This window comes from Cannabis sativa, chromosome X (genome assembly GCF_029168945.1).
Source record: "Cannabis sativa cultivar Pink pepper isolate KNU-18-1 chromosome X, ASM2916894v1, whole genome shotgun sequence".
NCBI lineage: Eukaryota > Viridiplantae > Streptophyta > Magnoliopsida > Rosales > Cannabaceae > Cannabis > Cannabis sativa.
Window position 1 is genome coordinate 19704950 of NC_083610.1, and position 51692 is coordinate 19756641.

At 33.1% G+C, this 51692-nt stretch overlaps 1 protein-coding gene and 2 non-coding genes across 4 annotated transcripts; all 3 read right to left on the bottom strand.

Moving 5' to 3' along the window:
* Positions 1 to 9323: 9323 nt before the first annotated feature.
* LOC115703260 (small nucleolar RNA R71) lies at positions 9324 to 9430 on the bottom strand. Its single transcript, XR_004009038.2, has one exon. It is a non-coding gene; the product is annotated as a small nucleolar RNA R71 (small nucleolar RNA).
* An 8106-nt stretch (positions 9431 to 17536) lies between these two features.
* Positions 17537 to 20774, bottom strand: LOC115703073 (uncharacterized). 2 transcript variants are annotated; one of them, XM_030630559.2, is made up of 4 exons: positions 19916 to 20772; positions 18995 to 19342; positions 18273 to 18902; positions 17537 to 18128 (listed from the first exon to the last, which is right to left on the bottom strand). In XM_030630559.2, the coding sequence occupies exons 1-3, from the start codon at positions 20396 to 20398 to the stop codon at positions 18279 to 18281; spliced, it is 1455 nt and encodes a 484-aa protein (XP_030486419.2). In that variant the 5' UTR covers positions 20399 to 20772; the 3' UTR covers positions 17537 to 18128; positions 18273 to 18278. The 2 variants fall into 2 exon arrangements, with proteins under 2 accessions (XP_030486419.2, XP_030486418.2); XM_030630558.2 differs by having other exon boundaries at positions 17537 to 18902; positions 19916 to 20774.
* Positions 20775 to 32590: 11816 nt separating this feature from the next.
* Positions 32591 to 32697, bottom strand: LOC133032842 (small nucleolar RNA R71). Its single transcript, XR_009685432.1, has one exon. It is a non-coding gene; the product is annotated as a small nucleolar RNA R71 (small nucleolar RNA).
* Positions 32698 to 51692: the final 18995 nt, after the last annotated feature.

Below are 51692 nucleotides of genomic sequence, written 5' to 3' on the forward strand. Positions count from 1 at the left end.
TGCACGGTGGTGCTTATATTGAATATTATATTGGTGATAATTAGAAACCGAGATTCGGGTTATTACCCTAAAGTGAGCGGTTTAATGGCCTAGGGTTATTACCCTAGTAATTATTAATGTGTAAATGTTATGCCATGCTAAATATATTGTAATAAAGAATTATGCGCACAAGGCATAATTAAGTTAGACTCGGTAAATTAGTACCTTGAGTTTGATAGTAATGCAGTCTAGGGTTATTACCCTAGAATTTATGTGAAGGTAAGAAAGTCATGATGTACAATAATATTGCTAATCAAGTGAAAGCATGAATTAGGGTTATTAATCTCTATAAGTGATATTTTGAGCATGCAATGATATGTTATATGATAGACTATTTGGTATGTAATTTAGGGTTATTACCCTAAGATTCTATATGTGTTTTGATATCTATTGAATACATGCATATATTTCAAGAGTTATGTGCATAAGACATAACTTGGTTAGACCTAGTATATTACTAGGATAAACCACTGAAAGAACGTAATGTATGGATTACGTAAATATATATGAATAGGGTTATGCGAGCAAGGCATAACCAGGTTAAACTCGGTAATTATAATCGAGATAAACCTTACTAAGGCCTTATTGTAAATAGACGTGTGAGCGCAACACGTAGGTCTATGCTACATAGACATATATAGACGTGTGGGAGCAACACGTAGGTCTATGCTACATAGACATATATAGGCGTGTGAGCGTAACACGCAGGTCTATAGCAAATAGACAAATAGTGCAGTGGCACCAATAATTATATGATAAATATATATGTTGAGACTAAGGGTTATGCGCTCAAGGCATAACCAGGTTAGACTCGGCAACAAGAACCGAGATGAACTGATCTAAGGCCTTATTGTAAATAGACGTGTGAGAGCAACACGTGGGTCTACGCCACGTAGACATAAATAGACGTGTGAGCGCAACACGTAGGTCTACGCCACGTAGACATAAATAGGCATGTGAGCGTAACATGCGTGGTACGTGTCACACAGACAAATTTGAATAACATTGTTGTTTATATTGTATGATGAGCATATTATTGATATGTTTTATACTGTCTTGCTGGGCTTGGCTCACGGGTGCTCTACTGTGCAGGAAAGGGTAAGTCAGTGGCTGATCAACCATGAGTTTGAGGAGCAAGATGAAGAATGTACATGTTCAAGCCATATCAGACCAAGCGGGTTAAGGGTCTATCAGTGATGAACTTTTGAATTCTATTTTGTCGTTTAGGTCGGCTAGAAATAAATGACTTGTAATAGCGTTTGTAAATATTTTTGGGATCCCAACTATTTTAAAAGTTTTAAATATATTACAAGTTTATTTTCTTTCTGTTTAATATAAAAGTTTAAATTCTGCGCTATTTTGATTAGTAATCCTGTTTAGGGGATTAGGGTTTCATAAGTATTTTGGGTAGCGTGCCTAATTATTTAGGGCGTTACAACATCCATCTGGGTTACACGCGAAGAACATTTCATAGCCTGGATGGATAGTATGTTCTGTGGTGTGTCGTCTAAAGTGATTTATTACTTATAAATAATTAATTTAAAGAAGCTGAAATATTCGAACACGACATGAGAGGAATGTATGGTAAAGTAGTTTAAAGTACTATAATTTTCATACTAATTGGTTATGACAAAAGAGTAGTTCATGAATTTTATTTATGTTATTATCTTTCTATACATTAGTATTGTGAGACTCTCTAACATCAATCTTCAAGATATTGACTATTTTTTGCTCACCAATATTAGACAATTTGATTACAAGCATTGGCTCACTATTTTCGAATCACAAGTGTATCTTTTAGCTCTATTTTTTGGTTCGGTTTTTAGAATTTCAGTAGTATTTTTCGGTTCACTATCCCCAAATCAAAAAATGACTCTTTTTGGCTCTTCTACTTCTTGATTGGTTTTTGAATTTTTTGTAGCTCTTTTTCTTGACTGTACTTTTTTTGTTTCTACATTTTGTTTTTTAATCGGATACTTGTTAGAGGTTTTTTTATTTTTTCTCTAATACAATGTTATAATTGTAAGATGTACGAGACTTCTTCTCAAAACTAATTAGTAATTAGATGAGTAATCATATCTATGCTATTATAATTTTAAAATTTCCATACTTTTATAAATTTTCCCATTTGGAAAATAAATATAAAGAAAGGCCAGCAGGAGGGATATCTTGTGTTACTTGATTAATTGGTTGCTATAGTGTGTTCTATCTAATATTCAGTAAATTGGCTATCAACCCATAGCTTTTTGTTGCTACATTAGTGTCTAAAATTACATATAATTAAGCTTTTCTTTTCTCTTGGTGATTTTCTGGTTTCGAATGTCAAAAAATATTTTAATTTTGTGTTAATATTTTCAAAGACTTTTATTCAAAATACACATGATAAAAATGAAAATAACAAGTTGAATGTTCCTTCCAATTTCTAGACCAGGCCCATGAGGAATCCATTTAAACGAAAGGATGAAGCTTTCAAATAAGGGTTCTAAAAGGGAAATTTACATGGTATACTAATTTATTGGGGATAACAATCATGTTGGTATTGACGTGGGCTCGTTGCTTATTCAATTTATTGGGCTTTAAGCCATTTCGATTAAAGGTGGGCCCAAATTCTTCCATCAAGCAGAATGTTGAAGAGAATTTTCACTTTTATGGTTTTAATTGCAAAATTTTGTAAAAATATGATTTTTTTACAAAACAATTATTTTATTGAAAAAATTAATTGAAATTGAAATATGTAAAAAAAAGTTAGTAAAGAGTAACTCGTTAACCTAATATTATTTTTCCCCATACTATTTCTTTTAAAAAAATAAATGCACAAAAAATATTTTTTTTTTAAAAAAAAAAAACTATATTTTTGCACACAAAGTAAAAACTCAGTGTAATTTTCATATTGTTGAATCTCACCTGTTGTAAGTTCTGAAAAAAATTAGGGAAACTTACAAAAATACTGAAATTTAGATTACATTTTATAAAAATACTGTCACACGAAAAAGTTTTCAAAAATACTGTATTTTTATAAAACACCAGTAAAATACAAAACAGAACAACTCAAAACAACAGTAAAACAACTAAAAAATACCAGTAGAACATCAGTGAAAACTTAACACAGTATACTGCAATATGAAACTTATAAAAAAATACAGTAAAAAAGTACAAAAGTTAGTATACTATGTAAATTTCCCAAAAATTATTATTTTTACGAATAAGACATAGACATGTGGTATCCTAGCATAGTGGGTTCTAAAATTTTATGAGTCATAAGGAAAAAAAAAAATATATTTTTAGGCTATATTTAGAAAAATTATAATATTTTTCAAAATCACTAAAAAAAATCTGTATAATTTTAAAAATAAAAATATTTTTTTGGGCTCTAACTTAAGTAAGCTCTAAGCACAGTCCTAACCCACTAACTTAAGTACCAATCAAACCATTCATTTTGATGATTTAAGTATTTTATGCTGCTATTCTTTCAATTTATATATTTATTAACAAGGATACAAATATATTTATATGCCTCCTATTTATAAACGTGTCTTGTAACTATTATTTTTGTAACAAAACTAATTCTTTGTTATTTTTGCAAATCTTTCTAACTTCTCTCTCTTTTTGGTTTCAAAATGAGGTTTGTGATTAGGAAGTTTATAACTCTCCTAGAGACCTGAGCATAAACTATGAGAGAATGGATTATACCTTTTACCACAGAATAGAAACATTATTAGACTGAAATAAAAAGAGAGTGAATCCAACTAAAATATTAATAAAGAAACATTAAACTTTTTCAGAATCCACTTAGACATAAAAATCTCAAAACACAGTGCATAATTGTACTATTTATTTAGTTGCAAATTAGTCTAATTTCAGTGACACAAATTCCTCTTATACCATTATGATTTACATTAGCCATCTATTATATTCTTTTAATTCGAGGAGAAGATACAGTTCCAAAGTATACATGTAACTATTAGAATCTAGCTACCATAATAATTAGAATTTATGTCATTTTATACATCTTTCTCATAAAGATATTAAATCCAAAATAAGTGAGTCAAAGGACATGGTAAATGTCAAAGCCAAGTGATTTTGGCCTTTTACTATCATTTCTATGGATTATTTAATTTTTTTTTTCTAACACCTTATACTGTAATAAACAACATTAATAACACTATTATTGTATTTAAAGATAACAAACAATCATGTACAATCCAATTCTATAGTGACACCTCAATTGATAAGGAAAAGGAATGATTAGTAATAGTATCCCTGGCTCAAATATAACTTATTAGAGAAAGAAAGTAGGAAAAAAGAACATCTACAATTAATGAAAAGAATTTCCTACTATTGTAGCCATTTACTTTTGGCTAAATTGTCTGGTTTTCTATTTACAATATCTCACCTTACAAAAATTATAACTTAATATTTTTAGGGATAATTACATAACATATTATATATTTTTTTTTTTTTTATATTTTTATGTTTAATATTTTTCTTTATATTTTTACTGTGTTCTATAAAAATACTACCAAAATTACATAAAAGTAATATAAAAATCAAAATAACAATATAATATAACATAAAAATAACAACAAATTAATAATAAATTAACAAGATCGAATATATAAAAATACATTAAAAAAATCGTATTTTCTTTAAATAAAATCATAAAATTATTTAAAATTCTGTACAACCGAATTTTTGTATTTTTTTTTATTATTTTTATCTATTTATAAAATGCTAATTAAGATTTTTGCCCCCTGAACTTTGACATGTACCAAATCATGCCCCCTGAACTTTTAAGGTCATTGAAAATGCCCCCTGAACTATTGAGATTGTTAGATTTAAGGACTTTTTTCTAATTTTAGTAAAAAAGTCTAACATGGATGAAAGTTCAGAGGGCATAATTTAGTACATGTCAAAGTTCGAAGGGCATGATTTGGTAGATATCAAAGTCTGGGGAACATGGTTTAGTACATAAACAATCATTGAAATAGTAAAATTGAATAAAATTAGACAAAAATCCTTAAATCCAATATTCTCAATAAAGTCTGGGGAACATGGTTTAGTACATAAACAATCATTGAAATAGTAAAATTGAATAAAATTAGACAAAAATCCTTAAATCCAACAATCTCAATAGTTCAGTGGGCATTTTCAATGGCCTTAAAAGTTCAGGGGGCATGATTTGGTACATGTCAAAGTTCAGGGGACAAAAATCCTAATTAGCCTTTGTAAAATAATCTCATATTTTTATACGATGAAATATATAGGTTTTGTTTTTGAAAAAATTGAAATAATTAATTTATAATTTCAAAAACAAGGTTGAAACTATTTTTTGAGTGTAGCATAATATTAATCTTGTTACCTATTTATTAGAAACTTAGAAATTTTGGGTTGGAACTCATATTCTTCCACACTTCTCTTACTATTGAACTAGTCTTAGTAACTTAATTAATAACGTTCAAACTATTTATTGCACTTAAGTCTATCTTTTTTTTGTTTGCATGCAATAAGCTATTTCAACCAACTGTTAATATTATTTAGAATATCTTAAACACTAACAAAATTTAACTAGTGTCATATAAACAAACTAATGTGAACCCCCACCTGATAATTTCTCCTTAAATTTTATAGATAGGTTAAAAAGCAAACAAATTAAAACACAAGCATGTTGTAAGTGTACTACTAATTTATCTTATAAATATGATGCATATATATGCTGACAAGTCTTAAAAACTAACATGATAACAGTAAAATATAATAAAGAAAAAGAGTATGGGAAGACTACTACTCAATAGTACTGAATAGAAGAAGAGCATATTGTATTGAATGAATATGCATCTATTATAGAGGCCATATATATATATAGTACACACCACACCAAACCACTCATAAATATGATCCATCATTTTCTATCACAAGTGCCAACTCGAAGCTTCCCTTTGCCGACACTCTCTTCCAATTTACCATATATTTTTTTTCTTAATTTTTATTATTTTTTTTTTAATTTATTGAAATGCTAAACATTGTCAACTAAACTATAGGCATGTGCTAAAATCTTGCTCTCTGTTTTCACTATAATACTTTACTGACTGACCCTGTTATTAATGTTATAGTGGCAAAGTCAATATATATGACCCTGCTTTGAAAAGTTAGTTGTTAATAAAAAATTGTCAATAAGTTTTCCATACTTAGTTATGGAGTGTCATATGGTTAAAGATGATGGTCCACTTCTGGCTCATTAAATTTGCATTGGACCGTCTACTCTTCAACTTCAATTGATATTAAATTAGATATGATTGATTATTAATATTGTAGTGGCTATTAATATTTGTATTTTTAACACTATTATTTATCTTTATTGACTATTAAGGTACTTGCTTAAAATATGGGCGTGGGCCGTGAAGTTATTGACCAATTATAGGGTTTGGAGTTGGAGATTAGAGTGACGTTTCTCACTATATATCCATATATATATATGTTACTCGTGGAATAAATATTTTTTATACTTTGTGTTCTTTAATGAATGAATAATAATATTTATGAGAAGTAAATTGCTTTAGATGTTGCAAAAGGATTTTTAGGTAAGTACTTTAATCTTATATATTGGATTAAATAATTAATAATTAAAATTTATATTGAAAGTTGATTAGAAAATAGAACTATGGATTAAATTGAATTTGTTATCATTACAAAAATTTTTACTTTTAGTCACTATAAAATTTATGATTAAAAATAAAAAAGTTATGGCTAATTATAAATTACTAAAAATTACAATTTGTTATGACTAAATATGTTTTTAGTCATAATATTTGTTGTAACTAAAACTAAATTAGTAACAATTTGTAACTAAATACTATGTTTTAGTCACAAGTAATTTATATTGTGACTAAAATGTTATCACTAAAAGTAACAATTTTTTGTAGTGTATAAAACTATTATGAATATAGGTAATAAGAAAAGAATAAGAATACATAAATATAAAAAGAAAAATTAAAAGAGTTTTCTTAGTAGTTTATATTAATGAAGTGAATTTTTATTTAAATAAAAATATAGTTAAAATAATAAAAAATTGAATCAATGAAATAAAAGAAAAGAAAATACATTAGTATTTGTCGAAATAATTGATTTGAGTGATTTAGACATTCATACATTATTTTATAACACTCCCTTTCCCTTTGATTTCTATAATAATTCACTCATTGAAAATCTTGTCAGAAAACTTAGTAGGACAAAAACTAGATTAAGAAAAAAAAAAGTGCAGTGTGAATTAATTCTTCTTCATTTTGGTGTTTTTGGAGATCTTATTAATCGACATATTCTTATCTTTTGGACTATCTTCTCAAAATGTTGATGTTGGTGATAATTTTGTGAATAAGTTTGTAAAATTGTCACTTGATCAAACTTGTTGACCATCAATATTACCACTTCCTTAAAAATTGCGATTAAAGAAGAATTTTGATGAAATATGCCTCCTTTTATCTCTTTTAGTGTACTCTCCTTTTCGTTGAGTAAATAAAAATCTTCATAGAGAATCGCTTGTACTTCTTTATTGGACGTTAATACATATTTTCTTGAATATGTTGTGTTATTAATCTCAGCTACACACATTCTCTACTTGTTTTATGAATTGCAAGTATCTTAACATAATTTAAAATTATATCGTTAAAAAATTTGTCAAAAAAAATCAATGAGACAAAACCTGAACTAATAGAAAAGAATATATGTTCAAGTATACATATATATTTAATCTTTTACTTGATTGATTTATGATTTTATTGTATAATATATTGAAATATTTTAAACAACCCATTTCTTATAATTTTATGAAATAAAAACATTGTATGTGTTGGGTGTACAACTAAAGTCCCACATTGGCTAGAAATGTAAAGGATCTTGGGTATATAAGGATGATCACTATTTGCATTGAAATGAGGCCTTTTGGGAAGGTGCCCAAAACAAATCTGTGAGGGCTTAGATGGTGTCCGACAGTCCTTATAAGTGGTATCATAGCCAAATTCTAAATTAGCCATGTGAATGTATCCTCGGATTTGCCAAAAATAAAGGAGGTGAAGCTTGCTGTTAGAGCCGTCAGAGGTTCAGATCTGGTTCGAAGGTATTTCGAATCTTACTGATGAAAGGATTAATCTAGCTTACTCAAGGGGATCTTGAGTGTTAGAATCGAGGAATTCAGGTATTCGAAGGGATTTCGAATTTAGCTGGTGAAGGGATTCATCTAGCTTACTCAAGGGGATCTTGAGTGTTGGAATCGAGAGATTCAAGTTTAGATCTGTAATCGTCTGAGGAGAGCCAAGATGGTCCTTTATTTGAGAGAAGGATTGTTGGCTGTACAACCAAAGTCCCACATTGGCTAGAAATGAAAAAGATCTTAGGTATATAAGGATGAACACTATCTCCATTGGAATGAGACCTTTTGACCAAAGTCCCACATTGGTTAGAAATAGAAAAGATCTTGGAAATATAAGGATGAACACTATCTCCATTGGAATGAGACCTTTTGGGAAGGTGCTCAAAACAAATCCGTGAGGGCTTAGGCCCAAAGCGGACAATATCATACCAATAAAGAAATTGATGGTGTCCATACGGTCCTTACAGTATGTATCAGTTCAGAATGCATATACTTGCGTACTGAATTTACCGAACAAGTTTTTGATGCCATTATCAAGGATTGAAAATTATCAATATCAGTTTAATTAATTTTTTTTTTCTAATTTGATTTTGTTTTTAACCTGTTTAGTTGCTATTATTGCTTATCTCAGTTGAATTTATTATATGCATAGTAGAAGAGGTGCAGATAGCCCAGTTCCTTTGAATCCTGAGATTAAGAAGTCTTGTAAGAAAAATAGAAAGAACAAAAGGGAGGCCAAGAAATCAGAGAAGATAGCGAATAACAAAGGGAAAGATCTAATTCATGTAGCTATGCAAGGAGGTCGGAGGTATAAAACAGTATCAGACCACCAACAGTAGAGGCCAATAATTTTGAGATTAAGCCAGCTATCTTGCAAATTGTGCAGCCCACTCTCCAATTTAGTGAGTTGCCTTCTGAAGATCCTCACACTCACTTGGTTAATTTTTTTTTTTTAATTATGTGATACTTTCAAATATAATAGAGTGATTGATGATGCTATCAAATTGTAGTTTTTTCCATTCTCCTTAAAGAAAAGAAAAAAAAAAGCTAGTTGAATTCTCTACAACTAAATTTTATTGTCACTTGACAAGATCTGACTCAAAAGTTCTTATCACAATTCTTCATTTGTTTAAAAGTTGCTAAACTGAGGGGAGAAATAAATAATTTTTATCAGAATGATGGTGACTCTTTGTATGAAGCTTGGGAGCATTTTAAATATCTGTTGAGAAAGTACCCCCACCATGGTATGGAGCATTGGATTCTGGTACAAAATTTTTATACTATTGTATGTCCTACTACTAGAACCATTATTGATGATGCATCTTGAGACACATTCATGAGCAAAAGTGCACCTAGAACTTATGAATTATTTGAAGACATAGTTATGAACAACCATCAATATTCTGATGAAAGAGCATATGGGAAGAAAAAGATAGCTGGTATTCATAAATTGGATGCTACTATTGTTTTGACAACTCAAGTTACTACTCTAAAAGATAACTGAAGCTGCCAAAGTTGTACAAGCTTTAACTGAGTGTGAGATTTGTGAAGGACCACACACTTTTAATAGGTGTGAATCAATTGAAGACGTGGTGATGACTCCTGCTCAAGTGCAAGCAATTGTTAACTTTCAAAGGTAATTCAACAAACTTTTCTTCAATTCATTTAATAATAAATGGATGAATAATCAAGGGCAACAGCCTCAATTTTAAAATCAAACTTCTACTTCTCAGCAGCAAAATCCACAAGCTCCACCTGCTCCTAAAATTGATTTGTAAGCTTCTTTGTTTACTCTTACCACTATACAAACTCCGTTCATGACTGAGACAAGGGCATCCATCAGAAATCTTAAAACACAAGTGGGGCAACTGGCTAATATGCTTCATAACAAATCTCAAGAAAATTTTCCAAGTAATATAGAGGTAAATCCTAAAGAAAAGTACAGTACAATCACTTTAAGGAGTGGTAAAGACTAGAAGAGTTAGTCAAGAAGCCTATTCATGCACCAAAGATTAAGGTTGAGATCATGATGGTCTAGAGGAAGACAAGGTTATTGAGAAGCTTGAGAAAAATTAGCCTCTGATGAGTTACGAGCACCACATCAAGATTTTATATCCTCAGCGATTTCAAAAGAAGAAACTTAACAAGCAGTTTTCGAAGTTTCTTGATATTTTCCAGAAGCTTCACATTAACATACTTTTTTCCGAGATACTTAAATAAATGACAAGTTATGTGAAGTTTATGAAGGAAATCTTATCAAAAAAGAAGAGATTTGAGGATTATGAGGTTGTAGCATTTACTTAGAGTGAAGTGCTATCTTGTAGAAGAAACTACCTCCAAAGCTTAAAGATACATGTAGTTTTAATATTACATGCTCTATAGGAGGCTCAGTTGAAACAAAGGCCTAGGGAGTATGAGCCTTTCACCACCTCTGTCAACACAAGAACGGATGTTGTTGTTGAAATTGAGTCCCTTCTCATGGCTCAAGAAGTACGGATTGACAAGGTTTCCAAGGAGCTTGACATCACCAAGAAATGAAGCCAATGATTCCCAAGTACCTCTCGAGGCACTTTTCCCATGTATCCAACCTCATCTCATCCCAATGGAGGCTACTCACGAGGTGCTCCCTCTTTCAATCCTCCTCTTGGTTTTGGACCACCTGTTCTCCCTGGTTTAGGTCAAGCAGGTCGTGGAGTAGTTTCTCAGATTAATCCTAATATTTGATTATTAGTGTAATTAAATTTAAAATTTTACATAATCTAATTTAATAATTATAATGAAAATTTGTTAATTCTTAAAATGTCACTTTTGTTGTCGAGTGAATTTCGCAACACCAAATTATATTATTTTATTAACATCAAAGAGAATTTTATGGGTAATGGCAAGTGCGAGTATTCAACCTAGAATGGCGAGTACTCGACTGGGAATGGGGAAACAATCAACAAAAACTGGAAAATAACAGTAAGACAGAGAATTATAGTGGTTCAGTCAGATTATGATCTGCTTAGTCCACTGTAGCAAGGGATTCGTAGGTGCCATTTCATGGTGGATCACCTCTTTATATACAAAGCAGGTGTCCAATCGGTTACACAAGGATCACATTCATTGTTAATCCATTATTTACATATTGAATTGCAATAATTAAACCCAAGCAACGTTAACATTAATAAATGAACGACAGTTATTAGGTCCATCAACGTATGCGTCTTCCACATCTGCGAGTTGACTGTTGATGTTCCGTTGTTGAGCTCGCAGGGTCATCAGTACGTTCGGAACGTCTGCGCCCTTAGGTAATCGCTTCTTGTAGACATCGCATGTCGAGCTGGTAGAACCTAATCATGCGAGTCTATATCGGTTTATCAAGGCTATTGGGTCGTGGGGACCAAATCGCATCGTAGAGAGTTGGTCTCTATGCTTTCGCAGAAATATAGAGGGGATACTCGCATATGTCCTGACACATGCGAGTTGGATCTACCCTGCATAATGCGAATTAGGGTTATGCGATCCGACTTAGGTCGTACTCGCAATATCTCGCTGGTTTTATCCTGGGCGAGGTTTAAACTTCGAGAAGTCTCTCACGGACATTTCAGCTTTCATTGGGAAATCTGAATACACGTGTCCTTTAAATAGGAGTCTGGTCTCGAGTTTCTAGGTGAGAGAAATCTCACTATAACAACTTTATGACAGTATACTAATGCTTAATGACAATTTTTTTATATATATATCATTATATTACTTGTGATTAGAATTTAAATAATGTTTGGGTGTAATAACTGTTGTAAATATATAAATATATATTTTAAATATATATATCTAATCAAATACATATTTCAGTAATTAAATCACTTAATTTGATTTCAATGAGATTATGTTCACTTCCAATATTATAGAACCAAATTTGAGTAGTAAATTACAAAAGTTAGAAGTACTAATGCATTTTAATTTAGATGAACTCTCCATTTTTCTATTTCTTTTTGAATATAAATAATATATATATATGTATACATTTGTAGAAAAATAGTACTAATTAATTCGTGGGGGGATTCCCACCCAAATGGCTTTTATACATTAATTACTTGACACATTGTGAGTGTTTGAGTCAAAAACTTGTGATTTACGTGTGTGTAGGACACAAGAAAAATGGTAAAAAAATATAAAACTAGTTTGGGTCAGAATATGCAGGCACACATAACTCCCAAATATTAATCAATATTGGGGTTGGGGACTTGTGCCTTGGAAGCTTTTTGGTTCACATATTAAATTAATTAAATTCCATTTCCTCTCTAATCCCTATTAACTATTAACTAATATTACTTACAATGTTCATCATTTTCTTTTATTAATTATCTTTTAAGATTTCACAGAAAGAACAAACGAACGTGCTTAAGTTTCAGTTACTCACTTGGTAATGGTTACATAACAAATAAGCGTATTTTTCGTTGTTGAGAGAGCATAATTTTTGTATTTTATGTCTCTTTAACCGATTATTCCAAAAATTAAAAATTAAAATAAATAAATAAAGTACAAAGTCAAGCCCAAACTTAATAAACCATCCTTTTAAAATAAATAAATAAACAAACTTAATAAATTTTAAGCAAGATTTTTCATTTTGTCTTGGAAGAACCTTAACCAAGATTAGATTTTGTCTTGGAAAGACATTTTGGGGCACTATTTTTATTTTTGGTATTTAAATAATTATAAATTTATTTATGTAATTGAATATATATACTACAATAGAATGTAAAAAAATGTCTAGTAAGTAACCATGATGTTATTATTGCAATTTTTATAAAGATTTAAAATTAGTAAAATATATGATGATTTTACAATGTATTTTTTTGAAAGGAGTGCACTGATGCATCCTTACTTATTTTAGCATTGAGAACAAAAATTAGTTTAATTTTTTTTCATATTCATTTGCGATATAATTATTTAAGATTTTTTTACAAAACTTTTAAAAATTCAGAATAATTTATAACAATATAAAAAGTAGTGTTCAAACAATCTATTTCACACTCGCATAAAATAAAATAGTCACACATGCAATATATTTTTTGAATCTTATTTTTCGGTGTGTTAAATTTTTCCAAATTTTTTAAAATTTTACAAAATATTTTAAATAATTATAACTTACATGACAATGAAAAAAAAATTAACTAAAAAATTATTTCAAATGCTAAAGTAGATAAAAATACATAAATACATTAATTTAATTAAAGGGGTGCATCAACACACTTTTTACGAAACAATAAATATATACACATAACACGATCAGGTCAACAACAACTGTTCTTTTTTTTTTTATTTTACTTACACCTTTAAGTCAATATGCTAGCTTGTAAAAATAAAAATTCCTAAGAAAGAAGATGAGATTTATGTTAAAACTGAATAAATCCAATTCTCATTAATAAATTTCCATATATATAATTATATAAATTAATCCAATTAATTTTTAGAAACCCTACTTCCCAAACAGCTTATTATAAAAATATACCTAAATTAAAATTTAATCATTGGTAAATATCATTTTGAATTATGTGTTTTGTAAAATTTATTAATTGGATCTTTTATTTTGTTAAATGACACAACTGACCTTATATTTTCTAAAATAGTAAAAATAGGATCATGAGCTCAACTTTCAATAATTTTATTTTTTAATATAACCAATTTTAAAACAATTTCTAACACGAACAGATACATAAAACATAACCAGTTTTGTCATAACATCTCTAGATCAAATTACTATTAAGTTTTATTATGACAAAAAATCAGTTCAGGGTGCTATTTGTATAATTTTAAAAAATACATAATACATTTTATCATTTAACAAAACAGATAGTCTTATTAATAACTTTTGCAAAATGCAGGATCTAAAATAGTATTTACGTTTTAATAATACTGATAATAGTGTGATGGTGAGTCAAAGGGTGTTGGAGTTGGATGTGGGTGTGTGAAATGAATTTATTCCCAAGATTAATTTATTAACACCTCCATTATCGATGTTTCTATATAGTCGAAACCGACACACAACGCAAATTTTTGCAAGTCATGGTCCCAACATGGATATAGGATTAAAAAAATTTACATTAACGTGTAAATCAATGTAAACAACTTTTAATTTCAATTTAATGACATTAAAGTATGTAACGCCATATGTTCCTTTCGTTTTTCTAAAATTCTAAGAATTTTGGGTAACAATTAAGCTAAATATCCAAATTCCAAATCTCCCATGCCTCAAAATTTGAAACTGAAAAGTTTTTTTGCTACTAAAATACGTCATGTTAATTAATTAATTAATTAATAGAGGTTTTTATTCTATATTTATAACCAAATTTTCTTTCCCAGGAAACAAACAGTTTGGATTGTCATACTCCTAACTAAGATAGTTGGTTAGTGAATACCACAAAAAGCTACCTACCAACCTTAGTTAGAGGGTTTCTATCGTTTAGATTTTTTTTTTTTAAATAAATTATATTATTGGATAAACATGACAATCAATTAGTTAAGCAAGCAAGAAAAATCATTGTGAAAGGGAAGTTTTTATATAATAAATTGGGACAAATAGAGAGAATTAAGATGAGTTGCATAAGTGGTTTGGTGGCCCAACATTCCTAAACCAACTATTTAACATATTCCACCAAAATTTTAAACCAAGCCTTTTTAGCTACCTAATTCAACACTATCTATCACCCAACGTACTTCTGATATATATTGATCAACAATCTAAATTCATTTTTGTCCAAAATAAAAATAAAAAGTCTATATCCTAAATTAGAAAATGATTTTTTCTAAGTGAATTATCTTATATATTATTTTATTTTATTTTTTAAAATTTACAGTTTGAGTTGTTCAAATAGTTTCCATGTAGATTTTAATTGCAATTTAAGTTACTTCATTAATTACAATGTGGGTTATGTGAATTTCTATAAAAATACAAAAATTGAATTATAGAAATGAAAAAATTCATTTATTCTATTTGTATATTTTGAGTTGATAATACTATTTTTTAATTATAATGTTTACAGATTTGGTATATATATAATCTCATGTCATTTGACCATTATTTGTGATGGAGTCATATTCTGTTTAACAAATAGCAACGACTAAATCTTAGTGTATGTCTTAACCGTAAAAATAGAAATAAAAATGGGTGACATCTTAATATTTAATTTTAACTACTACCATTGAAGTATTTGATACATGTTGGAATATTTTACAATAATAATAATAATACCAATATTACAATATATATATATATATTTATATAACCAACTAATGAGGTGATTTGTTCACCAGAAATATGTTAATCGATGATGCATTTGATTTTGTTTTGTCGATAATGGAGCTTTCAAACGAAAATGGTGAGTAGAGTATTTGGTTGTGATTGTGATGAATGTGGCTTTATATATTTTATTTTTGTCAATACAACAAAATATTTTGTATTTATGAGACTACTAGGCTTGAGTTATAACGTTAAACAAATAAATGGTCCGAAAAAGAAAAGGGCACACGTACTCACAAGGCATAAATATATAGAGATAAGAGTTATCTATTCAGTAGATTAGTATATCAATATAAATTCCCAATAACTCAAAAAGACAAAAATTATTTATTTATTTTTTTAATTATATATTACTCTTATTCATTATACGTTTTTGTAAGTCTTTTCTTTAATTTTATAGTGTTTTTTCCTTTCACATTTTTATTTTTCATTAAAATAGAAACTTAATTTCTAATTTTACAACTTGTTTCTTTTTCCTATGTCTTCTTTCTCTTGTATTGTTCTTCATTTCAACCCATCCCAATCTCTCTCCTCACCTTTCTCTCTTCTTTCGATTGGAGATCCCCACAACCTTCACACTTTTTCAATTTTTACTCTTCAATTTCGTCTTCATTTGGACTAGAGAGAGAACCCTGCAACCTAGTCCTGTCCAAAACCCAATCGCGATTTTAGATTATATTAAAAAAAAATTTTACTCTCCTGTGAAGAACAATAAACCAAAACTTTCAGATAACGTTTGATTAGAAATAATATAATATAATAGAATTGAAAAGAAATAACTTTTATTTTATTTTTTTATTTAGTTTTATTTTAAAATATTGGAATGTCATATTTATTCTAATTATGTTTTGATTCAATCCAACCAAACGCCACTTAATCGAATATTTGTTATGTGAATTTGAATTGGAAAGAGTAGAGTTGGAGGGAGTAGACTTAAAAAGAATATAAAACTCAAGTTTGAGAGGATTTACAATACCATTTAAAAAGTGAAACTTACTTAGAAACTTACTAAACCTCATACTAAACGCCTATTCGTAGATGGTGAAATTGTAAATAAATATTTAAGATTATACTAAAAATGAAATACAAATTGGCAAGTCATACTTTAAAGAAAAACTTTATAATAAATGTATTGGAGAAATTAAAATTAAAAAAATTATTAAATAAATATATAAAAATTAAATGGCTTTCAATTGATATAAAACGCATTAATGAAGAGGAAAAAAGCATTAATGAAATAAATTTGGCACATTTTTGGAGCTACATATCACTATTTCTAATTTTATATTGCCACATATAATAATATGTATGATGTACTATATAGACCTCTCCCCAATTATAAGGCCAACTATAAAAAAACAAAGTAAATAAATATAAAAACATTAAAAGAGGTCTCTCATGAATTTGGACTTTGACTACTCGGGAACAAAGCAAGGTAAGTGAGTAGTAATGAAAAGGAAGATGAGGGTGTCACGTGGGGGAGAGTTGTGTGACTTGGAAGCTGGACTTTTCACCCCTTATCATGCTTTGCTGTAATCATATATTTTTACACACTACAAACAAGTATAATCACCACAAACCGATGCAAACAAATTGAAAATTCCAAACCTAATCTCCCATATAGATTTTACATTATTAGTTTAATCTTATTTGCTGTCCAAAACAAATGGTCAAACTTATGACTGAAAAAGAGTGATGCCCTAATAAAGTTTTAGTGACCCCATCAAGAAGGTTTTAGTGGGCCTTTGGCAACAAATATATAAATAAAGATTAAAGAGGTCCCCAAAAGGTAACCCCACTGTACACTGTCACTGAACTTTCAAACACCCAACACTAGATGCTGTAAAGCACCATAAGAAAAGAAGAAAAAATACAGAGAGTAGAATGGAAATGTATTAACCACAACATTCAAGAACATATATTATAAATAAATATTAATGACCCCACAACTCGAATAAATGATGGAATGATGTTTTGTAATAAAAGATGAGGAGAGAATAAAGAAAAAAAATGAGATAAGATCTAAAAAAATTTAACACATTTAATCAAAAAACTGTACAATTTTACTAACATTGAGGAAAGATAAGCTGTTTATCATATCTCATATTCTTAAGCATTAAACATTTTGAAGGTACACATGGCCAGACCATTCAACAAGAGAGACCCATGTTGCCAGATAAGTTTGTTTACAAAACAAGTAAAAGAAAAGTAAAGAGTGTATGCTCTCTCCTACTCTGTTCACCTCCGCAGATCTAGAAAAAACACCCCTCTTTTAGTCATTTCCAGACCCAGGAGAAAGTTTTACATCAACCAAACAATCCTTAGATTAACACAACCCAAAACAGTAGAACTGAAAAAACATTAGCTGAAGTAAAAAAAAAGAAAGAAAAAACTCAGGCAATCCAGTGGCAATTTCCTTATACTGCCCTTCTGGAATACAGTCAAGAGTATTAGTGACAACTATATCAAGGTTAATAAGAGGTTTGCTGCTATACCAGAGCTTCACCATTTTCTTCATTCATGGAAGGAAAACTAAAAATGTAACCTCCATTTGCTCTATCCCTAACTGGAAAGTCGAGCTCCAACGCCCTTGTTGGATTCTGCATTTTGAGAGTATAAAGATTCATCCAGGCTTGGTTTTAGGAACCTGTGAACAATTATGCTCTATTTACAGATTAATAGAGGCATAACCAAAGTCAAGAAAGAAAAAAAAAATCTGACTAAGACTCCCTACTTGATAACTCCTAAAAGTGTAAGAACTAAAACTTTCTACCAGTATAAACAATTGCCCTAGCCAAAGGATCCTACCATTTGTCAAATTTCCATTTTCCAAATCATATTATCCACATTAACATCGTGTGTCTTTTCCAAGGCGGCAACTTTGGACCGACTTGATGCCATTGAAATAGCACCTTTTCCTCTTTCATCCTGAGGGAGCTCACAGGTTTCGCCAATCATCCCTGATCTCAAATCAGCTGGAGGAATGAAACAGTCCATAGAGAGACCTGGAACGTTGAAGGCAACCTCTTCAATTGTCCAAGCTTCTTCCATCTTTGTTTTAGTATGACTCATTGCCATCTCGCCAAACCTGAAAAGATTCACCACAGAACGCCCTGAATGGGCAATCATGATCCCTTCAACTGACCTGTAATCCTCAAGGAAAGAATTAATCGTTGTCTCCCAGTACACTGCATCGCCACCATTGGATTGGATACGAGTCAAATGGGAATCCTCAATGTGAACAAGAAGGCCCGTCTTCTGGCTAAAGTATCCAAACAAGACATGCCTTATGATCTCAGCAGGGCCTTCACTTCTCGCTTTCAAAGTTTGAGGATCAGCACAGAGCTTAAGGATAAAGCAATCCTCACCACTGATCTTCTTCTCCCCAATGCACTTTGCATCCGAAAACATACTGGCTGTTGTTCGTGGATCAAGACCCTGAAATTGAATAACAGCCAAAATTTAAGAAAAATGACAAATTACAAAACAACAGAAAAGAGACAAAATAAATTGAATACACAAAAGATCACCTGAAGTGCACGACGCAATGGCCTAACAGGGCCTTTTGCAGTGTGGGCACCAAGCCACGGTGTGTGCCTCCAGACAAGCTTGCCATTGCAGCCAGCATGAACTTTGCTACCCCCAACTGCAAGCTCCACATACCACATATCTGGATTCATCTGCCAGAGTACGAACCCACCCGACTCAGTACATCTGGAGGCATTCTTGTTCTTCATAACCTTTGTAGCAGTTTCAAATTCAGAAGCTACCATCCTCAGCTTTCCCATGGCATAAGCATTTCGAATTGAGTTCTGGAGCTTCTGCCCCCCAGACGCTGCAGTATACTGTTGCAAGATGTACTGGGCAGATGATGTTTCCTGCAATGAATAAACCAGAGTCACTTAACCAAAAAACAATTATAAACTAAAATAACACTCTCTATGCGCTTAAAGCATCAGGATATTAAATTCAACCAGCTGAATGGACCCCAAATGGACTTTTGATCTAAATTTGTTCAACCAAGTTGAGACTAAATTAAAATTCCTCTGTTCATGTTCTTTCCTATTTTCTCACCAACCAAACAGGGGTGTAAATTTTTATTTTTTTCCATTTTTTTAGTAGATGGAGATTTGCCATATTTATTCATCAACTCAGCTAAATTTTGAAAGCAAGAAAAAAAAAAATCATTGAAATATATATAGGGAGAGAGAGAGAGAGAGAAATATCCCTTGACTTTCTTCAAATTTACGCAAAAGAGGAAAATATAGGGCACATCTCTGCTTACAAAGACAGTATTATATAAAAAATTACCAGAAATAAAGACATTCAAATAATGTATAAGAGACCTGTAATGATATAAAGCCATTACTTTTATTTTAGTCAATAGAATAAGTCATACTTAGCAAAAACAAAAGCCATTAGAAGAAGACAGTAGAGAAGAAGAAGCTCACAATGGGAGTGTCCTTGATGCTAAGATGTGGCAAAGGATCATTGGAGCTAACATGAACAGGAGCAAGAGGAGCTCCCATCACTCCCAATAATAGTCTCAGATCAGACCTCTTATACGCCATTGAAGTGATCGAAGGAGCCCTCGAGAGTTGTCCCTTCATCCACTGCCCTAAACCAGACCCAACACGCTTTGAGTCCCCTACTTCTCCGCCGTCTGGATCAGGACCCTCCATCAACGGCGTAAGCGCCTCACCCATTGGCCTCAGACTACCCGATCTCGCGATCAATGCATCGGGTTGTCCATAAAGGTTGCTGTTGTGGTTGTTGTTGTTGCTACTGCTACTACTGTGCTTCTTCCTCCTTAGCAAACCAGATATGGGGGGAGAAGAAGACCTCGACGGACTGTTTCCTCGAGACCTCGACGGAGAAAGACCCCGAACCACCTCATCTTTCAGAGCAGCAAAGAAACCCTGTTTCTTCTCCATAATGAAAAAAGCAAAAAAGGGAAAAAAGAAAGATAATGGTTGCCCTAGTAAGTAATTCTCCGGCCGCCGCGTGCTGTTCTCCGGCCAGAGAAAGTAGTCAGAAGTAGAAGAGGGAATGAAAATGACGGGTTTTTAAGGTTGTGGGCTAAATAGGTTTGTGGAGTAGAGAGCGAGGAGAGTGTGAATAGTACTGCAAGTTCTTCATGGAGAGAGAAAGAAGAGAGAGAGAGCTGAGAAAATGGGAAAGCGGTTTGGAAGAAGAAACGTTTTTGAAGAGAGAGTGACTTTGGTGGGGTGGCTTTAGACTCTGATTCTAGAGAGAGAAAATGAATAAATCTATATAGAAAGAGAAAAAGAAGAAAGAAATGAACAAAATACCAAAATCGTATCTCAATACTTTTTTTTTACTAATTTAGTAAAAATATACTTGGTTGTATATTTTAGGTGAATTAAAATTTTGGTCCCCTAAATTCTAATATATATTAAATTATATCACTTAAATTAAAAAAAAAAAAAACTATTGAGAATATTAATGTAAAAAAATTTATCAAATTTCATTTAATTTTACTTATGATGTGATTATTTAGGATAATTTACGTCATAAATATTTAGGTTTAATTCTCGGTTTTAAATAAATACCTTAATTTAATTTTTAGGTACTTATAGAGTTCCAAAAATATAATTTAAATATTATTACCATAAAAAATTAAACTTAACTATTTATTTACAACCGAGAGTTAAACTTAGATATTTATACCGTAAATTACCCAATATTAAATAATACTCCTTAAATTTTGATGTCTCAAAATTATGTCCCTCGAATTTTGACATGTATAAAATTATGTTATATTTTTTTTTTTATTAAAATTGAATAAAACTCTATAAATCAAACAACTAGTTGAGAGAAATTTTTTTTTTTTTTTTTTTTTTTGAAAAAGTTTCAATTTTATTAATCAACCAAATCGGCAATTAACAAAGAAAGAAGGTCCCTAGGAATAGAACCTTCAACAAAATGACAACCTGACCAATAACAAGAGTTTCTCGCAACACAGTGAGCAACTCTGTTAGCAGATCGCTTAACATAACAAATCTCAACATTTTGTAAATTAGATAGTATCTCATGACATTCAGAAACCAATAAACCAAATAAAGAAGGCATCCTAATTGAAGTGTGCAATGCTTGTAGTGCAACAAGACAATCCGTTTCCACAATGACACCTTGAACCACTTGATCTTCTTTCTTCTTTATCCAACTTAACGCTTCTTTTATGCCTACCATTTCTGCAATTTCAGGCTTATTACAGCCATGATTATACACAGAAAAAGCTTCAATCAGAGACCCAGTGTTGTCCCTGATTACCACACCCGAACCATATGCATTATCAGCATGAAAGACAGCCCCATCAACGTTTATTTTTAGCATGTTTACAGCAGGTTTTAACCAACGCTCCCCACTGTCATAGGTTCCCGAAGGCACCAGCAGTGGCTCAAATTTTCTTGAGTTAGCGTTTTTCCATTGTGCTAAAGTTAAACGAGCAGTGAACATCACATCAGCTGCAGAGTAAGATTTCTGGTTCCATAGTACACCATTTCGAGCTTGCCATATAGACCAACAAAGCATCACAGCTTCCTCTAACAGGTTCGGTTTATTTCTGTCAGCAACATCCTTAAACCAGATGAAAAAACTGTCGCTGTGGGCAGGAGGAGTGGCCAAACCAGACCGGTTCCAGCAGGATTTGCTGAAGTGACATTGCAGCAACACATGTGTAATCGACTCCTCCTCCGTATGACAAAATGGGCATGTTAATTGGACAGGTACATGCTTCGAATAGAGTTGGGTACGAGTAGGAAGACAATTGGTTAAAGCCTTCCATATCAAATGTAGAACTTTTGGTGGGACTTTAATCTTCCACAACGTCTTCCACACCTTATCCTCCATATCTGAATTCCATGCCCCTTTTAGCTCTTGGATATATTGATAAGCACTTTTTACTGTATAAAAACCAGCAGTGTTTTTATTCCAGTACCAAGTGTCTTCAGTGATTGTCGAACTCAAGGGAATGCTTAGAATAATTTCTTGGTCTCTTTCTTCAAACATATCCCGAATGAGCTCTTCATCCCACGCTCTTTCATTCATTTTCATCAAGTTTTGAACTGCATAAGTGTTCAAACCAGGATGAGTAGAAATTATAAGAGGATTAGAGTCTATTGGCAACCAGGGAGTCCCTAAAATACTGGTACTTTGTCCGTTACCAATGCGGATTCGGGCACCATCCTTGATAAGGGATTGAGTCTCATGCAAGCTTCTCCATATATAACTCGGGTTATTGCCTAGAGAAGCATTCAGAAAGGACCCTCTTGGGTAATATCTAGCTTTGAAAAGGCGACCAACAAGGGAATTTTCATGTTGTAGTAGACGCCAAGCTTGCTTACCCAAAAGTGACAAGTTATAATCCCGAAGGCTCCGGAATCCCAAACCTCCCGTACTCTTATGCCTGCACAACCGTGACCAGCTGACCCAACTAACGCCTCTAGTCTTCTTTGAGTTCGATTGCCACCAATATTTAGCCATCATTTGTTCCAATTGGCTGCAAGTTTTTAAGGGTAACAAGAAAACAGACATAGCGTAGCTTGGAACGGCCTGAGCTACCGTTTTTAAGAGTATTTCTTTGCCTGCCTTTGATAAGAAACGCCCCTCCCATCGTTGGATTCGTTGCTGCATTTTCTCTTTTAAGAAACCCAGAATAACATCTTTATTTCTGCCCATGGTACTTGGAAGTCCCAAGTAACTAGAGTTTCCATCAGCCTCCATCATTCCCATCATCCCACATAGTCTAATTCTAGTTGCACTAGGAGTATTAGAACTGAAAAAGATAGATGATTTATCATAGTTGACTTTCTGACCCGAAGCCATCTCGAAGACATTAAGCAGCCGTAACACACTACCTGCTTCTCTATCATTTGCCCGACAATAGAGATAACTATCGTCTGCAAATAGCATATGAGAAATGATAGGCGCTCCGTTAGCCACTTTGCATCCATGTAGCTCACCATGCCTTTCGAATCTTTTAATCAGTGATGTAAGACCCTCAGCACATAAAAGAAACAGGTATGGAGACAAAGGGTCTCCTTGACGAAGACCACGAGCAGGAGTAATAGGACCCATCTCTCGGCCACTATTAACAACCATATACTGAACAGATGTAACCGTGGTCAGCACCAAGTTGACAAAGCGGTTTTCAAACCCCAGCCTCAGCATCATCATTCGAAGAAACTCCCACTCAATTCTATCATAAGCTTTACTAAGATCAAGCTTCACCGCCATGTAGCCTTCTTTCCCTTTTCTTTTCCGTTTTAGGTAATGCATAACCTCAAAAGCAACCATAATGTTGTCAGAAATCAGTCTTCCAGGCACAAATGCACTTTGAGTATCGGATATAACCTGAGGAAGAATGAGTTTCATACGGTTAGCAAGGACTTTGGTGATAATCTTGAAGAGAACATTGCAAAGGGATATGGGTCGCAGATCACCCATGGTTGTAGGATTCTTCTTCTTGGGAATTAAGACAATATTTGTTTTACACAAATCATTAGGAAGCATACCCGTATGAAGAAAATCTTGCACCTGAATAACTACATCCTTTCCCACCACATTCCAGTATTTTTGAAAAAATCCCGGTGTCATTCCATCTGGTCCTGGAGACTTGTCTGGATGCATTTGGAAAAGAGCTTTGCGAACTTCCTCTTCAGTTACATCTTGGATTAAGTCAACATTTTGCTGGGGAGAAACTAGAGGCACTATATCATCCATTAAATCATTAGCCATAGAGCCACTAGTGGAGAAGAGATTAGTAAAATAATCAGTGATTACCGATTGCAGCCCAGTATCCCAGTCCACCCAACTCCCAAGAGCATCTTTTAACTTATGAATCATATTATTTTTCCTTCTAGAAGTAGCTTTGGCGTGAAAAAATTTACTATTTTGGTCTCCTGCCTCTAGCCACAACTGCTTCGAACGTTGGCGCCAAAACACTTCTTTTTGACTGAAAATCTCATTAAGTTCCTCCTGAGCCTTCTTGTACTGAACCAAAGAGTCACTGTCATTGGCTTGTTTCAACAGTCGGATCTTGTTTTTACAATCAGCAATTCGAGTCTTAAAGTCCCCTGTGTAATCTTTTCCCCAAGCTGAGAGCTTGTCTCCACATACTGAAAGTTTTGTCACCACAGGATCGTTCTCACATAGCTCCCAACAGTCCTTTACCACTTGAAGACACATTGGCTCTCGAAGCCAAGCATTCTCAAAGCGAAAATGACGTATGGACTGAGAAAAATTCATCACAATAGTTTGAAGCAAAAGAGGACAATGGTCCGACATTGAGACTTCAAGGTTGAGCAACTGAGCTGAATTGAACATTCGAGACCATTCCATGTTAACAAGCACCCTATCAAGCCGCACTTCAACCCAACCAACGGTGCCCCTGCCTCTCTCCCAAGTATACGGATAACCCGACAAGTCCATATCGTGGAGATGGCAGTCATTAAGAGCTTCCTGAAAACCATCTATAAGAGCTTGCGGATACGGATTGCCCCCTCTTTTATCCGCATGAGACAAGGTGTTGTTTAAGTCACCAATAACACACCAAGGTAATGTGTGTTCAGTCGAGAGTGATCTTAAATGGTTCCAAGTCTTGTACCGAAAGGATCTATTAGGTTCACCATACAAACCCGTTAAACGCCAAGCATTACCGTCCTCAACCCCTACTTTGATATCAACATGGCAGGCAGAGTATCCTAGCACCCGAACATCATCATCGTGTCTCCATAACATTGCAACGCCACCACTATGACCTCTCGCATCAACCGAAAGAGCACCATCAAACCCCAAAGAGACCCGAAGTCTCTCTACCAACTCCTTTCGACTTAGAGTTTCACAAAGAAAAACAAAATTGGGTTTCTTGTGGACCACAAGGTCCGTTAGGAATTGAAACACCCTTGGGTTCCCAAGCCCACGGCAATTCCAACTTAAGATGCTCATAATGTACGGTGGGCCTGGGAACCAGAACCCACCATCGACCCATTTTTTGAGCCCAAGTTCAACATCACAGTCGTATCTTCAGTATCCACATTGCCACATGTCATTTCCTCATCTTCAGTATTCATCCCCATAGATAATTCTCCACTAAGTGACAGTCTTCTCCTCTTTAATTCTGTTATGGTAAGTCCTTCTTCATTAATGTCAATCACATCTGTAGCTTTGGAAGCAATATTCTCTCCCCCCAAATTAGCAGCTGATGTATCAATCAACTTTAATGGTTGTGTATGATGGATATGGTGAATATTGTGAATGGCAGCTGTAACCATATCTCCTTGATTAATGGGATTGGTATCAAATTGAATGGACTTACTATGATTTGGTATCCCACTAATTACGGTATCAGCATCCTTCCCAGTACGGTGTCCGATCGACTGGTTGTGACTACCGGACTGTGGCTGCATGGGACGTTCAACTTCAAATCGTTTATCAAACTCTGAATCACCCAGTTCAGTACGCAACCATTTTGCTCCGATTAGCTTTGTCTGTCTTCTCAGTGGTGCTTTCATGAAGGTACCATAAGGTTTAGTGATCTTCTCTGCAGGAGTGTCGAACAAACGCATACAGAAACGATCTGAATGACCCAATAGACCACAGATAAAACAGAAAATAGGGACATTTTCATATTTAAAAGTGATCCAAATGAACTCTGTCTTCGTTTTCCACAATTTCATCTTTCGCTGCAATGGTTTATCGAGTGACATAGATACCCGAATTCGCATATAGTCTCTCCACAATCCTAAAAAATTCTTAGGATCTGCCTCCTTGAATTCCCCAATATAATTACCCACATTAGTAAGAGTACGTTCAGTCATGTAACCAGTTTTTAAATCATGTACCTGAATCCATAAATCGAGTGTGTTCAGGGGTATTGTTCTCGGGTCTTCACCCTCCTTCAGTCTTCTAAGAATCAGAGCTTTGCGATTGAACGTCCATGGACTGCCTTCTAAGACACGAGATATATCTATCTCATGGTAAAACTGAAACAAGTATCGAATACCACCATCAAGTTCCTTAATATAGACACCCATACCTGGTTTCCATAATGCTGCGAGGGTCTGCTGCATTGCCGGGAAGTCGACTGAACCTTCATTGAGGAAACGACCCACCAAACACCAACGTGCATCAAACGCTACCCTCTCTTCCTCCTGTATCTCCTCACAAAACAGACCACCAGAATCCTCTTCTTCAAGGGTAATATCAACCAAATCTTCATGATTCCTACTACTGGATGCCATGAAGCCCACCAGAAAAGACAAAAACCAGACCAGAAAAGAACAAAGGGACAACCTTAACACAAAGGGACAACCTTAAACGAAACAAACCATGTCAGAGGACAAGACTTTTTTTTTTTCTTTGTTAATTAGAGTACATGGATTAGTTGAGAGAAATTTTTAAGGCCCTCAAAAGTTTAAAAACATGATTTTGTATATTTGGAAGAAAAAGATTGTAATTAACTTATATTTTATTTTATTTTTCTAATCAAAATTACCAAATTTATCCTTTTTCATGTTATGGTAAAGAAAAAATTCGTGCATTAATAACTCAGAAAACTAAGAAATAAATATCTCCTCAGTATTAATGAAATATTTATTTTTTTCTCTTTTTAATATAACCAAAAAGATACTTTTCAGTTTTCACAATTAAAAATTACAATTAATCCATTACAGTAAAGAATGAGAGTGAGCAATTATATTTGTATTTATGAATGGAAGAAATTATGAATTAGCTTTTGAGTTCATACAATTAAATTTTTTTGATTTACATAAAAAAAAATTATGAAGGGAAGAATTTTTATTCAAGAAAAGTTAAGACATAATTAAAAGGTTAGGCAGAAATTTAGACCTATACATAGTCCATTTTTAAAAATAAAGACCCGATCCTTATAAAAATATAGATAGTATTGTATCATATCTATACTCGAATTATTCTTGTTGTGTAAAATATGGACCTATTAGCTAAACTATGAGTCTAAATACTCATAAATATGTTAGTATTAGTATTTTTACATTGAATATATATATGGGTGCATTTTTAAGTAGTGTTTGGTTATCATAAATAAAAATATAAGAATATGAATAAAGTAAAATAAAATTCAAAATACATAAAAAATTATTAAATTTTTTCTCATGTTACATTGGAATTGTCTTTTTTGTAGGGATAAATTGAAAAATACTTAATTTATTTATCAATTAACCAAATTTACCTCTAATTTATATTTAATTAAAACATACCTCTTTCTATATGTTAGTACCTAAAATATCTTGATTTAAGAGAGTTACATGGAAAGTATATTGAAGTGACAGAAGCAAAATTGGTAAAGTATTTAAAAAAAAAAAAGTAAAAACGATAGACTTTAAAAATGAGGATGTTCATTCATTATCTAAGAATGGATCGAATAGCAAGCGAATTGGATAGAATGATCCACCGAAGCACTTTATGTTGTTCATGCGCTTTGTTATTCCAAAGTTTTTTCCACAAAGAAGGAGCGACGTGACAGTGTTGGTCTTTTTTCAGATCCAACAAAAGGTAAGCTAATTTGGTGGAGAATTTTCCATTCGGCTTCTTAGTCCAAATCCAGTAATTTATCCCTTGCTTTGGTTGCTTTTTCCCTTTCAAAACAACTCATACTAGGGTTGAACATCGAGTGAATTGACTGAATTTTGGGTTGGGGGTTTTGGGTCCAAAAAAGAGAACTCAAATCTGCCTGTTCAAGTGTTTTGAGTTCACAAGCTTTGGACTTGCGAGTTTGGGTTGGTCGGGTTGACGAGTTCGGTCAAACCTTTTTTTTACCTGCTTGTTGGTTGGCTGCTGCTGCTGTTATTCGCCATGTGGTGGTGGACCGACGAGACTGGAATTGGGGGTGAGGAGGATAGCTCCGTCAGCAATGACTGGGAGAGAAGAAGAGATCTCAGTCTGTGAGGACTGGGTCGTCTTTGTTGAGGAGGAGGCCGAATCTTCAGTGTTGGACACCACAACACGTGAAAAACGTAATTACTTTATTATTGTAAAAGCAATTACACCAAGACTTGAACACTTTAACTTGACCACAATACACACCAAGCACTCACTCTTTATTTTATCACTAGACACCTTTACTACACACTTGTGTATAACTCACACTTTTGAAAGATTTTAGGGACACTTTAGAACACACTCTCACTCTTTTGAACACACTTTGAAGACACTCTTGTTGGATGCACAACTTGAAGACCCATGACCCCTATTTATACTACTCAAAAGAAACCAACTATAATATTCTAGATAATTCTAACTAATTGTGTTACTAAAATATTCTTGAAACTTCTAATGACTATTACTCTCTATGATTCTAGAAAATTCTATAATATTACCAAAATGATAGAAAGTTCTAGATACTTGTAGAGTAGGTGTTGATCTTTAACACTCCCCCTCAACACCGACTCTTCATACTGAGTTGGTCTCTCAGCTTCTGAAATCTCGTTGTGCTAAGTCCTTTAGTGAATAAGTCTGCTACTTGATCTTCGCTCTTCACTTGATGCATCTCTAATTCTTCCTGAAGTACTTTCTCTCTGAGAAAATGGTAATGCACCTCCACATGCTTTGTTCGAGCATGAAATACTGGATTCTCTGCTAAACGAATAGCAGACTGATTATCACAATAAAGTGGCACTGCAAAATCTGTGGATTGGTGTACATCCTTCATTAGTTGCTTCAACCACGTACTTTCTTGAGCCGCTATTGCTGCTGCTCTATACTCTGCTTCCGTGGTTGACAAAGACACTGTTGGTTGCCTTTTGCTACACCAAGACACTACTCCAGATCCAATCTTGAATACATACCCAGTAGTTGATCGCCGGGTATCATGATCTCCAGCATAATCAGCATCGCAGTAGCCAATGATCTTAACCTCATCCCCTTTCTTATAGAAGAGACCATAGTTAATGGTATCTTTGACATACCTCAGTATTCGTCGTACTACTTCCAAATGTGGCTTCTTTGGTTGCTGCATATATCGACTTACGACTCCAACTGCATAAGAAATATCTGGTTGAGTCAATGTAAGGTAGATTAGACTTCCCACCAGCTGTCGATACATTGCTCCATCTTGCAAGTCCTTCCCAGCATGAGCACATAGCTTAGCATTAGCTTCCATAGGTGTTGAGATGGGATTGCACTCAAGCATTCCAAATCTTTGCAGCAAATCTTTAGCATACTTTTGCTGACAGAGAAATAAACCTTCCTTAGTTCGGTCAATTTCTAATTCAAGGAAGTGTTTCAATTCTCCAAGCTCCTTCATTTGAAAGCGTACTGATAGGTTCTCTTTTGTTTGATAAATTTCTGCATCATCATCTCCAGTGATAATGAGATCATCGATATATACCAAAACTATCGCGATCTTTGCTTCCCTTACTTTGACAAATAAGCTTGAATCTGCATGTGCCATAGAATATCCGCTTTCAACTAAGAACTCAGCAATCTTTCCATACCATGCTCGTGAAGCTTGCTTTAATCCATAGAGCACCTTTTTCAGCTTGCAAACATAGTCAGGATGTGCTTTATCCTTAAATCCTCTTGGTTGCACCATGTATATCTCTCGATCCAGTTCTCCATGTAGAAAGGCATTCTTCACATCCATCTGCCATAGCCTCCAGTCTTTACTAGCTGCAAGTGCTAACAGAACTTGCACTGTTGTAATTTTAGCGACTGGGCTAAATGTCTCGTCGTAATCTAGCCCATATTGTTGAGAGAATCCTCGAGCAACTAACCGAGCCTTGTATCTCTCAATTGAACCGTCAGGACGAGTTTTTACCTTGTAGACCCATTTACACGAAATGGGTTTCACTTCCTTCGGCTTTGGTACCAATTCCCAAGTCTGATTCTTTGCTAGCGCACTTATTTCTTCTTTCATAGCTCCTAGCCACTTGGAGTTTTGGTATGCCTCTTCATATGACTCTGGTTCTCTGAACTTTTCTTCTTCAGCTACAGCAGCATTAGCATATTTCGGATTTGGCTTTCGCGCTCTTGTTGATCTCTGAAGTTCTGGTTGACTATCATCATGTCCTTCTGTTTGATGCACCCCCGTTTGCCATGGATTTTGAGGTGCCTCATCCTCGGTGTTTTCTTCTTCATCTGTATCTTGTGTTGTAGGTAACTCAACAATTTGCTCCTGTTAGATTATAATTAACCTATATTTCAGGTCTTTAAAGTTAGCATTATCTCGTCTATTGGTGTCTTTTGGAGCAGTTTTACGCTTGATTTTTATTATTTCAGGTTCCCGAGGTGTTAAAGTTCGAATTCAGTCAAATAGCGAAAAACTGGGACAAACTTGGAAAAAAATTAGAAAATTCGGTTCCAGAAGCATCAGTAGTCGCGACCTCCAGAGAGCCAGGTCGCGACCCTTTTTCCTGGTCGCGACCCTGGTCGCGACTTCGTGAGTTTGGCAGAAACTCAGTTTTTCGAGTTTTGCCTGTAGTCGCGACCAGCTTAAATGCTGGTCGCGACTAGGTACGGAAATCGCAGATTTGACCTAATTTTGATTTTTTTACTCAATTGGAGGCTCACCACTCATCCCTATATAAGGAATACGACATTGAAGGTCAAAGGCAAGCAAAAACAGACCTAATAGTGGAGGCAAAGTGGAGAGGAAGCTATCTTGAAGACCCGGAGCGATACCACCTTCTAGTTTCTTTCTTTTACCCTTTTTATTCATCTTTATGTTTGTTTTTATTTCTGAATTAATCATGGATGTTTTTAGAGTTATTATGAACTAAATTTCCCAATAAGGGAGGATGATGATTGTTGTTTAAGTTTATGCCTAGTTAATAAATAATTGCCATTCCTTCATCTTATGTGTGAATACTATCTTTATTTGTGTTTAATTTCATGTGCAAGCTTGATCACCTTTTACATGTTCTATGATCCTAATTCAAAATCTGAAAAGTGAGAATTAGGAATGCTAAAATTTGGATAGTCTAGGTTTTGATGTAAAATGAAAGTATTTACATAGCCTTAGTGACTAATAGATTATTGCTTAATGCTGATTTTGTGTTGATCTAATTAAGAAGTTAATTAGAGAACATATTATTTAGAACCTAAAAGATCTGAAAAGAGTTAGGTTAATTCATAATCTGTCTTTCACATTGAGATAAGGATAGCAATTAGGTATTGACATAGGTAGCTTATCAACAGGATTCACCTCCCTAATCTCTCATCTTGATTAATCTTCGTTTGTTTTCTCTTTAATTTCTGAGTTATTTACTTTTAAAATTGCAAACTTATTATTTTACCAAATAGAATCATAAGTATAATTTAGTAGTACTTAATTGAATTCCCTGTGGTTCGACCTCACTTGCGTGAGATACTACTTGATACGTACACTTGCGTAATAAACAGAATTTTCGTAACAAGTTTTTGGCGCCGTTGCCGGGGAATTTTTTAAAGATTAATATTACACAAAATTATACTAACTTCTACTTTGGTATATTTTCTCTTGCTAATTTTTCTAACCTTTTTCTTGCAATATTTTCTTGATCTATTTCAGGAATCATAAGTGTATGCGCCGTCAAGGACAAGCAGTGATATTACCAGTTGATCCCGAAATCGAGAAAACTTGTAGGAGAAACTGAAAGAACAAGAGGCAAGAGGGAGTTTCAGCAACTGCTGAAACTTCAGACATCATGGCTGCCAATGCTGCAAACAATGGAGGCAATAACGGTAACAATGGTGGCGCAGTGGAAGATCAAGCTAATGGCCGCAGCTTGAGAGATTACATTCTCCCTACTCTGACGGGAGTGCAGTCGTGTATCAGGCCACCGACAGTGGATGCAAATAACTTTGAGATAAAACCTGTCATACTTCAGATGGTGCAGTCTTCAGTTCAGTTTGGTGGCCTCCCTTCTGAAGATCCTAATCTGCATCTCTCTAACTTCATGGAACTTTGTGAAACCTTTAAAGTTAATGGAGTTAGTGATGATGCTATTCGACTGAGACTGTTCCCATTATCTCTTAGAGAGCGAGCCAAGAGTTGGCTAAACTCCTTGCCACCCAACTCTATCGCCACCTGGAATGATCTGGCAACGAAATTCTTGTCAAAGTTCTTTCCTCCAGCCAAGTCTGCAAAGCTGAGAGGAGAAATTAATAACTTCTGCCAACAAGATAATGAATCTCTCCATGAGGCTTGGGAGAGGTTTAAAGATCTGATCAGAAAGTGTCATCACCATGGTATAGAGAAGTGGATGCTGGTCCACAACTTCTACAATGGGTTGGTAGGAAATACAAAAACTTTAATAGATGTTGCAGCTGGAGGAGCCTTTATGAGGAAGAGTGCTAATGAGGCTTATGATCTATTGGAGGAGATGGCTCTAAACAATCAACAGTGGCCAACTGAGAGGAGTCAATCAAAGAATGTAGCTGGTGTGTTAGAGGTTGATGCCATCACAAAGTTGACAGCACAGGTTGAGGCATTGACAAAGCTAATTGCAGGGCAAGCTAAACAAGCCCAAGTTGTGTGTGAGTTATGTGGGGGAAGCCATCACTTTTCAGAATGCCAAGCTGATGTGGATGATTTGCCAATGGATGAAGCTAAAGCCATTGGAAACTATTCACAGAACAACAACAACAACTATGGGTTCAACCAGGGTAATAGCAGAAGAAACGAGTGGGTTCTATCGGCAACGAAATCGAACCGAATCGGAATCAACGGTTTAATCGGCAACAAACCTGCGGTGGAAATTCGGTTTGCGGACAGATTTATTGCTACAATTCATGACCGAAACTAGATCTTCCATTAAAGACACAGACTCGGATGGGCCCAGATTAGCAACTCAGGTAGCAACCCGTCCTCAAGGAAATTTGCCTAGTACAACTGAAATTAATCCTAAGGAAAACTGCAATTCAATTACCCTGAGGAGCGGTAAGAAGTATGATGGGCCTGAATTGACACAACCAATTGAGGTAAATAAGGAGATTAAAGTTCAACTAGTGCCAACCCCAACACCAACAGTAGAGAAGGCTACTGATAGCTCAACACAACCACAACAGTCCCCACCAATCAGTATTGATCATCATGAAAAGATACCTTATCCTCAGAGACTCCGTAAGACCAATCTAGACAAGCAGTTTACAAAATTTCTAGAGGTCTTCAAAAGACTACACATCAACATTCCTTTTGCTGAAGCCTTGGAACAAATGCCCCGTTATGTGAAGTTCATGAAGGAGATATTGTCTAAGAAGAGAAAATTGGAGGACTATGAAACAGTGGCATTAACTGAGGAGTGTAGCGCCATTTTGCAAAAGAAACTACCGCCCAAGCTTAAAGATCCGGGTAGTTTCAATATTCCATGCTCTATAGGGGGTTCGGTGGAAACCAAAGCTCTGTGTGATTTGGGAGCAAGCATTAATCTAATGCCATTGTACGCCTTCGCAGGCTAGGATTGGGAAAATCAAAGCCTACAACGGTGACTTTACAATGGCGAGATCGTTCTTTGACTCATCCTCGTGGGATAATTGAAGATGTCTTGGTGAAGGTTGGTAAGTTTATCTTCCACTGTGATTTCCTAATTCTTGATATGGAGGAAGATTCAACTATTCCCATTATTTTGGGAAGACCATTCTTAGCCACGGCCGAGCGATAATAGATGTTCAAAAGGGAGAGTTAAAGTTGAGAGTGCAAGATGAAGAGGTCAATTTTAATGTTTTTGCCCCAACTGACATTCCTACCTGTTGCAAGATTGAGATGGTGAAGGGTTCTTTTGTTAAAGCTGATAAGAAGAAAGCAAAGCCTAAAGAGCGACTTCGAACGATTCAGCGTCGTTGGAAAAGATTGATGTGTGGTAGTTCTGAAGGTGAGCTTACTCTTGTGCAAAAATCTGAAATCAACACTATTGGTGGTCAGTTTTCTTCATTTAGTACGAGGGCTCTTTTGGATGAAAAGGGTCCACCCAACCCTTTTTGAGAGGGTCTCAGGTAAGTCTCTTTTCTCTGTATATTCCTGTATACATTGGGGACAATGTAATATTTAGTTTGGGGGGAGAGGCTTAAAAATTTTAAATTCTGCACTTTAATTTCTGCATTTTAATTTTATGTTTTAGTTTTTGCTTTAGTTAAGGAATGGCAATAAGCTTGATGATAGTTGTATACTGCTGATTAGTGTGATGTGATCTGAAACTGTAAAATAACTGTGTGCTTGATTTTGTTAACTCTTTGGATTAGTTTGGATGCTTAGAAACCTGTGTTTTTCTGCAAATACTCAATTTGTGAAAATTGTTATAACTGTTTTACTATGGTTTGTGGTAAGATTGACAGGATAGCTTAGAACTTGCATGTTTATTCTTTTGAAGCGAAATCCTTGATAGTGTTCAATTGGAATATGACTTAGGCATTTGTTGGATAGTTTGAGCCTTTCAAGCCTACCATAATGTATATCCCTAGTTACCCTTTTGAGCCTTAACCTGTTGTGTTTTCACCCACTGATTTGAAATTTTGCAACCACACTATTAATTTTTATTCTCACCATGATTATCCATGATATCATAAGCTATATGATTAGTTTGGGGGAAAAGAAACATTTAGTGTGACGAAATAGTGAGAGGGAGAAAAAATTTGTAAGATTGAGAAGAGGAAAAAAAAGGAAGAAGAAGAACAAATTGTGTAATTCAATGTCACTGAAAAAAAAGCACTGAAAAAAAAATAAAGAATATGATTTCAATGATGTTGGAAAATAAAGAAATATATCTTCTCTCAATCTTGGTAAACTTGGGAACAGTATGGGGTTGTAGAAAAAGAAAAGTAAAAAGCTTGGGGGTTCTGTTTGTGTGCTTATGATATTTTGAGCCAAAATTGTCTCTTGCCTATCCCTGAATATCTGAGCCATATTACCTAAGCCTTGAAAAGACCTAATGATTCCAAAGAATACTGTCAACATTAGTGGAGAAAGGTAAACATGCAAGCTTATGAGTTATCGGGCTGTGGAACTAATGGAAAGAGTAAAACTTTTATAACGATGTTTCATATTTGAGTAGATTGTTGCAGTTGTACATAGTGTTATTAATTGAGCATCCGAGTTAATTGTTAGAGTTAGTAGGATCAAAATTCTAGTTTATGCAAGGAAGAAAACAGAGCATGAGTCAGCAGCGTAGTGATTATCTGATAGCGTAGTTAGTTTTTTTTTATCTTACTCGGGGGCGAGTAAGAATCTAGTTTGGGGGATTTTGTTAGATTATAATTAACCTATATTTCGGGTCTTTAAAGTTAGCATTATCTCGTCTATTGGTGTCTTTTGGAGCAGTTTTACGCTTGATTTTCATTATTTTAGGTTCCCGGGGTGTTAAAGTTCGAATTCAGTCAAATGGCGAAAAACTGGGACAAACTTGGAAAAAAATTAGAAAATTCGGTTCCAGAAGCATCAGTAGTCGCGACCTCCAGAGAGCCAGGTCGCGACCCTTTTTCCTGGTCGCGACCCTGGTCGCGACTTCGTGAGTTTGGCAGAAACTCAGTTTTTCGAGTTTTGCCTGTAGTCGCGACCAGCTTAAATGCTTGTCGCGACTAGGTACGGAAATCGCAGATTTGACCTAATTTTGATTTTTTACTCAATTGGAGGCTCACCACTAATCCCTATATAAGGAATACGACATTGAAGGTCAAAGGCAAGCAAAAACAGACCTAATAGTGGAGGCAAAGTGGAGAGGAGCTATCTTGAAGACCCGGAGCGATACCACCTTCTAGTTTCTTTCTTTTACCCTTTTTATTCATCTTTATGTTTGTTTTTATTTCTGAATTAATCATGGATGTTTTTAGAGTTATTATGAACTAAATTTCCCAATAAGGGAGGATGATGATTGTTGTTTAAGTTTATGCCTAGTTAATAAATAATTGCCATTCCTTCATCTTATGTGTGAATACTATCTTTATTTGTGTTTAATTTCATGTGCAAGCTTGATCACCTTTTACATGTTCTATGATCCTAATTCAAAATCTGAAAAGTGAGAATTAGGAATGCTAAAATTTGGATAGTCTAGGTTTTAATGTAAAACGAAAGTATTTACACAGCCTTAGTGACTAATAGATTATTGCTTAATGCTGATTTTGTGTTGATCTAATTAAGAAGTTAATTAGAGAACATATTATTTAGAACCTAAAAGATCTGAAAAGAGTTAGGTTAATTCATAATCTGTCTTTCACATTGAGATAAGGATAGCAATTAGGTATTGACATAGGTAGCTTATCAACAGGATTCACCTCCCTAATCTCTCATCTTGATTAATCTTCGTTTATTTTCTCTTTAATTTCTGAGTTATTTACTTTTAAAATTGCAAACTTATTATTTTACCAAATAGAATCATAAGTATAATTTAGTAGTACTTAATTCAATTCCCTGTGGTTCGACCTCACTTGCGTGAGATACTACTTGATACGTACACTTGCGTAATAAACAGAATTTTCGTAACAGCTCCCCCATTTTCTTCTGCAATTCATCTTCCATTTCTTTAGAATCTGGTAATGCTTCCTTTTGTGATGACCACCATGATGATGTCTCGTCAAAGACCACATTCCTTGATGTATAACACTTTCCAGTTGTAGGTAGGCCTGAACATAAAAACCGCTAAACCGTGGGAACCGCCTAACCCATTAGAATCCGCCCGTATGGAAACCGCCCATTAAAAACCCGCAAAAATTGGATTGGGTTGAGTTTTAACCCGCTGTTTGGCGGGCGGGTACGGGTTTGCCTAAAAACGGGCGGGTCCAACCCGTACCCGTAATATATTATTTTTTTTATTTATTTTTTAAATTTAATTTATACCTAAAAAAGGCTGCCTAAAAAAACTAAAACAAAAAAAACCCTAAAACTAAACCCCTCTTCTCCGCTGTCGTCCCCCCCTTCTTCACAGCCGCCATCGTCCCCCCCCCCCCCCCTTTCTTCTCCGCTCGTCGTCCCCGCCCTCTTCTCTGTTCGTCATCGTCTTCTCTTCTCCCATCATCGACAGTCGCTGCCGCCCATCCTCAGGCCATCAACAACTCAACCCCTATGCTTCTCCAGAAAATTGTCGCCAAATAACCACCAGTAGCAGCCGACGAACACTCAACACAAAATTTCTATTCTTCACCATTTTCAGCGGCAGCCGCATATTTGAGGTTAGCTTTCAATCTTCATTCCTATTATTTTTTTTTTCTTTTCTGTTTGTTCTTTGCTTTACTTAATTCTTATTTTTTGAATTTTTTCTTTGCTTTACTTGACACTATTTCTTTATTTTTCCTTTGATTTACTGATAATTTTGCTATTTTATTTTTTGATTCTTTGCTGGAAAAGAAAAAAAAATAGTTGCTGGAAAAAAAAAACTTGTTGTCTATCGATGACTTCTTTTTTCTTTTTTTTTTTAATCATGTAAATGTTATCTAGTAATGATATTTTACTGCGCTCAGTCAAAATTTAATTTGATGTGTTGATTTTTTTTTTCTTTCGTTCAAATGTATGAATGAGCTAGAATGAGTTATGTTTTTTCAAATGTGAATGAGTTACAAGCTTATATTACACTTTATTTGATATTAAACTTGTTTGTGTGATGTTGATAATTGTGAGTTCAATATTCTAAAATCTGAAAGATTGGTGAAAATGTTGAGGGCCTCACACTTATTCCTTCACATTTATATTTGATCCAAAAAACTAGTTCTTCTATAAGGTAGAGGTGGAATCTATGATCATTATCAAAGTGTGCCATTGAAGAGTTCCTTTGTGTACTCTGTTACACTTAGTACACTAATCAAGTAAAGCTTGTATTCTTAAATTGAAAAATGACATTTTTTCTTGAGAGTAAATATACAAAATGGATTACTAAATTTAATTAAATTTTTTTATTATTTTGCAGAATTGCATTTCATTTGGAGCCAACTTTTGAAGTCACTTTTGTTTTAATTATGGAGACTTTATGAATTATTATGAACTTAGATTGTGTTATGGACTTAGATTATGGACTTTTTTTTTGGATTGTTATGAACTTGTATGGACTTTTTAAGGACCTTTTCTAGATTGTTAATTATGGAGTAGTACTATGGACTTTATAAGAATTGTTACGATATTTTCATGGATTATTATTATATGCCTTGTTATAGAATTTATAAAGATTGATATGAATTTTTTAAGGACTTTTATTCATTGTTATTAACCGGTATAAATTTTTAGTTAAATATTTTTTTTTCTTGTGACAATATATTTTGAAAGTTTTGATTTTTAAGCAACCCAAGCCGCCCAAAAAACCGCATAAAACCGCCCCCTAAAAAACCGCCCAACCCAAACTTTTATTGGGCAGGTATGGGTTGTGATTTTAAAAAACCGCCAAATAAAAAAACCGCCAAACCGCCCAAAAACCGCCCAACCCAACCCATGTGCACGCCTAGTTGTAGGGTCGCAACATCTCCACCCTTTCCGTTGGCTGTCGTATCCCACAAAGATACATCGTATCGCCTTCTTGTCAAATTTTCTACGTAGGTGGCTTGGCACAAATACGTAGCACACACAACCAAATACTCGAAAATGACTTACTGCAGGTTTACAAGCCCACAGTTTTTCATAGGGCTGTACATCGGTCGGTTTAGTCGGTTTATACTACATATTTTCTAACCCGACATAAAGATCGGGTTGTAAAATTCTGCATGCAACCCGCCCAATTTAAAAAAAAAAAAACTTTAACCCGACCGCGGTTTGGGCGGTTTGGTCGGGTTAACCCGCCCAAACCGAATTAAGTTTTTTTTTTTTTCAGTTTTAACTAAAATAAAAATTAACCACATAAATATACAATATTCCAAATCTAAATTTTATTAAAAATATTAACATAGTGTAATATTATTATTTGTATGTAATTGTTTTTATTTATGTGTATACTTATATTTTATAAATAAATGAATCCTTAAGAAAACTTTCTACAGTAAAGAAGGGACTGTTTAGTAGCTTAAGCACTTCTCTTGATTTCTTGCCCTCTTTTCATTCATGTTACATATATAATATATTGGGTTTCAGCTCATAATTAAGGGTTTATCTAAATTGTTATGTTATTATTAAGATGAAATATATGAACAATTTCAACAACAATTAAGAAATCAAAGACTTGAAGTTGGGGTGTCCATAAAGTATAAACTGTAGATTCGTGCAGATACTTTGTGTAAACAATGAAAGATTTCCAAAAGGCACGCATGTGATGTCACTGAATCCAACTCCATATATCCAAAACTCGACCTTCGTTTACCAAATCCAAACTATATATATATATAAATCTATGAAAGTTGTCCAAATCCAAATGCAAAACCAAATCTGGAGATGAAGGTAACGATCGAGAGAGGCGGGCTGAGATGAAGGTAACCAGAGAGAGAGGCGGACTGAGAAAGAATTTTAGAGTTTTGGACATTTTTTTTAATATATATTATATATTATTATATGTATATATTATATAATATATATATATAAAATAAAAAAGAAAGTAAAAATCGGGTTAAATCGGTTTGGGCGGTTTAATTTGGCGGTTTGGGTCAATTTTCAACCCGCCCAATTAACTGATTGGGCGGTTTAGAATTTTGTCGAATTATATCGGTTTGTATTTTTTATCGGTTTTGTCGGTTTGGTTTGGGCGGGTTATTCGGGTTGGGCGGTTTACAAAAATTTTTGTACAGCCCTGGTTTTTCAAAGGGTGAAACGAACCCTAACTTAGCCTGAGGAAGCCTATTGATTACATGAGCAGCAGTCTTCATACCTTCAGCCCAAAATCTCCCTGGAACATTCTTTGCATGTAGCATGCTTCGACATGTTTCTGCAAGATGGCGATTCTTCCTCTCGGCTACTCCATTCTGTTGTGGTGTATTTGCACGTGTGAATTGATGGCGTATGCGACATTCTCGAAGATACTCAGAAAATTCGTCTGAGGTATATTCGCCACCGTTGTCTGTTCGGAGGCATTGGATTTTCTTGCCGACTTCTCCTTCTACTATTTCTTTAAACTCTTTAAATTTTGAAAAAGTTTCAGATTTTTCTTTCATAAAGAAAACCCATACGTACCTTGAGAAGTCGTCGATGAATGTAACCATGTATCGCATACCGCTGATTGATGGTTGTTTGACTCGCCCAAACACGTCAGAATGGACCAGCTCTAATGGTGCTTTAGCTTTGAACTTTGAATCTTCATACGGTAATTGATGCGCCTTACCGTATTGGCAGCCAGCACATACGGTCTCTGTTCTGACCTCAAGTTGAGGAAGACCCTTCAGCATAGACTTCTTCATCATCACCTTGAGTTTATGATAACTGACATGTCCTAGCATTGCATGCCACAAATCTGTTGTTTCATTCTTCCGAGTCTTGTCTACATAAGCAGACTCTGCTGACATTACATAGACGGACTCTAAGCGGTATCCTTTCATCATCGGTGTTCCAGAGATTTCAAGATCTTTGTAGATCTTGACATCTTGAGGGCCGAATACGACATGGTGGCCTGTCGCCGTAAGTTGCGCCACTACTAGTAAGTTTTTCTTCATCCCAGGTACATGGTAGACATCCTGGAGTGAAACTTCTTTTGGGTTGAATCTCGGGATGATTGTTGTTTTACCGATGTGCGCGATCGGTAATCTTGAGTTGTTGGTTGTCACCACAACGCGACCACCTTTATATTCTGTCATATCTTGCAGCTTCTCTTCATCTCCTGTCATATGATTTGAGCAGCCAGAGTCGACTATCCAATCATTATTGTAGTCGATCTTTCCTGGAACAGAAGCTGTCAAAGCTAATTCTTCTTCCTCCACTGCGAATGATGCTTCTGCGTCCCATTCTTCATCGCTTGTCCAAACTGCATTTGATGTGGCTGCATTGCCTTCTGTAGTTTTCTTCTTGAACCAACAACTTTTAGCCATGTGGCCATACTTGCCACAGTTGTAGCACTTTCCATCAAATTTATTGTTGTTCTTTGATTGACCACCCCGTTTGTCTTTATTCTGAGCTCCCCCTGTTTGGGAGCTCCCATGATGACTATCCTTGTCATCATGTTTTCTAGTATTTCTACTAGTATTTGGTCGGGGTCGTCCTTTCTTATCTCTACTAAAGAGTGCTTCTTCGTCACTCTTTAATGAGACTCCAGACGTTTGCTTAGCTAACGCTTCTTGGTCAGCTAGCAAGTTTTCTAACTCAACAAGAGAAGGTTGGCTTGGCCAACCTTGTATTGCAGCAATAAAAGTTCTATATTCTGGCCTTAATCCATGAATAATAATTCTTCTAATTCTAGCATCTGACATGCCAGCACCAGAGTCTAATGCAGAGATTTCGCGACAAAGAGATTTTACCTTGGTGAAGTATTGGTTGATCGTCATGTCGCGCTGCCTGATTGAGAGAAGCTCATTCTCCAGAAGCTGCAATCTTGTATCATTCTTCTTGGTGAACAGCGATGCAAAAGTATCCCATGCTTCCTTCGGTGTCTTCGCCGGCCTGATGTGCTCCAACATCTCATCTTCGACTGTGGTCCGAATCGCAAACATGGCTTTGCCCGCTTTAATCTTCCATTTCTTTAAAGCGGATACATCCTCCGGTTGTGTGACTTCATTGCCACCAACGATCTCCCACAAGTCTTGGCCTTGAAGATATGCCTCCATGTGCATCGACCACGTGTTGTAATTTTGGTTGTTAAGTTTTTTAATTCCGCCGACCACTTGAAGGTCACCCATCGTGCAAACTCTGTAGTACTAAACCACACACGATAACTCTAAGAAACTCAACAAAGGACTCTTTCGGAACGAACTCGATCCGGCTCTGATACCACTTGTTGGACACCACAACTCGTGAAAAACGTAATTACTTTATTATTGTAAAAGCAATTACACCAAGACTTGAACACTTTAACTTGACCACAATACACACCAAGCACTCACTCTTTATTTTATCACTAGACACCTTTACTACACACTTGTGTATAACTCACACTTTTGAAAGATTTTAGGGACACTTTAGAACACACTCTCACTCTTTTGAACACACTTTGAAGACACTCTTGTTGGATGCACAACTTGAAGACCCATGGCCCCTATTTATACTACTCAAAAGAAACCAACTATAATATTCTAGATAATTCTAACTAATTGTATTACTAAAATATTCTTGAAACTTCTAATGACTATTACTCTCTATGATTCTAGAAAATTCTATAATATTACCAAAATGATAGAAAGTTCTAGATACTTGTAGAGTAGGTGTTGATCTTTAACATTCAGCTCTCTAGCCAAGGCCAAACCATGAGATGAGGGTGGGTGGGTGGGTGGTGGTTTAGTTTAGTGGCTGATTGGTTGGGAGGGAGAGGGTCGGGTCGGGGGTTGTGGAGGAGATGTGTTTCTTTTAGGTTTTTTAGGTTTTAACTTTTAAGTTTTCAGGAAAGTAAAAAAAAAATGTGTGTTGGTGAGCGAGTCCAGGTTTGTAACAAACCCAAACATGTGCAAAAACTAAACTCGAACCCGCCCGATGAAATTGTTCGGGTTGGACTCGACCCGCCCACAAGAAACGAGTTTTCCAACATAGTCGGGTTCTGCAAGTTAGGTGAAACCCGACCAAAATGTTGAGTCCTAATTCCTACTGTGTGTCATGATCATAACCTATATAATTTATGAAGATCCCACTCCCCAATCTCCAAATCAGATAGACATTGGCCATTGCCTATATACCACTATATAATTTAGTACGTACGTATACTTTTCTCTTTACATGTTTAATCACATTATAGTGATATATATGACAGTACTACACTACTACTATTAGCTAGTAGAGTTAAGACCTTATTTATTATAGCTTTTTCAACGTTTTTAATTTATTACCATATATAGTTAAACCACAGTAGTACTAGAACAACATAAAGCTGGAGCTTTAAAAAATCTTTTAGCATGTCCTTATGAAAACCCTAAATCCATTACAGCTTAAAATCACCAAAATCTCATATGATAAGAAAGATTGGTATTTAATAAGCTTTGGGTATGTGTTGGCATATCATATTATCATGTGTGAGATACTTGAGACATACTCCTCATTTAATAATATAAATTTATATTTGATTAATAATTTGTTGCCTTATAAGTAATTTTTTCATTAATCTGATAAGATGTGAGTATTGTCCCATTGAGTCCCATCATGCTCATATATATGTTAACTAATTATATCCTTTTAAGACTCCAAAAGACCGTTTAACAATCCGCCAAACAAAAACCATCATTTGATATTTTACCAAATGATCAGTCCAATTAACAAAGTGGGCCAATTACTATACCCAAACATTATTTGATTCAATAGGGTATGATCTCATTTGATTATATACATAAAAATATTTAAATATATGTTTGATATAAAAGTAGGGCCATTATTGGCATTGTTTACTATTTTCCAAAGGCAAGTGCAGTGGACAAAATTGTTGTTCCTTATAGACAAAGGCATCTTGTTTCTGCTATATATGTTATTTGGACAGAAAAAAAGGGCACTCATGGAATCTTTTCCTTTAACAGTGAATATTTTTATCTTATTTTTAAGTAGTATAGCTGGTATGATCTTAATGACTTAGTAACCAACTTGCACATATATAGAATATTCTTCCATATATAACTTAGAGTTATAATGATATATATTAATCATAGTACCAAAATTACAGTTATTAGTTACGAGTGGAAGCAATATATATATGGTTTACTTTTTATTATTGTTATTGTTAATTATACATTGCATTCACCTATGAGACTATTCTATCTCTGTTCATATTATTAATGATTTATATAGTTTTTTTTTTTTTTAATAAAAACCCCCAAAATACACCACCTATTCTAGAACACTATAAGCTCTAATGGGATTGGGGACTGAAATTTATTTATTAAGAACTCAGCCAAAATCAAATCTCTAATACATAAAAGGTAATCAAACCACCATAGCAATACAACAAAATAGGGTATTTAGCTAAGGTGTGAGCTACCTCCTTAACAGATCTAAATAGTTTATAGATTTTTGAATTTTTATAATAATGTCTAATAATGATAATAGTGTAAACTGTATAAACTGTATCACATTGTATTTTTGTATTTTTTTTTTTTTTTATGAAAAGACTGCTGATTCATAAAAAAAAAAAAAAAAAAAAACTCTTAATTTTTACATCTTCCATTAAAAAATATTCCAATAATAACAGAGCATAAATTACGGGTATATATAGACTTTATCTATTGACGTTAAAATCATACAAATATATAACAGTTGTGGCAGGACAACCTATAAATTAATTTGTAAGTGATTATAAGGGGGAATTTGATCAATTATTATGGTGTCGTTTAGTAACACTTTTGTTTTTTAATTTTTTAATCACAAAATGAAAGTAAAATTTTTGTTTTTAAAAAATTTATTTTTCAAAAACAAAAATGCGTTTGGTAACCACTTTTATTTTTCAATTTTAAAAACAGAAAACAAAAGTGTGTTCTGTAAAGTTTATTTTTATTTTTATTTTTTGATTTTATTTAAGTCGGGTCTAGGTCCGGAGTCAGATTCGGGTTCAAGTTAAAAGTCGGGTTTAGCGCCAAGGCCGTAGGGAAGTGATTTGGGTCCGGGTCAGGTCGTAATCTAAAAGATTGATTAAGAAAAAAAACTGTTTAAAAAAATACTAAAAAGTGATTTTTTTTTTTTGTTTTTAAAATTTTGATTTCTAATTATAAAATTGAAAAGTAAAAACAGTTTTATAAAACATGTTTTTGAAAAATATTTTCACTTTTCTACTTTTAAAAAAAAAAAAAAAACTGATTGAAAAAGTGTTACTAAACGCCACCTATGTTAATGTATATCTATATAATTGTAGATTTTTTTTGGGAAATTTTATTTACACCCCAAAAATTGTTAAGTACACCTCATTTTAATAATTTTTATTTTATATAAAATTTATATCTTTAATTATACTAAGTATTTTTAACTTTTTTCTTTCAATTTATATTCTTAAAAAATATACCTATCAAACAAAATTAAATTATATTTTAAAAATTATGACAAAAAGATTAAAATAAAAAATTATATGACATTTTCTTAGAAAAAAATAAAAAAATATATACATGAGTTAGAAAAAATTATAAAAATGAAATCAAAGTAAGTATTGAAATTAACATAAAATAATGTGAGGAAAAATTTTTAAAAATATATTAAGAGTAATTTTTAAAAATTATTCAAGTTTATATTTTTTTTAATAATGGGGTGTATTTATAATTTTGTGGGGTGCAAATATAACTCCCCTTTTTTTTTCCTTTTTTTCCTTTACCAAATGTCTAATTAATTTGCTATCAAAAAATGTCTAATAATTAATTTATTTTATTAGACAAGTATATGGTGTGGATTATCTTCTAATTAAACGAAGTATTTGGGAAAGTTATTATACACAACAATAAAATAAAATACATAGCCAAAAACACAGATATTTAGTTTTATCATATATATATATATATATATGTCGACTTGAATGAGCTACATTTGGCTGCTTGCATTATTATTATTATTGCATTTTATTGTAATTATATATATATATATATCCACTATATCTCTTCTGCCTTTTCAGAAATTTTATATCCACCGAATGGACTACATAGATATTGTTCCAATATTCTTTTACTTTTTTTTTTTTCAAAGATCAATAGATATTAGGAATTTGCATGAAAATATATATACCATTCATTCATTAGGCAAGCCTAGATTTTGATTTGATGGCATGTAATATCAATTATTTGAGCAGAGAAATTACGATGATTAATTAAAAAATAAAATTCACTTAATCAAAGATTTAAGATAACACAGCCTGATTATAATGTATATAATTAAAATTAATCAGTAAAACTCTTTGATGGGTTTTAAGTACTTTACATTTTCTTCCAAATTATATATATATTTATCCTAAGATTTTGGGGTGTCATAAGATTTTCCTATAAAATAATACTTTCCAGTTTGTTGCTACTATGTTTTCTGGTTTTGCTTTTTTTAACCTGAAAACAGAACACATGTATTCGGTTTTGATATTGTGTTTGCTATCGCTTTATTAATAATAACTTAATTCTTTATTTATTTTCTTTGAGAAAGAAAAATTAAAAAAAAATAAAATAAAAAAGAAGAGAAAGATACATAAGAAGGTATGGGATGGCCTAAATGGCCCTTCATTTTTAGGTCCCAAAGCTATGAATTGATGCCTTTTTTCAAGTCTTCCTCTTTACGCGCCATTGCACGTGCAGTTCTAATTCTATAATAATAAAAAAAAAAAACAAAATAATTTCAAAAGAAAAAAAAGAAAACTTGATTAATTATTATTATTATTATTATTATTATCTCCTCAGTGAGCTCAACTTTATGCCTTTTTTTCCTCTTAAGAAGAAAAGTAAATTAAAGTTTATAAAGGGTTGGAAAGATGTGAACTTGTTTTATCAAGTTGTCAAACTTTTTTTTTTTGGCTAAAGAATGTACCCAATATTAGTCTAATTCTAATTACAAATTGTTAAGGGAAAATTCAAATGAATACACCCCCTAAAATGAAATGAAATGAAAATTGAATTTTTGTTCACTATTTGGACGTATACACTCTCCATTATATTTTACTTATTAGATTGAAAATGTGATAGGATTTGATAAGGTGTATGGGGTTTTATTTTAAAATTAATTGGTGATGGAAGAAATAGTTCATGCTCATTTATTTTATATTTGATAATTTATTTCTACACGTTAACAATGTGTACTAACTCTAATAGACTCTATTCTCCTCATGTTTGGACCGGGAAAGAATCCCACAAGGTCAAATGGAGGAGGTTAAAGGAAAAACAACAAAAGTTTTTAGATTGACTGTTCTTTTTGGACTGGCGACAGTTTGGACTCACAACGGATTACAAATGACTTTGATATCATGTTAGAATTTAAAATAAGATGCATGAGCTTCCATCCTAAAACCAATTGGTAATAGAAAACATAATTAATTCATCTAATTTATTTCTATGAGATTAACTCCAATAAAATAAAACAATAGATAATAAGCTCAAAATGGTTTCAAAATTATAGATATTTACATAAAATCTTTTTATTGGTAGGGAATGGGTCTGGAAAAGGGGAAATGATTCCAATATTTTTGGTTGGAAGTTTGGCAACGTAGGTGTATACATGTTATTGTTAGGCCGTTTTCTTTGACGTCTTCATTTGATTGTTCAAATATTATGAAGTTGATTGGTCTTATTAGCTAGGGTTTCATATTACTTGGAGGTTTCTTAATTTGGTCTTTTTGAAAAATCTATAATAGAAAAAGCTATGGCACAATTTGACTAGTGATATCAAAACTATATATATATATATATATATATATATTTATGGAGATGTGATTTGTCCCGTGATGTACTTTCACCGAATGTATTCCGTGGTACATCAGATGGGTCTCAGGGTATATTAAATGAATGTCAAGGTACGTTTTTACTTTTTAACTCTAATTATTCCTAGATCAATCTCAGCCGTCAGATTAAATAACTCCCTCATCTGACGACTGCTGTACATCACGGATTACAATCCGTGAAAGTACAATAACGGAACAAAATCATATCCCTATATTTATATAAATATATAATTATAAATATATTTTTTAATAATTTCAATCTCCCGTTTGATTGTTTATTATTTGCCTTTTTAGAATTATGGTTCTTTGTATGTATATATCCTTCCATTCAACCTATAAAGCTTAAAAATTATAACACTCACTCATTCAGCACCATCCTACTTTCAGAAAAATAAGATGTGACATAATTTTTATTATGATTGAATATAAGTTTAACCCAACCTTTGATCAAAATGATTCGACCAAAAAAAACACTATTTTACACATTATGTGGATTTTTTGCACAATTTATGCTGGATTTTTTTTCAAAAAGTTTTTGGAAAAAAATAAAAATTTGAGGAAAATAGTATAAGCTAGTATGGTTAGGGTAACTGGTTACTCTAAATTATTTTTATATATATATATTTTTTATTTATGATTTTTTCCCATAAAATGTATATATTTTTTTTAAAAAAATCATATTTTTTGTAAACTTTGCTAAAAAAAACCATGAAAATTATAATTTCCTTATGTTATATAAAAGAAATTATTATAACTTTTTTTTTTCGTTTTACTTTAGAGGGAAATAAAACAAAAATAAAGATAGAGCTACTTAGGGATTATTTCAAAAATAGTCAAAAATAACAAAAAAAAGTTACCCTTTTATAGAATAATTTTTTATGGACTTTTGTTCCTCACATACTAGTATTTTATTTTTAAGTTAAAAAAGACTATTGTGTACATATTTTTCACATCACCGAAATATAATATAATATTGGGGCAACATGAAAACACTTAAGTTAAAAAAAAAAAGAAGTAATTTTTGGTACTTTTGTATAAATTAGTTTCCCAACAACTTACTACTTTTGTCGAATTTAATTGAAAAACTTCGTAACAATTAGATTTAATTTGATTTATTTTTGCAAAAATAATGTAGCATTTTTGGCATAGCTGAAATAGTAATTAAAGAAATGACAAAGAAAGAGAAAGCTGAAAAGATGGCATATATATGTAAGGAAAAAAATATATATAAATTTCACAATTTTTTTAGAAAAAAAAAATCAAAATTTACAGTTAAAGCTATTAATTACAAAAATATAACATCCTTTTATTTAGTTTGTAGATATCAATTATAAAACTTGTAATATATTATTATAAACTTGTAAATTTTAGTTATGAATTTGTGAACTTAGTTCGAAAACCTGTATATATAATTATGCTCATCCATATTTTTATATTTTTTTTCCTTCTAAATTCTGTATTTTGAGCATTTTTTCTTCTTCTTCAATATGTTGGGTATTTTTTGAAAATTTACCTTTACGCATGAGAGGCCCAAAATAAAGTATATTCAGCTATACAAATGGTTTTCGGCCCATGGCCCAATTCTATATGCGGATTGATTCATGCCCACCCAGCTACTTCTCTACGCCATTTCCTTGCAAAAGACACTAAATGTTAATATGATTTTTATATCATTATTTAATAATACCACAAAAATAAAAATATTATAAATGATTTTGCAAACCCAAAACATACTTATTCTTGACATTTTCAATATATCTGAGACTAATAAAGAGGAGCCCATTTCATAGGCTATCTTTCTTGAGAAAATTACAGATGATCTTGTATACAATGTAATGATGATGACTTTTACAGCAACAATAACTTTTTCGGTAACTTTTCTAGTACTGGCGATTTTTCTAGCGCCAATGACTTTTCCAGCGAAACTGATTATTGTTTTACAAATATAGAATTTCTAACTTTTTTACAAAAATATGGAATTAAAAAATCCATATAAATATAAAAAAATAAAATAAAAAAACTTATAATCTTAGTATTATTTATTTATACCATAAGATAATAAAATCTTATAATTTTTCCTAATTTCTACTTAGAAAAATCCAAATGAACAACATAGGCATAAATTTGGAGCCTATAGGTGAAATGCTCTTGAATTTGGGCCAGAGTAAATGGCTTGGTACTATACTAGGCTCTTTCAAACGTGTCATTTCTGACCACTTTCTTTCAGCTTTATAGTGATTTCAAAATATCAAAAGTGCTTCATTTTCTGAAAAATAACAATAGATTAAATCTAATTTTAAAAATATCATTTATGAAATGTATGAGATAAATCAATAAATGTGTATTTTTCATCTCTAATCACATAAAAAAATTATTAAAAGACTGACCATCAACACATTACCTTTCATTTATACAAAAATCACGTGTCATCTTTATATTGATAAGAGAGAACTTTAAAGGCAAAGATGTCTGTGTGAAGAGCTTGGACAAGCATAAGGATTATCAAGGCAACTTCCAAATGTACACTGCAATGACGATTGTGGCAGAGCATTGGAAATAAAGCAAGGGGGCAACACAGACATGTAGATTTAGTTCTGGAAATGCTAGATCTAGTAGTTACAATTTGGATAAAGCAAGTGAATTCATAGATTTAGGTTTTTCTAGTAAATGGAATAGGAATATTTCATTTACCTTGTATAACTTAAGAATTGATGTTTAAATATTGTTCTGCAATCTAGTTTGATATAGGAATATATTGATCTAGGTGGTAGTGCTGATATTATGAGTTTTGAAAAATTCTCATAAACACAAGAAAATTTTGTTATCTCTCTGCGAAAATGCTGAAGTAATGTTGTAGCAACTCTGTGTTAGGATTTACCTGACTAGGGGGATTAGTTAGGGAAATTTGATTTTTTATGCTTACATTTGGTTAAAAAAAATTTTCTAAACAAATAATAACTAATATTTGTAAAATATGATAATTTTTATGATATCCCTAAAATACTCCCATTTACATCACCCCATTTACACCATCGGACCACCCATCGGGCTACCCATCGGACCATCTATCGGGCCACCCCATCGGGCCACCATCAGGCCACCCATCGGACTACCATCGAACCAAATCTGCTACCAATTTTTTTTTTTTAATGTTTTTGTACATACAAAAGTAGCATCAGGTGACCATCGGACCACCATCAGACTACCATCGGACTACCAATTTTTTTTATTATTTTTTTTTTTTTTATGTTTTTGCACTAGAAAAAAGTATGGAAAATTTGAGAGGGGTATTTTTGGGTTTTAGATGAAGTGGTCATATATTTTCAATGATGATATGTATTAGTTTAGAAATAAAATATTAGGTATATGTAAGTATAGAAAATCAAATTTCCCATTAGTTATTCAAGCTACTTTTTAATATATTACATTTCGTGCAAGCAATTTTCTAGTAACAGTAGCATTATTTAAAGCAAGTTTAATTACAATCCTTTTAAATTTGAATAATTGCTTAACCATTCTCATATTATTTTTCTTTTATTTAAAGTTGTAATTAGTTAGTGTTACATCGTATTTTATTTGCAATCTCTGTAGAGACGATTTTATTTACTATTTTATTATTTGTTTAACTGCATATATTTGCGTACATTAATTTTCACTATACAAACCTAGCTCAAAGATTGAAAAACAACTAGTACTAAGACCGGATAACCACTTAGTACAAATTGTTCAAAATCAATTCTCTTAAAGGAAACGACACACAACTATACAAAGCATAGTGCATCGAGAACTACCAAATTTTAAGGGACTTTCAAAGTGAGATTTTTGGTGCACTACTGTTCATTGAAAT

What these genes read in the sequence shown, in the direction of transcription:
- LOC115703073 (XM_030630558.2), bottom strand. Translation starts at nt 20,398, where the DNA reads ATGGAGAAGAAACAGGGTTTCTTTGCTGCTCTGAAAGATGAGGTGGTT. An exon ending in GCATCAAGGACACTCCCATT is followed by an intron (nt 19,343 to 19,915) that starts GTGAGCTTCTTC and finishes TATTCATTGCAG; the next exon opens with GAAACATCATCTGCCCAGTA. An exon ending in CATTGCGTCGTGCACTTCAG is followed by an intron (nt 18,903 to 18,994) that starts GTGATCTTTTGT and finishes ATTCAATTTCAG; the next exon opens with GGTCTTGATCCACGAACAAC.